This window comes from Erythrolamprus reginae, chromosome 6 (assembly GCF_031021105.1).
Source record: "Erythrolamprus reginae isolate rEryReg1 chromosome 6, rEryReg1.hap1, whole genome shotgun sequence".
Lineage (NCBI taxonomy): Eukaryota > Metazoa > Chordata > Lepidosauria > Squamata > Dipsadidae > Erythrolamprus > Erythrolamprus reginae.
In genome coordinates this window covers 93,885,947-93,956,722 of record NC_091955.1, presented here as the reverse complement: position 1 = coordinate 93,956,722, position 70,776 = coordinate 93,885,947, and the positions used below count along the sequence as shown (strand labels likewise).

Here is a 70,776-nt window from a genome sequence, read left to right as displayed (position 1 = left end):
TAATAATAACTTGACTGCAGAAAACCTCTCTTTCCAGAATGTCACATTGTCATCATTTAAAAAATAAAATATTTAGGCCTTGATGTCCAAGGATTCCCCACCAGGGGTGTTGGTGCAGATGCTGGAAATTTGTCGGATTTGTATTCCCATGTATCTTTGGGGGTCTTTGGGAAGACCCCAAATTGGAGAAAGATGACAACATGAGGCCTATATGTAACGCCAACACCTGAAATCCCAAACGAGCAGGGTTGGTTTTATTGGTATAATCAATATCTCGTTTCTTAGTCGGGCTTTATAAATACGGAAGTGGAGGTGGCTCTACCAAAATACTTCAGAGATTCTCGATAAGCCACACCTGCAAATTCATGGATTCTCAGATTCCAGTGACCCCTTTAAAGGATAACTGATTTCTTCTGGTGTTCGGAGTCTATTCTTCTTTCTAGCACCATTTGAAATCGGTTATAGTGATTGGGGAAAGTCGCCTTGTTTGAACCCAGGCGGAGAATTCAATTCAATTCAATTTATTAGATTTGTATGCTGCCCCTCTCCGAAGATTCGGGGCGGCTCAGAAGTGGTGTTCGTGTTAAGATATTTCACCAGAAGAGCCCTTCACTCCTCCACTCGAAACAGAATACCCTACGAAAAAAGACTAACTATCCTGGGTCTAGAAAGCTTAGAACTACGGCGCCTAAAACACGATTTAAGTATTGCCCACAAGATCATATGCTGCAACGTCCTTCCAGTCAACGACTACTTCAGCTTCAACCGCAACAACACAAGAGCACACAACAGATTCAAACTTAATATTAACTGCTCCAAACTTGACTGTAAAAAATATGACTTTAACAATCGAGTTGTCGAAGCGTGGAACTCATTACCGGACTCAATAGTGTCAACTCCCAACCCCCAACACTTCTCCCTTAGACTCTCCACGATTGACCTCTCCAGGTTCCTAAGAGGCCAGTAAGGGGCGTATATAAGTGCACTAATGTGCCTATCGTCCCCTGTCCAATTGTCTTCCCTTATCTCATATATCATATATATTCTCTCCATATATATATTTGTTTTCGTAGATTTTCACGGGTACAAGTATGACGGTCTTGGTATATTCGGGTTTCTTCCCGTGTAGGATTTGGAAATTTCTGGCGACGTTTCGACGAGGTCCCACTCGTCATCTTCAGGCTGGTGTTTCTGTCCTTGTTCTAAGGCGAACACCTAAGGTTCCCAGTTCCTCAGCAGGAAGCGCTTAATACGCAGAAGCGGTGGGAGAGTGGGGTGGCCTTTTTCCTTGCGTACAAAAAGGGGTGTGTTGCCTCATTCCAGACTCTCCAACCAAAACAGGATTGGAAGGTGGCTCTTGATTCCGGCCACTTCACCGTTTCAGATGGATTTGGGATTCAAGACTTACTTCCTGCCTGCAAAGCAGATCCTCTTGCCCTCACAATCCTCCTGCTCCTGTTTATATATATATATATTTCTTAAGTTCCTTTTTCATGCCTAGTAAACGTTTTAGATGGACGCCAAAGAGTACACAATTGTACTGAGCACAAAAGGCAAGACTCTTCTGTTGCGACTTCAGGTAGTAATTGCAGCCTCTGGGCACAAGGGGGAGCCAGAATTTATAGGAGAGCCCTGGTTGTGAACTCTGCCTTTGTCTGCTTTAAGATTGAATTGGTTGTGTGCTCGTGACACCATGGCTTGCTGAAAATACCACACTTTCCTGGTTTATATGTGTAAATTCATGCTTTGTATGTCTGCACAACACAGTTAGCTCTACTGAGCCAACCCATTTTCTGAATCCAAATACTACAATGAATAAAATGGGCAGTTCGCGCAACACATTAAACTAGATCATCATCTTCTAAGATTAACCCCAATTAAACTAAATGTGAATTATGGCCTGAAAACCACAGTGACTGAACCACCACTGTGGCTGAGTGCTGTATAAAGATGATCAGTGTCTACAGCCAAGATGTCAACCCCCCCCCAAAGGCAATTGGACTTTCTTTGTTTTTTTTCCCTTTGAAAATGTTCTTTCTTGTTCAAGAAGCTTCTTCAGTTCATGACAACCATGACTTGGATAATTAAGAGTCCCCATTGACATTTGTCCAGTGTCTATAGGGTTGGGGGAGGGGTGTTGGTGCAGTAGTGGGAAGATTTTTGTGTCTGGGTAAAGGTTTATTTATTTATTTATTGTTAAGAGTTGAAAGGGACCATGAAGGCCATCGAGTTCAACCCCCTGCCCAAGCAGGAACCCTATAGTACACCAGTCAAGTGGCAGTTCAATCTTCTCTTTAAAATGTCCAGAGTGTTGGAGTTCACAATGTCCGCTGGTAGGTTGTTCCATTGGTTGATCACTCTGACCATCAGGAAGTTCTTCCTTATCTCCATGTTGAATCTCTCCTTGGTCAGCTTCCAGCCGTTGTTCCTCGTCCGGCCCTCTGGTGCCCTGGAGAATAAAGTGATCCCCTCCTCTCTGTGACATCCCCTTGTATACTTGTAGACTGTTATCATGTCCGCTCTGGCCCTCCTTTTCTCCAGGCTATCCATGCCAAGTTCCCTCAGGTTCATCTAAGCATCATATAAGTCCAATTAATAATAAATAAATAAATATTGATTTTAATCCAATTTAACTGGCATCGGCTTTCCAATTGTAATTCAACAAAACTGAGCAGGAACGGGGTATTTCTGGATAGTTTTACGGTAAAACTAAAGGTTCCCCTCGCACATACATGCTAGTTGTTCCCGACTCTAGGGGGTGGTGCTCATCTCCGTTTCAAAACCAAAGAGCCAACACTGTCCGAAGATATCTCTGTGACCATGTGGTCAACATGACTAAAGTTTTGTCAAGGGGCACGTAACACTGTTACCTTCCCACCAAAGGTGGTCCCTATTTTTCTGCTTACATTTTTTACATGCTTTTGAACATCTAGGTTGGCATAAGGTGGTGCAAGTAACGGGAGCTGGTCCTATTATGGCACTAGGATTTGACCTGCTGAACTGCCGACTTTTTGATCAACAAGCTCAGCGTCTTAGCTCCTGTTTAAAATAATCTGTTTCCTGTAACACATGCTACATTTAAAAGTTTCAATCTCCTCCACCACCACCACTTCTCTAAACACACTGCTGGCAACCAAGTTGCTCCTGGACTTTTGCAATCCTCAAATTGTCCAGCTAATAGGAATCTCAGCCAAGCAAAAGTTTTGTGCTTTCTCCTTTTTTAATTATATACTTACTGCAATAGTAAAATCCAATAGAAAAGGGAAAAAAAGAATAGAAAGTGAAAAGTGCAAAAGAAAAAAAAAGGAAAGAACAGGAAGAATGTGGTGAAGAGAGGAAAGATACATAGAAAGAAGATAGACTTTTTGGACATGTGTGATACCACAAGAAAATCTATCGGTGCCAAAGAAATGTCCAAACGAAATAGTAAAATACAGTACATTGTACTGGTGAATTGTTGCTATAGAGACAATGAATGAGGATATGGGAAGAAATAGCAAGGGTGTGGATACAAATTAGACACCAGGAAGAATTTCTTGACGGTATAAACTTCAATCTGGTTCCCATGTAGGGTGGTTTCTTCAAGCAGAGGCTGGATATCGAGTAAGGATGTTCAAATCCTGGGAGATTAAGTCTGTAATTCTAGGATCTTTTGACGTTAAATAACACATGTTTAAACTGACCTTAGCAGTTGGGCAAGGAACTCAAGCTATATCGTTTCTGCAAAACCAGCAGATTCAGTTCAGCTTTCTGCTCAGGGAATATAACACAAAGAAAATCAGAATATTACTTGGAGTCTTGCCAAAATGTTATATTCAAACACCCACCCACACTCCCAAGGAAGAAACCTACTTTGAATTCAATGACTTGTCCCTACTATGGACATTCTGGATCTAAACGAATGTAAGCATTTGCCTGTCCGAGTCCATTGTTATTCTCCTTATCTCACTTTGAAATGGCCGTACTGGAAAGAATATCAGTGAGATAACACCTTTGGAATATGGGTGCAGAGAAATTCAATCTTGATTATTTTTACGATTGCCGGAACATACAATATCCTTTTAAAGAGCCAGACTGGACTTATTAGCAGATTAAAAGCTGTGTGGATTGCAGTTTACTGAAAGTAGGATTGTCAACAATGGGTGAATCCCCCTCTGCATTGCCTAAAGCAGTGTTTCCCAACCGTGGCAACTTGAAGATATCTGGACTTCAACTCCCAGAATTCCCCAGCCAGCGACACTGGTCTAAAGGACTATTGAGGATTTGTTTCTGGTATAACTGTTGTCACTTCCTCTTATTTCCATGCTTTTCAGTCTCATTTATGGACTAAATTCTTACAAGAAGAACAGGGCAGCAAAGGTGGGGTGGGTAGGAAACTATGTGGAATGAATTTTTCCACCATCCTTGTTAGCTGCCAAAAAAGCCAACACAGTTCTAGGCTGCATTAACAGAGGGATAGAATCAAGATCATGTGAAGTGTTAATACCACTTTATAAGGCCTTGGTAAGGCCACGCTTGGAATCCTGCATTCGATCTTGGTCACCACGATGCAAAAAGGTTGCTGAGACTCTAGAAAGGGTACAGAGAAGAGCGACAAAGATTATTAGGGGACTGGAGGCTAAAACATGAAGAACAGTTGCAGGAGCTGGGCATGGCTAGTTTAATGAAAAGAAGGACCAGGGGAGACATGAGAGCAGTCTTCCAATATCTCAGGGGCTGCCAGAAAGAAGAAGGAGTCAACCTAGTCTCCAAAGCACCTGAGGGTAGTACAAGAAGCAATGGGTAGAAACTAAACAAGGAGAGAAGCAACTTAGAACTGAGAAATTTCCTGACAGTTAGAACAATGATCAGTGGAACAGCCTGCCTCCAGAAGTTGTAAAGGCTCCAACACTGGATGTTTTTAAGAAGATGTTGGATAACCATCTCTCTGTGAAGGGTTTCCCGCCTAAGCATGGGGTTGGACTAGAAGTCCTCCAAGGGCCCTTCTAACTCTTGTTATTATTGTTACATCTTCTTTTCTTGATGCAATGTTCCGATCATATTCCCCCCTTTTCCTTCTGTCTGATAAGTTTTATGCTTAAGAATGTAACTCTATTCTAGGTATATGCGATTAATCTATTGCTGTCGCCTTAAAATCTAATTTTGTCACCTGGGTCAACCACCATTTATTTTCCATTTTCTTCCTTTATAGTCATTCCGGTTTAATTTCTATGTATATTTTCTATCCAATCATAGATTTTCACCCATGCATCATAATATTCTATATCTTCCTTATCTTTCTTTATTTTTTATTTATTTATTAATTAGATTTGTATGCCGCCCCTCTCCGTAGACTCGGGGCGGCTAACAGCAATAATAATACAATGTAAACAAATCTAATATTTAAGTTAATTTTAAAAACCCTAATTTAAGAAACCAATCATACATACTAACATACCTTGCATAAATTTTATAAGCCTAGGGGGAAGGGAATATCTCAGTTCCCCCATGTCTGACGACAGGTGGGTTTTAAGGAGCTTACAAAAGGCAAGGAGGGTGGGGGCCACTCTGATATCTGGGGGGAGTTGGTTCCAAAGGGTCGGGGCCACCACAGAGAAGGCTCTTCCCCTGGGTCCCGCCAAACGACATTGTTTAGTTGACGGGACCCGGAGAAGGCCAACTCTGTGGCACCTAACCGGTCGCTGGGATTCGTGCAGCAGAAGACAGTCCCAGAGATATTCTGGTCCGATGCCATGAAGGGCTTTATAGGTCATAACCAACACTTTGAATTGTGACCGGAAACTGATCGGCAACCAATGCAGACTGCGGAGTGTTGGTGTAACATGGGCATATTTGGGAAAGCCCATGATAGCTCTCGCAGCTGCATTCTGCACGATCTGAAGTTTCCGAACACTCTTCAAAGGTAGCCCCATGTAGAGAGCGTTACAGTAGTCGACCCTCGAGGTGATGAGGGCATGAGTGACTGTGAGCAATGAGTCTCGGTCCAGATAGGGTCGTAACTGGTGCACCAGGCGAACCTGGGCAAAGGCCCCCCCATTTTCTTCCTTTATAGTCATTCCGGTTTAATTTCTATCCAATCATAGATTTTCACCCATGCCTCATAATATTCTATATCTTCCTTATCTTTAATTTTCATTGTAAGTCTATTCGTCTCTGCACAGTTAAGATGCCTACCTTGTGGAGCATTAAACCCCATGAAATTAAATTGCCCTTGCCTTGGATTTTTCATAAGGCCCTCAAGACTTGGAATTGCTGTTAGACCTGGGGCACCCAAGATCAAAGATCTCCCTCTTTTTAAAACTCTTACAAATAATCAGATGTTTCAAGTTCATCTTTAAAAAAAAAGAAGCCCAACAACTTAATAAAAATTTCTCTTGCCCTCCAGTTTCCTAATCAATGGAAAACAGGGTGCGTTACAATCAGGCTGGCACTATCTTTCCCCTTTAATACCACACCCAGGTTTTATGATGCGCACAACCAGATGAGATTCTGGTGTATAAACTCCTCCAGCTTGAATTGCAAATCCAAGGTAAACTAGGGCTTTCTTTAAAAAAAATACTATCAAGACGGATGTTTTAGAATTTAGATTCCAGACACATCCTTGCTTCAGTTCCTGGGGGCAATTTTCTGGTCCTTTATAAATCCTAGTCGTGGAGTGACTTTCCACAGCCTGGACTTTCTTCCCAAACTTCAGACTTGTCCACCAAGTTTTCACCTTCATCTTCTCCTGCTCCAAGGATTGCACAGCCAGAGGTAAGTCTTACACCCTGAAAATTGGCTTTAGCAAGCGGGTTTTTGTTGTCTTTGGAATAGCTGCAATATGCACTGCTCAAAAAAATAAAGGGAACCCTCAAAGAACACATCCTAGATCTGAATGAATGAAATATTCTCATTGTTCTGTACAAAGTTGAATGTGCTGACAACATGTGAAGTTGATTGTCAATCAGTGTTGCTTCCTAAGTGGACAGTTTGATTTCACAGAAGTTTGATTTACTTGGAGTTATATTGTGTTGTTTAAGTGTTCCCTTTATTTTTTTTTTGAGCAGTATACATAATATAACCCATCCTGTACTTCTGAATAAGTATTCAAATTGATAGATTCTTTGTCCTGAACCTCAATTTGGCAATGTTCACTTTGGGGCAATTGGTGCTAAGTTGCTTGAGGATAGAGACCCATTTCGTTGTTTCTTTGCCAATCAAACCAGGTTGCAAATTCAGAAAATAGTTAAGTAGAAATAAGCTCTCCAGACGAGCCCCTCTGTTTTCCAAGACTCTGCAAGTAAAACTCTGGGTTTATATAACATGCCTTGCTAGCTTGCTTTTTCCCTACAGCATACCCTGAATCAGAAACGAACGAAATAGCGATCTGAGCTCTATTGAACGTATTAAGCAACAGGAAAACTAACCAAGGCTAAAACTTAACAATATTTGCAAGCTGTACAAGCCCATAGATACTTGGTTTTGCCCATTATGAGAAGCAATCTGTAGAACTAGGATGAGTGAGTTGGGGCTCTATTCAGGGCTTCCAGAATGAATGACAGTTCAACTCCAGGTGAATGTTAAAGTTAGAATTTCTTTCTTTTTATTTTTTATTTATTTATTTATTTATTTATTTATTTATTTATTTATTTATTTATTTATTTATTTATTTATTTATTTATTTATTTATTTTGACTTCTATGCCACCCAATCCCGAAGGACTCAGGGCTGCTTATAACAATATAAAAATACAAGAACAATTAAAAAAGTCAATTATTATTATTATTATTATTATTATTATTATTTATTAGATTTGTATGCTGCCCCTCTGCGAAGACTCGGGGTGGCTCACAACAATAATTACAATTTATTAATAAAAATATAGGATTCTAGCTATAAAATCCAGATTAAAACCCACACTAACTAAACAATCAACATGCATACAAAACATTCATACAATTTGGACACGATGGTTATTAGAGTGCATTTCTCTGGAGATTGATCCCACAGTCAAATGCTCTCTCTCTCTCGGGACATTTCCCCCACTCCATGGAGTTAGCACCTGCCTTTGGGTAACCAAAGGCTGTTACACGTATATTTTAGTGGGACAGAGAATAGGTATTTGGTCACTGCAATCTATGCATTTGTTTATAATGTTACGCATTCATCAATGTCCTGACAGTGATACGCCACTGCGTGTTATAATCCAAAAAATACAGTAATTGCTGTAACTGTCAGGAAAGAAGCACAAGCAAGAATAGAATAGAATAGAATAGAATAGAATTTTTTATTGGCCAAGTGTGATTGGACACACAAGGAATTTGTCTTGGTGCAGATGCTCTCAGTGTACATAAAAGAAAAAGATACATTTGTCAAGAATCCTGTGGTACAACACAATGATTGTCATAGGGGTCAAATAAGCAATGAGGAAGCAATATTAATAAAAATCTTAGGATACAAGTCCCTTAGACTCTCCACGATTGACCTCTCCAGGTTCCTAAGAGGCCAGTAAGGGGCGTACATAAGTGCACTGGTGTGCCTTTCGTCCCCTGTCCAATTGTCTTTCCTCTCTTTCACCTATCATATATATTCTCTTCCTTTTATATATCCTCTCCTCTAAGTTCACTTTTACCCTTATATATATTACCACATGTCTATTTTCTTCCTATGTATTTGTGTATTGGACAAATGAATAAATAAATAAAATACAGTCCTAAGTGGGAGGAAAAGGATGATAGGAATGATGAGAAAAACTAGTAGAAATAGAAGTGCAGATTTAGTAAAAAGTCTGACAGTGTCGAGGGAATGATGTGTTTAGTAGAGTGATGGCGTTTGGGGAAAAACCTCTTGTGTCTAGTTGTGTCTGTGAACGGAAAGGTGTGAATGTGAACGGCAAGAAACAGGGCAGAAGAAAAGAAAGCAGTGGCACTATTGGCAGAGGTGGAGGAAACTCTCGCTCCTTGTGGGAAGCCATAAACTTGATCAATCCTTTGCCCAGGTAGGAGGGGAAAGGTGTCTGGTGAGGATTTTGATGGTCATATTTCTTCCAGGCTCGGAGCGTCGTGAGCCATGTTGTTGCTGCCATCTCTACTTTTCATGGTTGCCTACCTCCCTCTGGCTGCAAAAACTGAAGTGGTGAAGGACTTCAAGAATTGCCTTGAGTTCTTTTTGGATAAGTCGCCACCCGGAGATGCTCTGACGCCGGGCAGCCCTGCAAGGATCTGCCAGTTTTACAACAACGCCTACCATTTTGCCACCATGTATGACCGTGAGAAGCGCATCCCCATCTACTCTGCTTACAAGTGCAAACCTGGGCAAGGTCCCAGGTACCGAGGTTGGATGATTGAGCCTCAGGTAAAGGCATCTTTTCCACCCTCACCCCTTTGACTCTTCCTACTGTTGGTTTTTTTTTGAAATTTTTTTATTGGTTTAAAATATATATATACACATTTACAAAATGTAACAAAAAAGAAAATAAACAGTAAATAAAACAAAACAAAACTAAACAAAACACATTCAGACAAAAATAATAATAATTATAATCACAATATTAATTAATTACTTATTTAAGTACAATTAACAATATTAACTATAACAATAAACAAACAATATAATATATATTATTTAAATTCTCTTATGAGGAGGAAAGTCATAAATCATCTTCTCTGATATCAAATTATTTTCTGGTGAAGTACGGTATACAATCTTCCTACTGTTTCTAACCATGGAACCATCTAGCTCAGTGCTTCGCAATCTCCACAGCTTAGAAACATAAGAACAGAAGATTGACAGCAGAAAAAGACCTCATGGTCCATCTAGTCTGCCCTTATACTATTTCCTGTATTTTATTTTAAGATGGATATATGTTTATCCCAGGCATGTTTAAATTCAGTTCCTGTGGATTGACCAACCACGTCTGCTGGAAGTTTGTTCCAAGCATCTATTACTCTTTCAGTCAAATAATATTTTCTCACCTTGCTTCTGACCTTTCCCCCAACTAACCTCAGATTGTGCCCCTTTGTTCTTGGGTTCACTTTCTATTAAAAACACTTCCCTCCTGAACCTTATTTAACCCTTTAACATATTTAAATGTCTCGATCATGTCTCCCGCTTTTCCTTCTGTCCTCCAGACCAGCGTTTCCCAACCGGTGTGCCGCGGCACACTAGTGTGCCGCGAGACAACGTCAGGTGTGCCGCGGCGAGAGGCGGCGCAGGAGAGCGGGCGGATCGGGCGGGCAATTGGGCAGGGCGGAGAAGCCAGGGGCGCATTTGGCCGGAGGCACCTACTGCCGCACCTCCCTGCCCCTGCCTCCCCACGGTGCCTTCGGCCAAACGCGCCCGTGGCTTCTCCGCCCTGCCCCATTGCCCGCCCTATCCGCCCACTCTCCTCCGCCGCCGCCTCCTGCCTTGGGGCGAGCAATCCGGGAGTCCGGGACTGTGTGGCTTTGCGCCATGAAGAGAAAACGGCCGACTTTTCCCTGCTGCTGTTTTCTCTTCATGGCGCAAAGCCACACAGTCCCGGACTCCCGGATCGCTCGCATCTCCGGTCAGCAAAGCCATCTGCCCAGGAAAGCGCCGCGCTGGCCGGAGAAGCGAGCGATCCGGGAGTCCGGGACTGTGTGGCTTTCAGCCGGGCTAACGGGAGGCGGCGCGAGGCCGGGCGCTGGGGACGTCTGGGAGGGCGAGGAGGCTGATGGCTGCTGCGCACTCCACTCTCTCTCCGGCTCTCTCTCGCTCTTTCTTTTTCTCTCTGTTGCTGGCGTGGTGAACGAGAGAGAAAGAGAGAGAGAGAAAAAGGAGGAGAGAGAGAATGAGAGAAAGAAAGCAAGAGAAAGAGGGAAAGAAAGCAAGAGAGAGAGAGAAAGAAAGGGGAGAAGGAGGGAGAGGGAAAGACATAGAGGGAGGGAAGGAGGGAGAGAGAAAGAGAGCAAAAAAGAGAGGAAGAAAGAAAGAAAGAGGGATGGAGAGAAAGAAGGGAAGGAAGAGAGAGAAAGAGGGAGGGAGAAATAGAGTGAAATGGAGGAAGAGATATTTTTTTTGTCCAAACTTTTCTTTAGCCCCCCCCGCCCCCCCCCCCTTCAGTGTTCCCCAGAATTTTGAAAACATGAATAATGTGCCGCTGCTCAAAAAAGGTTGGGAAACACTGCTCCAGACTATACAGATTGAGTTCATTGAGTCTTTCCTGATAAGTTTTATGTTTAAGATCTTCCACCGTTTTTGTAGCCCAGAAGGGAAAGGGGGGACATGATTGAAACATTTAAATATGTTAAAGTTAAAGGGTTAAATAAGGTTCAGGAGTGAAGTGTTTTTAATAGGAAAGTGAACACAAGTATATGAATGGTGGAATTTTAAAAATAGTATTGAAAATTAAATAAGTAAGAATTTATAATTATTTGAACTTATTTTTTTGAAGGTTTATAGATAGAGTGTAATAGTTTAAAAACAATATAAACATAGAGTTTTTCTTTTTTTTCCTTTTTTATAGTAGGATAAAGTTAGAAGTGTTATTTTCTATATTTTATCTTTTGAATAAGTATTTGATATCTTATAGATAAGAAACTTAATTAACATAAAGAATATAGAGTTAAACTTAACAAGAATATAATGTGCACGTGTGACATTTCTGTATTGATCTGACTATAGTTTTTTGGGGTTTTTTTTGTATTAGTTAGACTTCTATGACAAGCGGAGCAATGGTAGCTCCTTAAATGTTTAATGTTGTTTGTTCTTGTCTGTCTTTTGAAAAATAATAAAAAATATTTTTTTTTAAAAAAGGAAAGTGAACACAAGAACAAGGCGGCACAATCTGAGGTTAGTTGGGGGAAAGATCAGAAGCAACGTGGGAAAATATTATTTGACTGAAAGAGTAGTAGATGCTTGGAACAAACTTCTAGCAGACGTGGTTGGTAAATCCACAGTCACTGAATTTAAACATGCCTGGGATAAACATAGATCCACCCTAAGATAAAATACAGGGAATAGTATAAGGGCAGACTAGATGGACCAGAAGGTCTTTCGCTGCCGTCAATCTTCTATGTTTCTATGTTTCTAATATAACTTGAGGAGTAGTAGATGCTTGGAACAAACTTCCAGCAGACGTGGTTGGTAAATCCACAGTCACTGAATTTAAACATGCCTGGGATAAACATAGATCCATCCTAAGATAAAATGCAGGAAATAGTATAAGGGCAGACTAGAGTCTTCGGAGAGGGGCGGCATACAAATCTAATAAATTGAATAGATGGACCATGAGGTCTTTTTCTGCCGTCAATCATCTATGTTCCTACGTTTCTACTAACTTGGTTCCATTTGTTTTCCAGCTTGTAGATCCCACGTTAGGCAAGAGCATGGAGGACGAGCGCCAAACCAACATTCCTGCTGATCTGATAAAAAAGAGCCAGGCCATTTTTGGGGATTACACCCAGTCTTTAAGTATTGAAAAAGGACACTTGAACCCAGTGGGGCATCAGCCCGATGAAAACACTCGAGCTGCCACCTCCACTTTGACTAACATCGTGCCCCAGTTTGGCAAACTCAACCAAGATTCCTGGGCAAGCTACGAGAACCGTATCCGGAAGGAGGCCCTGGCCTGCCTTGACATGTATGTCATTGCGGGGGTTGTCCCGGGAAAGGAGTATCTCTCGGATCACCGGGTCAATAAGCCTAGCCACATCTGGTCTGCCGCCTGTTGCGTGAAGGATAAGACGAAGAGGGCTTCCTGGGCGGCCATTGCAAAAAACAGTGAGAACGAAGTGAAAGAATGGAGCTTGGAGAAGCTACAGAAAATCCTTGCTGACCTCTACGGGCGGGATAAAATCGATCTGTTCAACGGATCCTGTTAAAAGATACTGAACTGGACCAGGGTGGGTGGGGTTTTTTTTTAATAAAGTTTTTAATTGGTTTTTATAGTAATAATAAAACATTCACACAACACATAACAATGTGCTCAGTGCTCTAAGTGCCCCCCACCAAACGACATTCATACCCCTCCACCAAGATGGGGTGTCGTGTGTCGTGTGTATGGTAGCAACAAATTCAAGATGCTGGCTGTGACCATGCCATTTTTTTTAATAGCCTAGGAGTGAATTTCTGTCCTTAATTAGCCACTGTTTTGTAGGAGAACTAAGAGACAGATCTGGGGTGGTGAAGCAAGTTATCAGCCTAGAGTTATGTTCCCACAAACAGCCCAAGCCCAATTTCTATTACTATTACTATTACTATTATTATTATTATTATTATTACATCATTGCTCTATCACCTAACCAGTCTTGGTTATCTAACATCTTCAAAACTTCCAGTATTGGAGCATTCACATCTTCTGGAGACAAGCTGTTCTGTGGATTAATTGTTCTAACTGTCAGGAAATTTCTCTTTAGTTCTAAGTTGCTTCTCTCCTTGTTTAGTTTCCACCCATTGTTTCTTGTTCTACCCTCAGGTGCTTTGGAGAATAGATTGACTCCCTCTACTTAATGGCACTCCTTGGAGAGAGGCAGCATATAAATGATTGGTTTCTTAAATTGGGGTTTTTTACATTACTTTTAATATTAGATTTGTTCATATTGTCTTTTTACTGTTGTTAGCTGCCCCGAGTCTACGGAGAGGGTTGGCATACAAATCTAATAAATAAATAATAAATAAATAAATACAATAAATAAATAAATTACATTAAATAAACCCCTGAGATATTGTAACACTGCTGTGATGTCTCCCCTGGTCCTTCTTTTCATTAAACTAGAGCTACCCAGTTCCTGCAACTGTTCTTCATATGTTTTAGCCTCCAGTCCCCTAATCCTCTTTGTTGCTCTTTGCAACAGGTCATATATCATAGTTACAATCATCAATCGTAAGATGCAAATAACATCATAAGATAAGAATAGGAGAAGACAGTAGGAAAGATGAAAAGGGATAATATGTACATTTCACCAAAATGTGACTGCTCTGAGCAATGTTGCATGGAGATAACCCTGGCATTCTGTCCTCTTTTTGTCCTTAGAAAAGCCATAAACGAAAGTGAGCAGAATGTGGGAGAAGAAAAAGAATTTCCTGTTTTTGTATACAAAGCTCTTTTTTTTGGTCTTTGTACTTTAAAAATGCTGAATAGGCTACAGATAAAAATCCCTCCTCCCAATGAGCCTGCATGTGACTTGCAAGCCACCCCTCCCCTTTCGTTTTGTGTTTGCTCCCTTTGCTGTGATTTCTTTGAAATGAGCGAAGCTGCTGATTGCTTAAGCCTGAAACCATTTCCTCCCTATCAGATGTTACAATAAAAGCAGATGCTCCAAGGAAGCTCCCTCAATTTGCAAGAACTTCTGAATACGGTAAGCCTGTTTAATAATAACAGAGTTGGAAGGGACCTTGGAGGTCTTCTAGTCCAACCCCCTGCTTAGGCACGAAGCCCTACACTACTTCAGGCAGATCCAACATCTTCTTAAAAACTTCCAATGTTAGGGCATTCACAACTTCTGGAGGCAAGCTGTTCCACTGATTAACTGTTCTGACTGTCAGGAAATTTCTCTTTAATTCTAAGTTGCTTATCTCCTTGTTTTATTTCCACCCATTGCTTCTGGTTCTACTCTTAGGTTTGTTTGTTCAGGTTTGTTTGTTCAGGTTAAATGAAGTAGTTCTCATACTTTGATTTCTGATTTGCTAATACAAATTTTCCACTTGGGTTCTATTTTCACAAGAAAAAAAGTTCTTGCTGCATCAACTCAGAGCTGCCACAGAGAAGGAGTCAAACTATTCTCCAAAGCACCTGAGGGCAGAACCAGAAGCAATGGGTGGAAACTAATCAAGGAGAGAAGCAACCTAAAACTAAGGAGAAATTCCCTGACAGTGAGAAAAAATTAATCCGTGGAACAACTTGCCTCCAGAAGTTGTGAATGCTCCAACACTGGAATTTTTTAAAATGTTGGACAACCATTTGTCTGAAGCTGTGTAGGGTTTCCTGCCTAAGCAGGGGGTTGGACTAGAAGACCTCTAAGGTCCCTTCCAACTCTGCTATTCTAAATTCTTAACTCAGGAAGTACAGGAACTGTTGATATAATTTTACAGAAGAATGATAGAATCTAGGATTGGTACTTCTGTTTGTTGAAAAGTAAAACCTTTCCCTTTTGAGGTTTGAATGTCCCAACGGAGACACAGCGGAAGGATTCGGATGGAAACAGCTGCGTAAAAGCTGGAATTTTTTATTTTTTATTCTCAGGCAAGGTTGGGCGAGCAGCAGAAAAGATCAGGGTTCCTGGAGCCATCTCGCTCTAAACTGTAAGTTTTACACTTTTTATACCCTTTTCTTTGGGTTTGACGTCTATGGCTTTTATTTAGCTCCCTTTTGTGTTTGTGATTAATTTAATAGTTTTAATCCTGGTCTGTGTTTGTTTTCCTCTGTCCTGGGGCTGATCTCAATGGGAGGGGGAAGCGTTGAATGTGAGCATGTTTGAGTTAGCAGATATCGTTTTTATTCATCCAATCTTCCTGTCTGCTTTTTTTCCAAGTTTGTTTTCAGAACTAATCTTTCCTGGTGTTTGTCTTTCGCTATGTCCCAGATCCTTTGTTTGTTCTCCTTTTGTAATTTAATTATTTTCTTCCTGCATGTCCTGTATATTGTTTGTATACCTCCCAGAGACCGATTAGAGCCCACAGGGCTGGCCTTCTTCAGGTCCTGTTAGCTAAGCAGTGCCGACTGGAGAAAGAAGGAAGGGAGGGAGGGAGGGAGGGAGGGAGGGAGGGAGGGAGGGAGGAAGGAAGGAAGGAAGGAAGGAAGGAAGGAAGGAAGGAAGGAATAAAACATATCAGGAAGACTTAATGAACTCAATCTGTCTTAGTCTGGAGGACAGAAGGGGGGACATGATCGAAACATTTAAATATGTTAAAGGGTTAAATAAGGTCCAGGAGGAAAGTGTTTTTAATAGGAAAGTGAACACAAGAACAAGGGGACACAATCCGAAGTTAGTTGGGGGAAAGATCAAAAGCAACATGAGAAAATATTATTTTACTGAAAGAGGAGTAGATCCTTGGAACAAACTTCCAGCAGACGTGCTTGGTAAATCCATAGTAACTGAATTTAAACCTGCCTGGAATAAACATATATCCATCCTAAGATAAAATACAGAAAATAGTATAAGGGCAGACTAGATGGACCGTGAGGTCTTTTTCTGCTGTCAGACTTCTATGTTTCTAAGTAAGTAAGTAAGTAAGTAAGTAAGGAAGGAAGGAAGGAAGGAAGGAAGGAAGGAAGGAAGGAAGGAAGGGTAGGGAGAATGTTTAGATTTCACCACTGATTTTGGTGCTTTTAAACATTTTCTAGCATGCCTTGCTTTTTTAATTACTCCGGCTTTGTTCTTTTCTTTACGATATTTGTTTTAATGTTTTTCTATTCTGACGCCTTTAAGTTTCAATTTCTTTAGCAGTTTGTAGTTTTCCTATTCTAGTGTGTTTAAGCTTTAATTTCTTTAGCTTGGGGTATTTTGCTTTTGGGTGCAGTGTCCAGTTTTCCTAGAGGCTTCTGGTCTGGCGCTGTTTGGTGATATCCAGTGAAGGGCTACCAAAATTTTTACTACCACACTGTGGCTGTGGCTTATGCATTTTCTTTCAACACCTTTCAGTGCAAATTGGGTGCTCTGGGGTGGAGCTCCATTTTCGCTACCCCACTGCGTTCCTCCCCGTCCGGGCAGTAGCCCACCCCTGGTGATATCGCTGTAGAGGTTTTTGGTCTTGCTTTCCTTGTGGCTACACTGTCTTCCAGAGCCTCCATGCAAGACGAAAATCAGCTCATCGGCATACACATGAGACCTGGGGCTGAGCTAGGGCAACAGCTTGTGTATCAGCATATATGGCTTAGTGTGCCACCTGTGGCACATGTGCCATAGGTTTTCCATCACAGCCCTAAACCGCTTGGCGGGACCCAGAGGAAGAGCCTTCTCTGTGGCGGCCCCGACCCTCTGGAACCAACTCCCCCCAGAGATTAGAATTGCCCCCACCCTCCTTACCTTTCGTAAACTGTTTAAAACCCACCTCTGCCAACAGGCATGGGGGAACTAAGATAAACTTTCCCACTAGGCCTTCACAATTTTATGCATGGTATGTTTGTATGTGTGACTGGTTTTTATATAATGGGTTTTTAACTGTTTTTTAGTATTGGATTTTGTCGTACTGTTTTACTGCTGTTGTTAGCCGTCCCGAGTCTGTGGAGAGGGGCGGCATACAAATCCAATAAATAATAATAATAAAATAATACCATTTTGTCTTCTTAAAAACTTAAAAACTATTGGAGCATTCACAACTTCTGGATGCAAGTCGTTCCACTGATTAATTGTTCTCACTGATAGGAAATTTCTCCTTAGTTTTACGTTGCTTCTCTGTCCTCAAGACTCCTCATGAAGGCAGGGCAACCATGTTATTAGAGTAGAGCAGAGTAGAGTAGAGTAGAGTACAGTACAGTACAGTAGAAGAGGAGAGGAGAAGAGAAGAGAATTTTTTATTGGTCACTAAACACACTGATCGAGAAAATGTTCTTTTAAATATATATATTTGAAATAAAATTCTTTTTTTTAAAAAGTTTTTTTTATTGGCCAAGTGTTATTGGACACACAAGGAATTTATTTTAACAACTTCAGCGAATCATTTACCAATGGTAGCAGGAAAGATAATAAAATGGGGCAAGCCCCCCTCCCACTTAACAAATGTTCTCACTTAGCAACAGAAATGTTGGGCTCCATTGGGTCATCAGTTGAGGACCATCCGTACAACAACAAGGGCAGAAATTGAATCCCCCCTCTCTCTTTTTCAGAGCCATTGGTAGATTCCACCTCCTTTAAATCTCGTTCCCAATGGACCAGCTGGTGAGCGGCATCTCTACACTGGATTTAAGAGGAAATTATTATCCCTGTCAGCTTCTGCTCAGAGGAGACCAGGCCTTCCCAGTGGTGAAGACTTCGAAGGGCCAAGTAGTCGTTGCGGCGTCTTACTATGGCAGAGGCAAAATGGTGGTGACCGCCCACGAATTTATTCCACCAAGTCCGCCTGTGCTGCCCTTTATTAAAAACGCCCTGGAGTGGCTGAAGCCGAGCCCCCGATCAGTAGTGGGATTCCACAGCTCCATGTGTTCCTTGCACCAGGCGCTGCAGGGTTCTGGCCTGAAGCTTAAGTATGGCGCAACGCTCGGGGAGTCGATAGGGGTGTATTGCCGAGATGCCTACGACGACTCCGAAACCGCCGAAATCCTGAATTTTGTGAAGAGAGGCGGAGGTTTGCTTATCGGAGGCCAGGCCTGGCACTGGTCGAGCTCGAATGGAAAACAAAACGCGTTGCACGCCTACCCTGGAAACAGAATCACGGGTCTGACTGGGATCTACTTCACGGGCGAAGTTGCAGAAAACGGGGTCTTCCGAGTAGGCAGATAGTAGGGATCCTGATATCACCCGATAAGCGAGAATTGAATCCTTTGATCCTCCCCCTTCCGCATTAGTTGAGAAAGTAAACAGAAGCTAACAGGCATTTTAACTGCTATATAAACATGGATTTCACTGTCAGAATTATTTCAGCTTTTCTTTCCTGGAGCAACGAAGGCCACCCAACAGCATTAATAGTAATAGCAATAGCATTTAGACATATATACTGCTTTACAGCCCTCTAAGCAGTTTACAGAGAGTCCTCATTTTACCGACCTTAGGCTGAGTCAACCTTGAGCCTACTGAGATTCGATCTGCTAAACTGCTAACCACTCTAAACACTGTACCACCGAGGCTCTATAGATGATAGATAGATGGATAGATAGATAGATAGATAGATAGATAGATAGATAATAGATAGATAGATAGATAGATAGATAGATACATACATACATACATACATACATACATACATACATACATACATACATACATACAAACAGAAAATAAGCATATTGCCCACCAACAATCTGGATCCTCATTTTATCGACCTTGAAAGGATGGGAGGCTGAGTCAACCTTGAGCCTACTGAGATTCGATCTGCTAAACTGCTCACCACTCTAACCACTGTACCACCGAGGCTCTATAGATGATAAATAGATAGATAGATGATAGATAGATGATAGATAGATAGATAGATAGATACGTACGTACGTACGTACGTACGTACGTACATACATACATACATACATACATACATACATACATACATACAGAAAATAAGCATATTACCCCCCAACAATCTGGGTCCTCATTTTACCGACCTCGGAAGGATGGAAGGCTGAGCCAAACTTGAGCCTACTGAGATTCGATCTGCCAAACTGCTGGCAGCCGGTGATCAGCAGAAGAAGCTTGCAGTACTGCACTCTAACCACTACACCAAGGCTCCTTAACCATTAAGCATCTCTATTCTTTTTCAGTTGCTTTCTAAACGCCTTTTGCTTCGTCTGCTATAAAAACTTTCAACAAAAGTTACATGTGTATACATTTAATTCAGAGACCAGCAGTTGTAAAAAAATAACCAAAAAAAGAGAACGGAAATGAAATAAATATATCAATCAATTTCACTGGAGCACAAATTGTTTTATTTCAGTACTGGACAAAGCTGAAACTAATCGGAAAAAGGAATAGGGGATGCAATCCCTCTCTCTCTTGGGCAGCCAGATAGGTGGGTGGGTGGGTGGGTGTATATATATATATATATATATGTTAAATGTTTATATATATATGTATGTATGTATGTATGTATGGATGGATGGATGGATGGATGGATGGATGGATGGATGGATGATGGATGGATGGATAGATAAATAGATAGATAGATATTTTATTTACAAATTTTTATTTATTCGATTTTTATGCCGCCCTTCTCCTTAGACTCAGGGCGGCTTACAACATGTGAGCAATAGCACTTTTTAAACAGAGCTAGGCTATTGCCCCCACAATCCGGGTCCTCATTTTACCCACCTCAGAAGGATGGAAGACTGAGTCAACCTTGAGCCAGTGATGAGATTTGAACTGCTGACCTTCAGATCTACAAGTCAGCTTCAGTGGCCTGCAGTACAGCACTCTACCTGCTGCACCACTCTGGCTCATGATTTTCCTTTCTCTGGGCGCTTGGAGAGGGAATAAACCTCTGCCCAAGGAAAAGAAACGCTCCCTTCGCTCTGGGCAGCGATTGTCTTCCTCATCTTCTTCGTCCTCCTCCTCTCGCCCAAATTCCGAGCTTTTATCTCTTTCCCAATGGGTTTGCACACATTATTTCCTTTTACATTGATTCCTATGGGAAAAATTGCTTCTACTTACAAACTTTTCAACTTAAGAACCTGAGGTTAGTTGGGGGAAAGATCAAAAGCAATGCGAGGAAATATTATTTGACTGAAAGAGTAGTAGATGCTTGGAACAAACTTCTAGCAGTCGTGGTTGGTAAATACACAGTCACTGAATTTAAGGATGCCTGGGATAAACATATACAGTATCCATCCTAAGATAAAATACAGGAAATAGTATAAGGGCAGACTAGATGGACCATGAGGTCTTTTTCTGCCGTCAATCTTCTATGTTTCTATGTTTCTAATATAACTTGAGGAGGAGTAGATGCTTGGAACAAACTTCCAGCAGACGTGGTTGGTAAATCCACAGTCACTGAATTTAAACATGCCTGGGATAAACATAGATCCATCCTAAGATAAAATGCAGGAAATAGTATAAGGGCAGACTAGAGTCTTCGGAGAGGGGCGGCATTCAAATCTAATAAATTGAATAGATGGACCATGAGGTCTTTTTCTCCCGTCAATGTTCTATATTTCTACGTTTTTACTAACTCGGTTCCATTTGTTTTGCAGCTTGTAGATCCCACGTTAGGCAAGAGCATGGAGGACGAGTGTCAAACCAACATTCCTGCTGATCTGATAAAAAAGAGCCAGGCCATTTTTGGGGATTACACCCAGTCTTTAAGTATCGAAAAAGGACACTTGAACCCAGTGGGGCATCAGCCCAATGAAAACACTCGAGCTGCCACCTCCACTTTGACTAACATCGTGCCCCAGTTTGGCAAACTCAACCAAGATTCCTGGGCAAGCTACGAGAACCGTATCCGAAAGGAGGCTGTGACCTGCCTTGACATGTATGTCATTGCGGGGGTTGTCCCGGGAAAGGAGTACCTCTCGGACCACCGGGTCAATAAGCCTAGCCACGTCTGGTCTGCCGCCTGTTGCGTGAAGGATAAGACGAAGAGGGCTTCCTGGGCGGCCATTGCAAAAAACAGTGAGAACGAAGTGAAAGAATGGAGCTTGGAGAAGCTACAGAAAATCCTTGCTGACCTCTACGGGCGGGATAAAATCGATCTGTTCAACGGGTCCTGTTAAGAGTTACTGGACTGGACCAGGGTGGGTGGGGTTTTTTTTAAATAAAGTTTTTAAATTGGTTTTTATAGTAATAATAAAACATTCACACAACACATAACAATGTGCTCAGGGCTCTGTGCCCACCATCAAACGACATTCATACCCCTCCACCAAGATGGGGGCATATTTTCTGTATACCATTTTAACTTTTATTTACATATTATAAAGTTGTTCTGTCGGGCTCTCTGGTGGACTTCTCCCAAAAATTCACAGGTACAAATTTCAGACACACACACGTTTGAAAATTCAAAACAATGTTCTTTATAAGGAAAATTCACTTAACCTAAGCCCTCTTTTGGTATAGCAAAGAGCACTGGTCTCCAAACAAACTGATAATTGGTACAAGTCCCTTATGAGTTCTGCGATACTTAGCTTGCAGCTGTGAGGCAATTCACAGTCCTTCTTCTTTCACAAAGTGAAACACACTTTGCTCTGGTTTAGTTTCAAAGCGGGGGAAAACCAGCACACAAAAAGTCAAAGTCAGTAAAGCTGTCACGAAACACAAAAATCAGATAATCCTCCACAACGGCCAAACCCACAGGCTGCTATTTATAGCAGCCTCACTAATGACCACAGCCCCACCCAACCACAGGTGGCCTCATTTTCTTTGATAATAATCTCCCAGTTGTTGTTGCCTATGCACAACAATCCGCATGCGTGGCTGTATCATTAACTCTTGTTCTGAATCCAAGGAGGAGCTAGATAGTTGATCTCCTTCTGAGCTGTCTGCCACACTCTCCTCCCTGTCACTCATGTCTTCTTGGTCAGAGGAGCCTTCATCAGCAGATTCCACCGGGGGGGGAGCAAAACAGGCCTTCAGCATGTGGATGTTTTCCCCACATCCACAGTCCTTGGGCAGGAGCTGGTCCAGAGCTAACCACAACATAAAGTAATTCTAATTTATTCTTTTTAATTCTAATTTATTCTTGAATTCTACTAACCACATATCCTCTTGTTGTGTCCCATCGTCCCATCAGTTCCTTCAGACTAGTTTCATTGGCCAAATTCATCCTCTTATCCATAACCTCAAACTGAATATTTTTTTTATTTTATTTATTAGCGTTGAAAGGGACCTTACAGGTCATCCAAGTCCAACCCCCTGCTTAAGCAGGAAATCCTACAGCACTCCAGCCAAATGACAGTCCAATCTCCTCTTGAAAATGTCCAATATGATCCACCATGTACCAATACCAGTTTTGTGTTGTCCATTTTGTCGCCTCCTTCCAACCTCGGATTATTACCGCCTGAGTGCTTTCTATCGCTGCTTCTTTTATTTCTCTAAATTCTCCCATCTCATTCCTTTTAACTTATAGCGCCATTTTCTTTGTAATTGTCCATCGTACATCAGGTGGGAGGGTGTCATGTTAATTGTATCAACAAATTCAAGATGCTGGCTGTGACCATGCCATTTTTTTTAGTGCAGACCTCCTTAATAGCCTAGGAGTGAATTTCTGTCCTTAATTAGCCACTGTTTTGTAGGAGAACCAGCAGACAGCGCTGGGGTGGAGGAGTGAAGCAAGTCATCAGCTTAGAGTTATTATGTCCCTACAAATTGTCCAAGCCCAACTCCAATTCTGTTGACCCGTTCTAGTGCTGATTTAAAAGTAGAACGTCAGTCAACTTTATTCTTGTGTGTTTGGGCTTGAGCAATAAATATTCTGAGTTGCAACTTGACAGGTGGTCCTGATTCTTTGTTCCTGACACTTTCCTAGCGAGAAACTATTTCCCACAACCCCTCCACCTGCATTCAGTGAAAGAGCGGAATCAATGCAGAAGAAGTTGCAAAGTATAAGACCTTAAATGTCATTTCATCTGGCCCCATCCATCAAAGCAGGGCCATCTTATGGGCAGAAATGATGTTGATAAGGCAGATCCAGGTGGGTGGGGGTGAGGATTTGATTTTTAACTTTGCAGGGTTTTTAGAATAGTTAATTATATTAATCGGATTTTACATTTTGATAACTCCATGCTGATGTCATTACTGAAGATTCGCACAGTGTTGGTTAGTGACTGTATCTCAGTTTCTGATTTACCATACAACTTCAGGTCATCCATATATAGCAGGTGTGAAACTTTTGGTGAATTCCTAGTAGTTTGGCAGCCTAGGTTTGTTTTCTGTAGGATGAGTGACAGTGTGATTATAACGATGATGAATAGCTATTATTATTATTATCATCATCATCACCATCATCATCATCATCATTATTACATCATTGCTCTATCACCTAACCAGTCTTGGTTATCTAACATCTTCAAAACTTCCAGTGTTGGAGCATTCACATCATCTGGAAGCAAGCTGTTCTGTGGATTAATTGTTCTAACTGTCAGGAAATGTCTCCTTAGTTCTAAGTTGCTTCTCTCCTTGTTTAGTTTCCACCCATTGTTTCTTGTTCTACCCTCTGGTGCTTCGGAGAATAGATTGACTCCCTCTACTTTATGGCACTCCTTGGAGAGGGGCAGCATATAAATCCAATAAATAAATAAATTACATTAAATAAACCCCTGAGATATTGTAACACTGTTGTGATGTCTCCCCTGGTCCTTCTTTTCATTAAACTAGAGCTACTCAGTCCTTGCAACTGTTCTTCATATGTTTTAGCCTTCAGTCCCCTAATCCTCTTTGTTGCTCTTTGCAACCGGTCATATATCATAGTTACAATCATCAATCATAAGATGCAAATAACATCATAAGATAAGAATAGGAGAAAACAGTAGGAAAGATGAAAAGGGATAATATGTACATTTCACCAAAATGTGACTCCTCTGGGCAATGTTGCATGGAAATAACCCTGGCATTCTGTCCTCTTTTTGTCCTTAGAAAAGCCATAAACTAAAGTGAGCGGAATGTGGGAGGAGATAAAGAATTTCCTGTTTTTGTATACCAGCTACGCAAAGCCTTTTTTTGGTCTTTGTACTTTAAAAATGCTGAATAGGCTACAGATAAAAATCCCTCCTCCCAATGAGGCTGCATGTGACTTGCAAGCCACCCCCCCCCACACACACACTTTCGTTTTGTGTTTGCTCCCTTTGCTGTGATTTCTTTGAAATGAGGGAAGCTGCTGATTGCTTAAGCCTGAAACCATTTCCTCCCTATCAAATGTTACAATAAAAGCAGATGCTCCAAGGAAGCTCCCTCAATTTGCAAGAACTTCTGAATACGGTAAGCCTGTTTAATAATAACAGAGTTGGAAGGGACCTTGGAGGTCTTCTAGTCCAACCCCCTGCTTAGGCACGAAGCCCTACACTACTTCAGACAGATCCAACATCTTCTTTAAAACTTCCAGTGTTGGGTCATTCACAACTTCTGGAGGCAAGCTGTTCCACTGATTAACTGTTCTGACTTTCAGGAAATTTCTCTTTAATTCTAAGTTGCTTATCTCCTTGTTTTATTTCCACCCATTGCTTCTGGTTCTACTCTTAGGTTAGTTTGTTCAGGTTAAATGAAGTAGTTCTCATACTTTGATTTCTGATTTGCTAATACAAATTTCCCACTTTGGTTCTATTTTCACAAGAAAAAAAGTTCTTGCTGCATCACCTCAGAGCTGCCACAGAGAAGGAGTCAAACTATTCTCCAAAGCAGCTGAGGGCAGAATAAGAAGCAATGGGTGGAAACTAATCAAGGAGAGAAGCAACCTAAAACTAAGGAGAAATTCCTTGACAGTGAGAAAAAAATAATCCATGGAACAACTTGCCTCCAGAAGTTGTGAATGCTCCAACACTGGAATTTTTTAAAATGTTGGACAACCATTTGTCTGAAGCTGTGTAGGGTTTCCTGCCTAAGCAGGGGGTTGGACTAGAAGACCTCTAAGGTCCCTTCCAACTCTGCTATTCTAAATTCTTAACTCAGGAAGTACAGGAGCTGTTGATATAATTTTACAGAAGAATGATAGAATCTAGGATTGGTACTTCTGTTTGTTGAAAAGTAAAACCTTTCCCTTTTGAGGTTTGAATGTCCCAACGGAGACACAGCGGAAGGATTCTGATGGAAACAGCTGCATAAAAGCTGGAATTTTTTATTTTTTATTCTCAGGCAAAGTCGGGCGAACAGCAGAAAAGATCAGGGTTCCTGGAGCCATCTCGCTCTAAACTGTAAGTTTAACTCTTTTTATACCCTTTTCTTTGGGTTTGACGTCTATGGCTTTTATTTAGCTCCCTTTTGTGTTTGTGATTAATTTAATAGTTTTAATCCTGGTCTGTGTTTGTTTTCCTCTGTCCTGGGGCTGATCTCAATGGGAGGGGGAAGCGTTGAATGTGAGCATGTTTGAGTTAGCAGATATCGTTTTTATTCATCCAATCTTCCTGTCTGCTTTTTTTCCAAGTTTGTTTTCAGAACTAATCTTTCCTGGTGTTTGTCTTTCGCCATGTCCCAGATCCTTTGTTTGTTCTCCTTTTGTAATTTAATTATTTTCTTCCTGCATGTCCTGTATATTGTTTGTATACCTCCCAGAGACCAATTAGAGCCCACAGGGCTGGCCTTCTTCAGGTCCTGTTAGCTAAGCAGTGCCGACTGGAGAAAGAAGGAAGGGAGGGAGGGAGGGAGGGAGGGAGGAAGGAAGGAAGGAAGGAAGGAAGGAAGGAAGGAAGGAAGGAAGGAAGGAAGGAATAAAACATATCAGGAAGACTTAATGAACTCAATCTGTCTTAGTCTGGAGGACAGAAGGGGGGACATGATCGAAACATTTAAATATGTTAAAGGGTTAAATAAGGTCCAGGAGGGAAGTGTTTTTAATAGGAAAGTGAACCCAAGAACAAGGGGGCACAATCCGAAGTTAGTTGGGGGAAAGATCAAAAGCAACATGAGAAAATATTTTACTGAAAGAGGAGTAGATCCTTGGAACAAACTTCCAGCAGACATGCTTGGTAAATCCATAGTAACTGAATTTAAACCTGCCTGGAATAAACATATATCCATCCTAAGATAAAATACAGAAAATAGTATAAGGGCAGACTAGATGGACCGTGAGGTCTTTTTCTGCTGTCAGACTTCTATGTTTCTAAGTAAGTAAGTAAGTAAGTAAGTAAGTAAGTAAGGAAGGAAGGAAGGAAGGAAGGAAGGAAGGAAGGAAGGAAGGAAGGAAGGAACGGTAGGGAGAATGTTTAGATTTCACCACTGATTTTGGTGCTTTTAAACATTTTCTAGCGTGCCTTGCTTTTTTAATTACTCCGGCTTTGTTCTTTTCTTTACGATATTTGTTTTAATGTTTTTCTATTCTGACGCCTTTAAGTTTCAATTTCTTTAGCAGTTTGTAGTTTTCCTATTCTAGTGTGTTTAAGCTTTAATTTCTTTAGCTTGGGGTATTTTGCTTTTGGGTGCAGTGTCCAGTTTTCCTAGAGGCTTCTGGTCTGGCGCTGTTTGGTGATATCCAGTGAAGGGCTACCAAAATTTTTACTACCACACTGTGGCTGTGGCTTATGCATTTTCTTTCAACACCTTTCAGTGCAAATTGGGTGCTCTGGGGTGGAGCTCCATTTTCGCTACCCCACTGCGTTCCTCCCCGTCCGGGCAGTAGCCCACCCCTGGTGATATCGCTGTAGAGGTTTTTGGTCTTGCTTTCCTTGTGGCTACACTGTCTTCCAGAGCCTCCATGCAAGACGAAAATCAGCTCGTCGGCATACACATGAGACCTGGGGCTGAGCTAGGGCAACAGCTTGTGTATCAGCATATATGGCTTAGTGTGCCACCTGTGGCATATGTGCCATAGGTTTTCCATCACAGCCCTAAACCGCTTGGCGGGACCCAGAGGAAGAGCCTTCTCTGTGGCGGACCCGACCCTCTGGAACCAACTCCCCCCAGAGATTAGAATTGCCCCCACCCTCCTTACCTTTCGTAAACTGTTTAAAACCCACCTCTGCCAACAGGCATGGGGGAACTAAGATAAACTTTCCCACTAGGCCTTTACAATTTTATGCATGGTATGTTTGTATGTATGACTGGTTTTTATATAATGGGTTTTTAACTGTTTTTTAGTATTGGATTTTGTCGTACTGTTTTACTGCTGTTGTTAGCCGTCCCGAGTCTGTGGAGAGGGGCGGCATACAAATCCAATAAATAATAATAATAAAATAATACCATTTTGTCTTCTTAAAAACTTAAAAACTATTGGAGCATTCACAACTTCTGGATGCAAGTTGTTCCACTGATTAATTGTTCTCACTGATAGGAAATTTCTCCTTAGTTTTACGTTGCTTCTCTGTCCTCAAGACTCCTCATGAAGGCAGGGCAACCATGTTATTAGAGTAGAGCAGAGTAGAGTAGAGTAGAGTAGAGTACAGTACAGTAGAAGAGGAGAGGAGAAGAGAAGAGAATTTTTTATTGGTCACTAAACACACTGATCGAGAAAATGTTCTTTTAAATATATATATTTGAAATAAAATTCTTTTTTTAAAAAAGTTTTTTTTTATTGGCCAAGTGTTATTGGACACACAAGGAATTTATTTTAACAACTTCAGCGAATCATTTACCAATGGTAGCAGGAAAGATAATAAAATGGGGCAAGCCCCCCTCCCACTTAACAAATGTTCTCACTTAGCAACAGAAATGTTGGGCTCCATTGGGTCATCAGTTGAGGACCATCCGTACAACAACAAGGGCAGAAATTGAATCCCCCCTCTCTCTTTTTCAGAGCCATTGGTAGATTCCACCTCCTTTAAATCTCGTTCCCAATGGACCAGCTGGTGAGCGGCATCTCTACACTGGATTTAAGAGGAAATTATTGTCCCTGTCAGCTTCTGCTCAGAGGAGACCAGGCCTTCCCAGTGGTGAAGACTTCGAAGGGCCAAGTAGTCGTTGCAGCGTCTTACTATGGCAGAGGCAAAATGGTGGTGACCGCCCACGAATTGATTCCACCAAGTCCGCCTGTGCTGCCCTTTATTAAAAACGCCCTGGAGTGGCTGAAGCCGAGCCCCCGATCAGTAGTGGGATTCCACAGCTCCATGTATTCCTTGCACCAGGCGCTGCAGGGTTCTGGCCTGAAGCTTAAGTATGGCGCAACGCTCGGGGAGTCGATAGGGGTGTATTGCCGAGATGCCTACGACGACTCCGAAACCGCCGAAATCCTGAATTTTGTGAAGAGAGGCGGAGGTTTGCTTATCGGAGGCCAGGCCTGGCACTGGTCGAGCTCGAATGGAAAACAAAACGCGTTGCACGCCTACCCTGGAAACAGAATCACGGGTCTGACTGGGATCTACTTCACGGGCGAAGTTGCAGAAAACGGGGTCTTCCGAGTAGGCAGATAGTAGGGATCCCGATATCTCCCGATAAGCGAGAATTGAATCCTTTGATCCTCCCCCTTCCGCATTAGTTGGGAAAGTAAACAGAAGCTAACAGGCATTTTAACTGCTATATAAACATGGATTTCACTGCCAGAACTATTTCAACTTTTCTTTCCTGGAGCAACGAAGGCCACCCAAGAGCATTAATAGCAATAGCATTTAGACATATATACTGCTTTACTTCGCCCAAGTCTTCGGAGAGGGGTGGCATACAAATCTAATAAATTGAATTGAAATTGAAATTGAATTGAATTTACAGCCCTCTCTAAGCAGTTTACAGAGAGTCAGACTCTTGCTCCAACAATCTGGGTCCTTATTTTACCGACCTTGGAAGGATGGGAGGCTGAGTCAACCTTGAGCCTACTGAGGTTCGATCTGCTAAACTGCTAACCACTCTAACCACTGTACCACCGAAGCTCTATAGATAGATAGATAGATAGATAGATAGATAGATAGATGGATGGATGGATGGATGGATGGATGGATGGATGGATGGATGGATGGATACATACATACATACATACATACATACATACATACATACATACATACATACATACAGAAAATAAGCATATTGCCCCCCAACAATCTGGGTCCTCATTTTACCGACCTCAGAAGGATGGAAGGCTGAGCCAAACTTGAGCCTACTGAGATTCGATCTGCCAAACTGCTGGCAGCCGGTGATCAGCAGAAGAAGCTTGCAGTACTGCACTCTAACCACTGCACCAAGGCTCCTTAACCATTAAGCATCTCTATTCTTTTTCGGTTGCTTTCTAAATGCCTTTTGCTTCCTCTGCTATAAAAACTTTTAACAAAAGCTACATGTGTATACATTTAATTCAGAGACCAGCAGTTGTAAGAAAAATAACCAAAAAAAAAAGAACGGAAATGAAATAAATATATCAATCAATTTCACTGGAGCACAAATTGTTTTATTTCAGTACTGAAGAAAGCTGAAACTAATTGGAAAAAGGAATAGGGGATGCGATCCCTCTCTCTCTTGGGCAGCCAGATAGGTGGATGGATGGATGGATGGATGGATGGATGGATGGATGGATGGATGGATGGATGGATGGATGGATGGATGATGGACAGACGGACGGACGGATGGACGGACGGACGGACGGACGGACGGACAGACAGACAGACAGACAGACAGATAGATAGATAGATAGATACATAAATAGATATTTTATTTACTAATTTTTATTTATTCGATTTTTATGCCGCCCTTCTCCTTAAACTCAGGGCGGCTTACAACATGTTAGCAACAGCACTTTTTAAACAGAGCTAGGCTATTGCCCCCACAATCCGGGTCCTCATTTTACCCACCTCGGAAGGATGGAAGGCTGAGTCAACCTTGAGCCGGTGATGAGATTTGAACCGCTGACCTTCAGATCTACAAGTCAGCTTCAGTGGCCTGCAGTACAGCACTCTACCTGCTGCACCACTCCGGCTCATGATTTTCCTTTCTCTGGGCGCTTGGAGAGGGAATAAACCTCTGCCCAGAGAAAAGAAATGCTCCCTTCGCTCTGGGCAGCAATTGTCTTTCTCATCTTCTTCGTCCTCCTCCTCGCGCCCAAATTCTGAGCTTTTATCTCTTTCCCAATGGGTTTGCACACATTATTTCCTTTTACATTGATTCCTATGTGAAAAATTGCTTCTACTTACAAACTTTTCAACTTAAGAACCTGGTCATGGAACGAATTAAGTTCTGAAGTAGAGGTACCACTGTATTTGATTAAATTGTTCAGTACAATTCTCCCTCACAGTTAGGGGAAAAACTGCAAGGTTCGTGCAAGGGCAGTTCAGTTTAATTTATTGTCATTGCACATGGTACAATGAAATTAAGTGTCATTTTCAGGGTACACTATAACTATCAAAATTAAAATGCAAGCATACATCCTTCACATTCTGTATCATTGAAATTGAAAACCCGGTATTGCACTATACAAGTGATGGCGAACCATTTTTCCCCTCGGATCGCAAATATCCAGAAATACTTCACCAGAAGAGCCCTTCACTCCTCTATCCGTAACAGAACACCCTACGAAACTAGACTTACAATCCTGGGTCTAGAAAGCTTAGAACTAAAACGCCTCAAACATGATCTAAGTATTGCCCACAAGATCATATGCTGCAACGACCATGATAGTTTTGAGTGAGCAAAGAGGCAGGGCATCGTGTAATTTCTTTCCAGAGAGTTACCGGCATTTTCAACTGCCCTTCAATCTCAGAATTTATCTTTGTTCTTATTATCTTCTTCCAGGCTAGCAATTTTTCTTAATTTTTAAAACTTTTTGTGGCTGATCTGACTGTTTCCTGCCCCTCTGAAGGTCTACCTATCAAATCTGCTTTGATCTTAGAAGACACATTACAGTGCGGGAGAAAAAATGTCTACTCAGCAGTTTCCAGGACTTCTGTTGGTGTTAAATTGAAGGCAGAAGGTGGCAGCACCATACCGTCTAATAAAACTATGTGTCTTTTAAAGGCTTATTAACAGAAGGAGGAAGTGCAGCAAAAGAGAGAGACAGAATAGAGAACAGGAAAGGAGAATGAGTGGGAGGAGACCCCTTTGCAAATAATGGACAGGGTGGTCTTCCTTCCTCAAATTCCATTTGTTGACACCATAAGAACCTAAGAAGAGCCCTGCTGAATCAGGCCAAAGCCCATCGAGTCCAGCATTCTGTGTCCCACAGTGGTCCATGGGGATCTTGAGAAGGCAACCTCCCCTTTCCCTTGACCCCCAACAAATGGGACCCAAGGGAAATCCTGCCTGCCTCAACCAACATAGAGGCGGCACTTGGACATCCGTTTCACAACCTCCTTCCTTCATCCGGCAGAATTTATGGAGCGGCTGCAAGTTATCCAGTGTAAAGTTTATGCGTGTTGCGTAACACAATAATTACTTAGCAATATGTAAAAGAACCTGGTGGGAATAATACATTCCAGCATATCACAGAATCAAGGGTCATCTTTGTCTGAGGGATAAGACCACCCTTATCGTGCAACTTTAAATGTTTGATTTTAATAGAATAAAATTCTTTTATTGGCCAAGTGTGATTGGAGACACAAGGAATTTGTCTGGGTGCACATGCTCTCAGTGTACAGAAAAGAAAAATAATAATAAATTCATCAAGAATCATGAGATAGAATAGAATAAAATAGAATAGAATAGAATTCTTTATTGGCCAAGTGTGATTGGACACACAAGGAATTTGTCTTTGGTGCAGATGCCCCCATTGTACATAAAAGAAAAGAGACATTTGTCAAAATCATGAGGTCCAACACTTAATGATTGCCATAGGGTTCAAATAAGCTATCAGGATTCAGGAAACAATATAAAACATAAGGATAAAAGCAGCAAAGTTACAATCATACAATCATAAGTACTCAAATGGAAAACAAAACGCGTTGCACGCCTACCCTGGAAACAGAATCACGGGTCTGACTGGGATCGACTTCATGGGCGAAATAGTAGATAACGGGATCTTCCAAGTAGGCAGATAGTAGGGATCCTGATATCACCCGATAAGCAAGAATTGAATCCTTTGATCCTCCTTCTTCTGCATTACTTGGGGATAGCATTTCAACTGCTATATAAACATGGATTTTAGTGCCAGAACCAATTTTTCTTTCCTGGAGCAACGAAGGCCACCCAAAGAGCATTAACCATTTCTATTCCCATCCTACTCACTTACTTACTTACTTACACTCACTCACTCACTCATTCATTCATTCGGTTTTTATGCCGCCCTTCTCCTTAGACTCAGGGCGGTTTACAACAAGTTAGCATATTGCCTCCACAATCCGGGTCCTCATTTGACCCACCTCAGAAGGATGGAAGGCTCGAGCCAGTGATGAGATTTGAACCGCTGACCTGCAGATCTACAGTCAGCTTCAGTGGCCTGCAGTACAGCACTCTACCTGCTGCGCCACCCTGGCTCGTGACATTCCCTTTCCTTGTTTTCAGGGTATACATTTTTTCCTTCATACAAACTTTTTCAGTGCATTACAAAACACCTTCTATTCATGTTGCAATAAAAACAGTATCTCATTAGTAAGTCATGTATACTCCCCAAAATAAATTTCTAATAAAGAAATGGGTGTTCAAGATTTTTTTGCCTCTTTCTTCTCAAGAACCCTTTTACACTTACAAACCCGAGCCTCCGAAACTGTAACCAGAAAACACAGGGAGAAGCCTCCATGGGGCCTCCCTAGGAATCTCCTGGGAGGAAACAGGCAGGAAAAAGGCGGGGAGAAGCCTCCGCGGGGCCTCTCTAGGAATCTCCTGGGAGGAAACTGGGCTTCCACCCTCCCCGTTGTTTCCCCAATCTCACACATTATTTGCTTTTACATCGATTCCTATGGGAAAAATTGCTTCTTCTTACAAACTTTTCTACTTAAGAATCAGGTCACTGAATAAATTAAGGTCGTAAGTAGAGGTACCATTGTACTAAGGTACAACAAGCCTCATATTAGCCACTAACCACACATTGATGTGTACAAATTTACCACTAGCTAACCTTCTAGACAATACAGTAGACAATACAATACAATACAGTAGACAATACAATACAATACTAGACAACACAGTATCAACAGTAGAGACCTTCAAATTTGTAGGTTCTATCATATCTCAAGACCTAAAATGGTCACCTAACATCAAAAACATCATCAAAAAAGCACAACAAAGAATGTTCTTTCTGCGCCAGCTCAGGAAGCTCAAACTGCCCAAGAAGCAGTTCTACAGAGGAATCATTGAGTCTGTCATCTGCACCTCTATAACTGTCTGGTTTGGTGCTGCAACCCAACAGGACCGACACAGACTTCAGATGACAATCAGAACTGCAGAAAAAGCAATTGCTGCCAACCTGCCTTCCATTGAGGACCTATATATTGCACGAGTCAAAAAGAGGGCGGGGAAAATATTTACTGACCCCTCACATCCTGGACACAAACTGTTTCAACTCCTACCCTCAAACCGTTGCTACAGAGCACTGCACACCAAGACAACTAGACACAAGAACAGTTTTTTTTTCAAACGCCATCACTCTACTAAACAAATAATTCCCTCAACACTGCACTTCTATTCTACTAGTTTTTCTCATCATTCCTATCACCCATTTCCTCCCGTGTTGACTGTATGACTGTAACCTGTTGCTTGTATCCTAAGATTTTTATTAATATTGCTTCTTCATTGCTTATTGACCCCTATGACAATCATTAAATGTCATACCACATGATTCTTGACAAATGTATATTTTATTTTATGTACGCTGAGAGCATATGTACCAAGACAAATTCCTTGTGTGTCCAATCACACTTGGCCAATAAAATTCTATTCTATTCTATTCTATTCTATTCTGACTCTCTGAAGGGTTCTGTGCTTCCGTGCAGCCTTGAGCCCACTCACCCTTCTTATCCTGTATTCTGTTCTTGCTACACACCCGTAGATATAGTTCAGTGGGTTCATGAGCTCTGAAAATTCCATAAGACCGCAACTCTGCGACTCCTCCCTTTCTTTCCCCATAGCCTTGCTTGGCTTCTTAATGCTACTTCCACCCAAATTGCTACTTCCAGCTGTCTAAGCAGGTCAAGGATAGGGCAGATATAAATAGCAATAGAAATAGCACTTAGACTTATATACTGCTTCACGGTGCTTTCCAGCCCTCTTGAAGCTATGTGAACCATTTTATCTGCTAATTTCTGCGGCAATGAGTTGGGACACCATCAACCAATTTGGAAAAGTTACATTCATTCATTCATTTATTTATTTAGTCCAATATACAATGAGGGTTTTAGTGGGTATATATCTATATACACATAGTAAAATACATGATGAAGGTTATAGAGGAGATACTCATAGTAAAATATATCTAAGAAATAATAGAAAAGAAGGTATAGTAATAGAACATATCAATGAAAGAATAGAAGAAGAGATATAGGAATAGAAGAAAGGAATAGGAGATATAGGAGAGCAATAGGACAGGGGACGGAAGGCACTCTAGTGCACTTGTACTCGCCCCTTACTGACCTCTTAGGAATCTGGATAGGTCAACCGTAGATAATCTACATATATGTACTAGAAGACTTTAGACTCTTAGTACCTGGGGGTCAGGACCCCTTTGAGGGTTGAATGACCGTTTCATAGGGGTTGCCTAAGAGCACGGGAAAATACAAATCCCCCATGGTATTAGGAAGTAAAGCTTCTATTCTGGCACCTTGGAACATATTTTTACAATCCCATCAATCAGGCTTTGACAGTGGGGGTGTCCCTCTGACCTTCCTGCCAATCAGCTTAAAGCTCTGTTGGGAGAACTGGTGCTCGGCTTATGGTTGGGGCTCACCACATTATGGAGTTGCGACATTAGCAAGGTTGAGAACCACTGCTTTAGACAATTATTATTTTTTTGTTAAAAAATTTGGAAAATAGTTTTGGTAGAATACACAGGTTTTCTAGCTCTGTTTGTGTAAGCGTTCTCTGTTCTTCGTGTTTACTTTGGCTCTTTCTCCCTTCATTTCCTGCTTTTGATACAGCCTGCTTGTTAAAGATTATGTTACCTTCTGATTCTCCGGACAGAACATATGTGAGAAGAAAGGGCTTGAAGAGAGCCCAACGTTTCACTAAATAAAAGATACTAACAAGAGAAAGGAGGCTTGGCAACACGTGAGTAATATCTGGAGATATAAGGGGTTGTTGGGTGGAAAAGTGGAAGCTCTTGATAACACTGTGACTATGTCCAGTCAACGAAGCAGTGGAAGTGATGTGCCGGTGTCTGGAGGCTGTTGGGGTCTGGATGGGTGTCAACAGACTCAAACTCAACCCTGATAAGACGGAGTGGCTATGGGTCTTGCCTCCCAAGGACAATTCCATTTGTCCGTCCATCACCCTGGGGCGGGAATTATTGACCCCCCTTGGAGAGGGTCCGCAACTTGGGCGTCCTCCTCGATCCACAGCTCACATTAGAGAAACATCTGTCAGCTGTGTCGAGGGGGGCGTTTGCCCAGGTTTGCCTGTTGCACCAGATGCGGCCCTATTTGGACCGGGGGTAACTGCTCACAGTCGCTCATGCCCTCATCACCTCGAGGCTCGACTACTGTAATGCTCTCTACATGGGGCTACCTTTGAAAAGTGTTCGGAAACTTCAGATCGTGCAGAATGCAGCTGCGAGAGCAATCATGGGCTTTCCCAAAAATGCCCATGTAACACCAACACTCCGCAGTCTGCATTGGTTGCCGATCAATTTCCAGTCACAGTTCAAAGTGTTGGTCATCACCTATAAAGCCCTTCATGGCACCGGACCAGGGTATCTACGAGACCGCCTTCTGCCGCACGAATCCCAGCGACCCGTTAGGTCCCACAGAGTGGGCCTTCTCTGGGTCTTGTCAACAAAACAATGTCATTTGGCAGACCCCAGGGGAAGAGCCTTCTCTGTGGTGGCCCCGGTCTTCTGGAACCAACTCCCCCCGGAGATTAGAATTGCCTCCACCCTCCTTGCCTTTCGTAAGCTCCTTAAAACCCACCTCTGCTGTCAGGCATGGGGGAACTGAGATATTTTTTCCCCTAGGTCTTTACAATTTATGCATGGTATGTTCGTTTGTATGTATGTTTGGTTTTACAAATAAGGGTTTTTAACTGTTTTAGTATTGGATTTACATGCTGTTTTGTACTACTGTTGTTAGCCACCCCGAGTCTCCGGAGAGGGGCGGCATACAAATCCAATAAATAAATAATAATAATGTTCTTCAAATGCAGAAAAATGGTGGGCTGCTTATAGGAGGTGGGGGGAATCCTATTTTAGAAGATAAATTGTTTCATGTTTGGTGGATGAACATTAGGACTTTAAGATAAAGACCAATTTAGGAATTATATTGACAGAGCAAATGAGCTAGATAACCTAGGACTGTGATGGCGAACTTATGGTATGTGTGTCACAGGTGGCATGCGGAGCCATATCGAAGGGCACATGAGGCATTACCCTGTTATCTCCAGTGTGCATGCACATGCCGGCCAGCTGATTTTCGGCCTTGGAGAAGGCTGTTTTGTCCTCTGGAGGCCTCAAGGAAGCTTCCAAAGCCCCGGAGTGTGAAAAACAGCCCCAACAGGCAAACCAGAAGTTCAGAAAATGGACTTCTGATTTGCCTTTGTGCTGTTTTTTGCACTCTGGGGCAGTAATGGGCAGCGAAAAGTTTTACTGCCACATTGTGGGTGTGGATTATTTTGTGGGTGTGGCGTAATGGTCATGTGACTAGGTAGAAGTGGCTTGCCGGCCATGTGACCAGGTGGGAGTGGCTTGAACGATCATCATCGTTCAAGTGAACTGTTAAGTCCTCGACTTACAGCCTTATCAGTGTCACTCGCTGGGGTGACAATTTGCTTTGCGTTTCCCGCGCTCTCCTTCATGGGTCATCCCCCTCCCACCTCAGGCTGGCTAGCTAGGCGAACAGGTGCTGCCAGAAGCATAAATAGTGCCAGCGCCACTTCCACGCTCAGGCGGGAGGTGGACGTGTGAGGCTGGAGGGGAGCCGGGCAGGAGAGAGGGAAGCTCGTCCGAGGCCAGGAAGGAGGAAAGAAGAAAAAAGCAAGGAGCGCAGACACAGCAGCAGCAGAGGAAAAAAGAGAGACACGACGAGACCAGTAATCCAGGAAGTGACAGCTGCCGATCAGCTGGAGCTGTGCACGCATCTTCATTTCTGTTGGTGGAACTATGTTCCACCCTGTCCTGCCTGCTGCCCACCCCTGCTCTGGAGGCTTCAGAGAAGCTTCCTGAAGCCTGGAGTGCAAAAAACAACCCAATGGGCAAACGAGAAGTCCATTTTTCTGAACTTCCAGTTTGCCTGTTTGGCCGTTTTTTCACTATCCCAGGCATCAGTGAGGCCTGTGGGCATATGTGGGGATGGGAGGGATTGTGCACATGCGCAGCGCAGTGCATGTGGGGTGCGCATGTGTGTGGGGAAGGAATAGGTGTGGCCATGTGCGTGCATGTTAGCACACACATGCACACCCTTTTGGCACATGAACCAAAAAAGGTTTGCCATCCTTGATCTGGGATGTTACTTAAGGAGCTGTAAAGTCAGAGTAATATTGGAAATTTTGCTAAGATTTTTTAAAATCTGCTTTGGGCTTTCAAAACTGGTACGTGGAAATCTGATTCGAAGCAATGGGCTGCAGATGGAGGGGAGGGCATTGAAAAAAACATTTCTTACTTCACCCCCCCCCCTGCCCAAATGTTGTAGGGCTGAAATTGACCGCTGACCTTTGTCAGGGTTACTCAGTAATTGAGTCAGATTTCTCTGGAAGAGAAAAATAGAAATAGAAAGGAATATGCAATTTTCCATTATGTGGAAATAAAGTACTTTAATCAGAATATTCAGTTGAATATGGTCAGCCTACGCATTAAACTCTAGTCATTTGAAATGGTATTGCCCAGCAATCCGCAGAAGGTCAATTACAAGTGTCTCTTACCAGAAATTTACCATAGATTTGGAGTATAAGACACAACCTCCCACCCCAAAAAAGGATGGAAATGTCAGTGCACCTTATAAACCGAATCCAGCCATTTTGGCTGTCCTGGGTTAGACATTCACACTATCACTCAAGAGGCCCAGGATATAGATATAAAGTTGGGCGTCATAAGTGTACTGACAATATTTCATCCAAAACAACAGACGGCCTCACTGTATTCAGCCTTGCGTAAATGTTAAATAGAAGGGAATTGAACCTTGAGGCACCCTAGAATATAGGGGCTGTGAGCTGGATTTCGCTCCCTCAATCAACACCAAGTAGACTGTGGAGAAAGGAGGAAAACCCAGCACAATAAAGTGTTGTCTGTTCTCAGTCCAGGAAGTTGGCTCAGAAAAATATCACATTTAATAGAGTAAAATCAAAATAGTAGCGGTAAAAGTAATGGTTTAAAGTCTATAAACAGTAGAGTTTAAACCATAATTGTTTTTATTTGGGATCTGAAAAGAGAAAATAAACAAAAGCAACCAGTAGAATCAAAGAAACATATAAGACTGACGGCAGTAAAAGACCTCATGGTCCATCTAGTCTGCCCTTATACTATTTCCTGTATTTTATCTTACAATGGATATATGTTTATCCCAGGCAGGTTTAAATTCAGTTACTGTGGATTTACCAACGACGTCTGCTGGAAGTTTGTTCCATGGATCTACTGCTCTTTCAGTCAAATAATATTTTCTCACGTTGCTTTTGATCTTTCCCCCAACTAACTTCAGATTGTGTCCTCTTGTTCTTGTGTTCACCTTCCTATTAAAAACACTTCCCTCCTGAACCTTATTTAACCCTTTAATATATTTAAATGTTTCGATCATGTCCCCCCTTTTCCTTCTGTCCTCCAGACTATACAGATTGAGTTCATTCAGTCTTTCCTGATACGTTTTATGCTTAAGACCTTCCACCATTCTTGTAGCCCGTCTTTGGACCCGTTCAATTTTGTCAATATCTTTTTGTAGGTGAGGTCTCCAGAACCGAACACAGTATTCCAAATATGGTCTCACCAGCACTCTATAAAGCGGGATCACAATCTCCCTCTTCCTGCTTGTTATAACTCTAGCTATGCATATAATAAAAGCTGCCAGAATTACTTATGCTCAATTCTGGAAAACAAAACAAAAAAAATCCATAGAAGCTTAGCAATAATTACAAAAATATTAGAATGTGCAGAAATGAACAAATTAACTATGGAATTACAAGATAAGGAAGAAACAGAATTTTATAAAATTTGGGGAAATTGGTACAATTAGCTAGAATGCAAAAATCAAATAAAACAGTAAGAAACACAAAATACAAGAGGATAACCAGATAGATTTAGATAGGCAATCAAAGAAGATGAAAATAGTAACAGAATAAAATAAAGAAATATACAAAGACAGATAAGTTAAGGAATTATTGGTACAGTAACAAAAAGGATATGCAACACTACAAAAAATATCAATATTAATTTATGTTTTTTGTCAAGTTATGTTTATATGTTGATGTTATGTGGAGTTTAGTGTATGTTTGATTTGTATATATGTGCATTTGTACATACATGTTGTTTTTAAATTTATTCAATAAAAATATTTTTAAAAATAGTAATGGAAAGTTTGCTAAGGATCAAACCATATATATATATACATACAGTGATACCTTGTGATACGAACCCCTCGCCATACGAACAATTCGAGATACGAACCTGGGGTTCGGAAATTTTTTGCCTCTTCTTCCGAACTTTTTCCATCTTATGAATCCGCCGCCCGAACACCAAACCCGGAAGTTTGGCAAAAGTTCAGGTTCGGGTGGCTGTCGAGAAGTCCCGCCGCCCGGCTGTCACCTTTTGAAACAGCTGGGGGGGCTTCTCGGCGTCCTCCCGAACCCGAACTTTTGCCAAACTTCTGGGTTTGGCGTTCGGGAGGCCGCTGAGAAGCCCCGCCGCCCAGCTGTCGCCTTTTGAAATAGCCGGGGGGGCTTCTCGGTGTTCTCCTGAACGCCGAACCCGGAAGTTCGGCAAAAGTTTGGGGTTGGCGTTAGGGTTCAGGAGGACATCGAGAAGCCCCGCCGCCCAGCTGTTAGCTTTTTAAAAGAGCCGTGGAGCTTTCGGGTGGTCGGGAGGCTAGAAAGGAGGTGGGGAATCCCAATAGGGAATTCCATGGGTGGAGCTTTGACGTCACAAAGACGTCCTTCATGGGGCTTCCCGGCGGCCACCCGAACCCAAACTTTTGCCAAACTTCCGGGTTCGGCATTGGGAGAACGCTGAGAAGCGCCCAGCTGTTTCAAAAGCTGACAGCCAGGCGGCAGCATTTTTTTTTCTTGCACGCATTAATTTGTTTTACATTGTTTCCTATGAGAAACAATGTTTCATCTTACGAACTTTTCGCCTTACGAACCACCTTCCGGCACCAATTAAGTTCGTAAGACGAGGTATTACTATATATTCACTTATCAGCAAATATGTAACCATATATATATATATACAGTGGTCCCCCGAGTTTCGCGATCTCGAGCATTGCGAAACGCTATATCGCGATTTTTCAACCTGGAAGTAAAAACACCATCTGCGCATGCGCGCCCTTTTTTCTATGGCCACGCATGCGTAGATGGCGCCGGGCAGATCAGCTGCAGGGCGGCTTCCCTGGGTCTTCCCCCTCTTGCTGGCGGGAGGGCGAGCGGCGGGCATCAGCGAGGAGTTTGCATGGGCGGCGGGGAAACCCCAGCGCCGCTTCCCAGCTGAGTCCTGAAGCCAAACGCGGAAGTTCGCTTCAGGACTAAGCTGGGAAGCGGCGCGAGCGAACGGCGTGGGCGGGCGAAGGGCGGGCGCGCGGGCAGGCAGGCGGCGGACAAGCGGTGGGCGGACAAGCGGCGGGCGCGGCAGCAGCGAGGGGGGTTTGCGTGGGTGGCGGGGAAACCCCAGCACCGCTTCCCAGCTGAGTCCTGAAGCCAAACGCGGAAGTTCGCTTCAGGACTCAGCTGGGAAGCGGCGCGAGCGAACGGCGCGGGCGGGCGAAGGGCGGGCGCGCGGGCAGGCAGGCGGCGGACAAGCGGCGGGCGGACAAGTGGCGGGTGCGGCAGCAGCGAGGAGTTTGCGTGGGCGGTGGGGAAACCCCAATCTTCGGCTCCTCGCTGCTGCGGCGGAAGTAAAAACACCATCTGCGCATTCGCAGATGGTGTTTTTACTTCCGCACCGCTACTTCGCGAAAAACCGATCATCGCGAGGGGTCCTGGAACGGAACCCTCGCGATAATCGGGGGACCACTGTAGTTACATATTTTTACTGATAAGTGAAAAGGAAGGGAGCCTAGTATAGATCTATTTCAACCTTATCTTCTATAAATAATATAGTCTTTGGATTTCAAAACAGTTCTGTGGAAATCTGAAAATCTGAACTCTGGGCTTTTCCTTTGCACTTTGAAACACTCTTCTGGATTTGCGCCAATTTAAAAAATGAATATGTCATCCACCCACAATTTCCATTCCAGAAGTCTATATATAATGTTCCCAAGAATGCTTAGCCTCACTTCATAGGGAGCCACTTGGAGGATTCCCACCTAAGTTGCAAGAGCTTCTGAACAGGTAAGCTAAATCATGTTTAAATCCAAATGCAGTTGCATTGTATTTTTTCCGGCAAAGAATTTTCTTTTTCTACAATCACAATTACAATATAAAATAATAACAATATCAAATTGCTTCATAATAAATCAATTTTAAGATTATGCTTTACCGATCCAATGTTACCTCAGATCGTGCAGAATGCAGACTTCAGATTGTGAAGAATGCAGCTGCGAGAGCAATCATGGGCTTCCCAAGGCATGCCCATATTACACCAACACTCCACAGTCTGCATTGGTTGCCGATCAGTTTCCGATCACAATTCAAAGTGTTGGTTATGACCTATAAAGCCCTTCATGGCACCGGACCAGATTATCTCCGGGACCGCCTTCTGCCGCACGAATCCCAGCAACCGGTTAGGTCCCACAGAGTTGGCCTTCTCCGGGTCCTGTCGAATAAACAATGTCATTTGGCGGGACCCAGGAGAAGAGCCTTCTCTGTGGCGGCCCTGACCCTCTGGAACCAGCTCCCCCCAGATATCAGAATTGCACCCACCCTCCTTGCCTTTTGCTAGCTCCTAAAAACCCACCTCTGTCATCAGGCATGGGGGAATTGAAATTTTTTTTCTCCCTCCCCCTAGGCTTATAGAATTTATACATGGTATGTTTGTTGGTATGATTGGTCTCTTAAATTGGGGGTTTTAGATTACTTTTTAAATATTAGATTTGTTACATTGTTTTTTTTAATTGTTGTTAGCCGCCCGGAGTCTTCGGAGAGGGGCGGCATACAAATCTAAATAAACTAAACTAAACTAAACTAAACCTTTACTTTTGACATCTGGACAAAAAAAATAGCTGCTCAAGTTTCTTATACTAATACGCTATTAACTAATACACCTTTTAAGCTGTTCCAAATTTTAATCCCCTTAAGCTGATTAGGCTGTAGTAATTCAAATTTCTCCATATCTCCTCCATATCAATTTTCATGTATATTTATTAACCTTTTTAAAAAGTAAATGCCCATTAAAGAAGAATCTATTTTAAAAAAACCCAAAAACTTCCAATAACAAATTTAAGGTGGAAAGAGCCGTATAGTATATCACAATATCGCCAAATTAGCCAAATTAATAAACCTATTTAATAATAATTCCTATATATAGGAATTATAAAAAGAAAAAATAAAGATATCTCATAATAATCTTTTTCCAGAATTTTTCTTGGTATCAATGACTTGTACTGTTTTGCAGTTATCTTGGTCTTTGGTTATCTGTGTTTTTGAAGATAGAAATGCAATGATAATCTCTGATTTCTCTAACATCCATCCGAATGGGGGGAAAAAAATCTATTGGAAACTGAGCACAGCCAGAAGTTTAGAAAACAATATAGCTGTACAATGTCTAGCAATACTGCAGGAAAAATCACAGCCTACCACTTGACGCCACATAGGTATCTGAATGGTTTTTCATGTCCTGTTACCGCTTGCAGCATAATATGCAACATAAAGTATACTGAGAGAAGTATAAGAGGAGAGGGGCGGCATACAAATCCAATAAATAATAATAATATTTATTTTTCAGATCCAGCAGCACAACTTCCTAATGGATCCCCAAAATTCTTATGATTCTTTAGTAAGGGGCATTCAGTCCATTGATATCACAGGAGATTTCAATCCTTGTGAGCTTTTGCTCACAGGAGACCGAGCCTTCCCAATGCTTGTAGATTCCAAGGGCCAAGTTCTCCTGGCTGCATCCCAATATGGGAAAGGCCGAATGGTGGTCGCTGCACATGAAAGCATGATACTGCTTCCCCAGTTCTTGCCTTTCATTAAAAATGCTCTCTACTGGCTCAAGTCTACTCCAACGGCACTCATAGGAGTCCACAGGAGCCTGAAAGCCCTCCCCAAATTGCTCCTCAGTAGTGGTGTTAAAGTTCAACCAGATGCAACACTTGAGGATTCCCTTGGAGTATTCTGCAGAGATGCCTACGATGATGTGCAGGCTGATGACCTTGTACAGTTTGTAAAAAGAGGCGGAGGACTACTCGTTGGTGGCCAGGCCTGGCACTGGTCATATCAACATGGGAAGGAGGCAGTCCTGGTTCAATTTCCTGGAAATCTGGTGACCAGTGTGGCTGGAATATATTTCACTGCCAATGTGGGAGAAAATGGTGTTTTCTCTGTGCCTAAAACAATTCCCATGATTCCCCTCATCACTGAGTAAGTATTTATCCAACTTTTCCCCCTATGGTTATTATTCCTATATATAAGAATGGATTTTTTGTGACCCATGTCCCAATTATTTAAGGTTTGCAAAATAGGTTTCCTCAGATTAAGCAATTGTTTCATTACAAAAATTATTTTTGGGAATGTTGGGTTGTATGCCATGTGGTTGTAAAATATGGTGACTGCTAGTTTGTATAGCAGTCTCCATGAAGAATGGGATTACAGTGGTACCTCTACTTAAGAACTTAATTTGTTCCATGACCAGCTTCTTAAGTAGAAATGTTCTTAAGTAGAAGTAATTTTTCCCATAGGAATCGATGTAAATGCAAATAATGCCTGCAAACACATTAGGAAAGAAATAAAAGCTCAGAATTTGGTTGGGAGGAAGAGGAGGAAGAAGAGGAGGAGGACAGTCACTGCCAAAGGAAGAAAGTAAGGTGACCGTCCCCTTTTGCCTTTCTGCACCCAGATGCTCAGGAGGCAACCTTGCGCCAGGTGTATGGGAGGCAGCGCGAGGATGTCACCACAGCGAAGTGGTTTATTCCCTCTCCAAGTGCCCGGAGAAAGGAAAATGCTCCGTTAGCTCTGGGCTGCCAAAACTTCTTTAAGCGCCACCGAAAGGCTCCTCTGGCAGCCCAGAAAACCCCGAGATGGCCAGAATTAAAGGGGGAATGGCTGGAAACTGTCCAGTCCTTCATGCTGCTCTCAAATTTATTTATTTATTAGATTTGTATGCTGCCCTTCTTCCTGGGAAATTTTTCCGGGCTCATGTTCTTAACTAGAAAATGGTTCTTAAGTAGAGAGAAAAAAATCTTGAGCACCCGGTTCTTATCTAGAAAAGTTCTTAAGTAGAGGCATTCTTAAGTAGAGGTACCACTGTATTGTACAGTAGTACCTCTAGATACGAGCCACTCTACATGTGAGTATTTCCAGATACGAGCTAGGAGGGGAGAGTCATTTCTGTTCTAGTCCCGAGCTGAAATTCGGGATACGAGCCGAGCGTCCACTAGGTGGCGCAGGAATCCTTGCTTTTGGTTATCTCGGAGGGGGGAAAAGTTATTTGTGCCAGAATATGAGTTGCCTCAAGATACAAGCTCCCTTATGGAACCAATTATGCTCGTATTTAGGGGTACTACTGTACTTCTAGACCGGGGTGGAACAAAGTATTATATATCTAATTTAATAATCATTAGCAAGGGGATTGATTGAGAATGACGTTTTAATTGCTGCATTTGCTGTTTATGTTTTAGAAGCAAGGATATTGAATTTAACAAAAGCCATTGTCCCTCAAATTGTAAAGATTTTCAGTTTTATATACCATGATTCAGTGGTGGGTTGCTCCTGGTTCAGCCCTGTTTCTTGAACTGGTAGCAGTTGCAGTGAGACATTCTGCCCATCTGCTCGGGACGCTTCTGTGCATTTGCAAAAGTGTTGCGTGCACATGAACTAACAGTAGCGATAGGATTTAAAACCCACTGCTGCCATGATTATATAAATTAATTTTATTCACCCATCGTGAACTGTGTGGACTGAGGAAAATACATGCAGTCTTATTGGTTTCATCAATTATTTGACAAAAACACAAGTGATGCATTTATTTTGGAATTATTTCTACAGATACTTTAAATTTCATATTTCATATAAAAAACCAAAGACAAATATGCATAAGCACCAAAGACAAATTCCTTGTGTGTGTAATCACATTTGGCCAATAAAGAATTCTATTCTATTCTAAAAAAACCCAAACATATTCAGAGTTAAAAGAAGATTTATATTTTTTCCCTGTCAGAAATAACACTCTACAAATGAGATAGGACCAATAAAACAGCAGATAGCTTCTTAAGCAGGCAAATTATTTTTGTTTTCTGGAAAATCTATAAGGCTCCCCTTTATTTTCTTTAATTTTTTTTTAAAAAGTTTATTAAGTATATAAACCTGGGCAAACACCCTCCTCGCTATAGCTGAAAGATGATGTTCTAATGTTAGCTGTAGATTGAGGAGGATGCCCAAGTTGCGGACCCTCTCCGAGGGGGTCAGTAATTCCCCCCCCAGGGTAATGGATGGAAAAATGGGATCATCCTTGGGAGACAAAACCCACTGCCACTCTGTCTTGTCAGAGTTGAGTTTGAGCCTGTTGACACCCATCCAGACTGTAACAGCCTCCAGGCACCGGCACATCACTACCACCGCTTCACCTACTGGACATGGGGTAGAGATGTACAGCAGGGTGTCATCAGCATACTGATGGCACCTCACCCCATGCCCTTGGATGATCTCACCCAGCGTTTTCATGGAGATATTAAATAGCAGGGGGGAGAGGACCGACGCCTGGGGCACCCCACAAAGGAGAAGCCACAAGGTCGACCTCTGACCCCCACTAACACCAACTGCGTTCGGCCAGATAGGTAGGAGGAGAACCTCTGCCAAACAGTGCCTTCCACTCCCAACCCCTCTAGCCGTCACAGAAGGATACCATGGTTGATGATATTGAAAGCTGCTGAGAGGTCAAGAAGCTCCAGGACAGAGGATAAACCCCTGTCCTGGGCCTGCCAGAGATCATCCATTAGCACGACGAAAGCAGTTTCCGTGCTGTAGCTGGGCCTGAATCCTGACTGCTGAGGGCCTAGATAATTGACTTCTTCCAAGGACCGCTGGAGCTGGAGTGACACCACCTTCTTAATAGAGACTGGATGATAGTTGATAAGTATGGCTTCTTGAGGAGGGGGCGCACAAGTGCCTCCTTGTAGGGAACCGGGAAGGACCCCCTCCCCAAAGAAGCATTGATAATCTCCTGGGCCCAGCTCTCTGTCACCTCCCTGCTGGCCAAAACCAACCAGGAGGGACATGGATCAAGTAAACAGGTGGCAGAACTCACAGCTCCAATGGCCTTGTCCATTCATTATGTGTCACTAGGCTAAACTCCTCCCAGACAGATGAACAAGGATGGGCCCCAGTCACCTCAACTGACTCGTCAGTCGACACTGCTGTCCAATTGGAATCGAGGTCCGTCCGGATCTGAGCGATTTTATCAGCGAAAAATGTGTTAAAATCCTTGGCACTACCCTGCAAGAGCTCCCCAACTCCCCTCTGATTAAGAAGGGAGTGGGTCACCCTAAACAGTACAGCCGGGCGGGATTCCGCTGATGCAATCAAGGAGGCATGATACGCACATCTTGCTGCCTTGAGCACCACTTTGTTAGTCTTAATATGAGCTCTTACAAGTGTTCAGTCAGATTCAGATTTACTCTTCCTCCATCACTTCTCCAGACGTCTCTTCTGGCATTTCAATACCCGGAGTTCGTTAGTAAACCAAGGAGCCATCTGGGGTCTAGTGCTACAGACAGGTTGCAGCGTCTCCGCCTCCTTCTTCTCCCCCTTTTCCTTCTTCTCTTCCTCTTCCTCACCTCCTCCTTCTCCTCTTCTTCTCCTTCTCCACTCTGCAGTGCTGACACCTGCTATTACAGCACATATCTAGTCAAGCCATTCTTCCAATGTTAGAATTCTAGTCTGAATTATTGTACCCATGGAAAATATAATTTCCTGTTATTTTTTTTAAGGCATGGATTAGATATTCAAAGGGATTTGCAAACTCTTCTGAACGGAGTGGAGAGATTCAATGTAAAGGGTGATGACCCCCAGAATCAAATGGCTCCATCTATCTTGCTTATCCATGGAGCCTTGGCATTTCCAGTTGGTATAAGTGATACCTACCACTCCTTCCTGGCAGCTGCATACTATGGCCGAGGACGCATTGTAGTTGCCTCTCATGAAGGCTTCCTCAATATATCATCAATGAAATCTTTCCTCCTCAATGCCATCACTTGGCTTTCTGCTGGAACAAGAAGAAAAGTGGGCATTGGAGACAACTTACGGAAACTTTACTCCATGCTAAACGAAGCAAAGATTCCCTGTGAGCTAACCAACTTTAAGGAAGGCCTAGGCATATACTGTTGTACAGCCTATGATGCCAAAGAGATGGAAAGCATCCACGAATTTGTCTCTGAAGGAGGAGGGCTCCTAATTGGGGGTCAGTCTTGGTATTGGGCTTCTATGAATCCTGACTCCAGCGCTATTGCAGAATATCCAGGAAATAAGATCCTGAATAAATTTGGAATTGGGATTATTGACAAGTATTTTGAAGTACCTGGAAACATCTGTCCTGCCAGAGAGGCCAGCGAAGTAGCTTCCACTTATCATTTCCGGAAAGCATTCTCGAAGTTTAAGGAACATATTCGAAATGAGCAGATTCTACAACCACCATATTCCTTGTGGCTCCAGAGGTTGGCGCAAGACATTTTGGTCTTCCTTGAGATCCCAGCTACGAACTCCCGTCCTTTCTCTTCAGTTCATGATGATACTCTAGAGTTGGTTCAGATGAAAGGGATTCCTGAAGTCAGTGTAGATAAGCCAATCCAAGCTGATTCAGATCAAGCCATCTTACTTCAAATAGCTTCTGGGCTCTATAACGTTCTGCCAAAGTTTCAAGCCTTAGTACCCAGCTTAAAGCCATATGACCAAAGCTTTTATCCTCCAGCATCTCCTCAAAACATTCATGTAAACGGAAGTAATAAAGGTATGAAATATTGTTCTTAATTTTGAATATTATTTTATTTTTATATATTTTTATATTTTTATTTTTATATGTTATTTTTTTCAAGATAATGACCTGACATTATTTTTCATTGATATTTATAGTCATGAACCTCTGAAAATTTTTATATTTTGTTTTTAGGAAATGAAACTTGGAGAAGCACTGGCATGTATGCCCCTCCAGCAACAACAGTCACTTTATTATTCCCACCCTCCGCCCTCAATGCAAAATTGCAGGTAATATTAATTCTAAATTACATTATTATTATTATTATTATTATTATTATTATTATTATTATTATTATTATTATGTCAGGACAACACAGCAAACGAGATCACTATGCTGGATTTCGTATTTCATCACCAGTCGGGTGCTTCCCAAGCACCTAGGGCTGCGTGATGTAGCGGCAAATTATGTTTGGCGATCCCAGTAAAGTGGCCTTTTGCAATTGACAGACGGAGATTTTGTCAATTACGATGGTTTTCAAATGTCCGCTGAGATCCTTTGGCACTGCGCCCAGCGTGCCAAGTACCACTGGGACCACTTTCACTGGGTTGTGCCAGAGTCGTTGCAGCTCGATTTTTAGATCTTCGTACTGTATTTCACTAATTTCTCTAGCTGCTTCTCCTCAATTCTTCTGTCTCCTGGGATTGCGATGTCGATGATCCATACTTTCTTTTTCTCCACGATCACAATGTCTGGTGTGTTATGCTTTAGAATTCGGTCAGTCTGAAGTCGGAAGTCCCACAGTAGTTTTGCTTGCTCATTTTCGACCACTTTTTCGGGCTTATGATCCCAGTTGTTGTTGTTGTTGTTGTTATTATTATTATTATTATTAATTAGATTTGTATGCCGCCCCTCTCCGTAGACTCATACATATTATGATATATAGTTAAGATTCTGCAAGTCCTTAACACACAAAGATAAGACCATCAATCCCTTCTCCCCATATTTGCCCATTTTAAGCTAATTGAATATTATCATCTTCCCATATGCTTTAATGCTGTTTTTAGCATAATTGTACGCTATTTAATGTCATGTCCAGGTAAAAAGGACCGCATAGAAGTTGAATAAATAAATAAAGATTAAATAAAGATGACCTGATAACAAATGACTGCTGAGATTTTGTTGCATCTCAGAGAAAAGGAGGAATACTTTTATTTTCAAAAAAGAAAGCTTGCAAAAACAATTATAATGCTTTCGAGTAGAGCAGAAATTAATCTCAATAACAAAAATATTTTAATTTTCTATTACTACTGTAGTATTACTTTTTTTTTTTAGGTGCTTAAAGCACACACCACCTCATTCAAAGTCACCATTAAGCCTTTTCTCTTCAATTGTGACTTGTTCATTTCAATGAATGTTGTTTTCTACAGGTGCAGATTGGATGCCACACTGATAATTTAGTTCAACTCAATGAATGGAAGCGTCCCCCAGTGGTGACAAGGCGGTTTCCAGTGAACAAGGAGAAGATGGAAATCTCCAGTTTGTGGGGAGGCCTCTTGTACATCATTGTCCCAGAGAACTCTTCATTGGGCTACTTCTTTGTCATTATCAAGGGGGCCACCCGGGCTCCTTATTTCAAGCATGGTAACACAACTCATTTCTCAATTCATTAAGTTCAAAATGTTTTGGCTTTGTTGGTTGATTCTGATCTGGCTCCAAAAAACATTGGATCCAGCAAACTATCAGGAGTCCATCTCCATTTAGAAACCCAGCAGAGAAAGGGATATTTCTCAGGAAGTTGAAGAAATGTTACGGACTAATATTTATACGAAATAAGCTGCACCATTGTTTGTCTACCATTTAAATATTTATTTTGCTTATTATTTCTTTAATTAAATTCTATGCTGCCCCTCCTATCTGCAAGATGACTTTGGGTGGCTTTTAAACAATTGAAAGGGGATCATGGGGAGTGTGGACTACAATTACACAACATTATATAAACAAAATAGAACTAAGGAGATGTATGACAGAGGGATGAGATCCTTCTCTTATCCTGTCAAGCAAATGGTGAGTGCTCCTTTTGGGGCCCTAAACTAACCAGCAAAAACCAGTTTTTTAAACCCCTCTGAAAGGACCAAAGCGTGAGAGCCCTGGTAGAATGTTCTAGAAAAAGCTCTTCTCCTTGGCCCTACCAGTCTGAACCATACCACTGGATAAGATTGGGACAAGAGTCTTCGGGGAAGGGCGGCATATACAAATCTAAATAATGATAATGATAATGATGATGATGATGATGATGATGATAATGATAATAATACTACAGCGCCTCAGATACCCTAGATATACAGTAATCCCTCACTATTTCATGGTTCATCTTTTGCGGATTCGCTATTTCACGGGTTTTCAAAGGGGGCTTAAATCCATTAAATCTGTTGAAAATTTTAAATCCATTAAAAATTCATAAAATTCTTCTACAGTACTACTGTACTCTATTAAAGAAACTGGTAGGACATCACATGTAGTTCCAGCTGAGAAACATTATAGAATGACTGTTTAATGCAAAGGGTGGGTTTTAAAAGTCCAAATACTCATTAAATACATAAAAAAATATATTTTCTCTACTTCACAGAAATTCGTTTTTCACGGGTGGTCTTGGAACGCATCCCCCGCAAAAAACGAGGGATTACTGTATTCCATATAGGTCTTTAAATGCAATAATTACTACTTTGAATTGTTCCTGGAACCATAAAACAGTGGTGTTCTATGTGCCACAGAATTCTAGGCCACAGAACTCTGCAAACCAGCAGAATGCTTTTGGAAAATAGCCCCATGTAGAGTGTGTTGCACTCATTCATCTGAGAGAAATGACCAGGGTGTGAATGACTGTGCAGTGTGCAGAGCCTGGTGATCCAGATAAGGGTGTAACTGGCACACAACACAAAGTTGCACAAAGGCCCTCATAGCTGCTACTGCCACATGCTCTTTGAGCAGGAATCGTGTGTCTCTAGAAGAACCACTTCCCAGATTGTATGCTGGTCTGTCTGGGGTAGCGATACCCTATCTGGAACTAAAGATCGGATCTTGAGACACCTTGAACCCCTAGCCACTCTGTCTTATCAGAGCTCAGCTGAAGCCTATTACCCCCCATTCAGACCCCCCTCTACAGCCTGCAGGTATTCTGAAAGGATAGCCAAAGCATCACTTTTGTCAATATTATTAATGTATGAGCAGAGCAAACCTTGTTTACCAAGGTTGTGCACACACAGAAACGTTGAGATTAGTTCTAAATAACTACCTGCTTTGCTGCCGGTTCCTAGGCTGCTAAGTTACTACCGGTTCTATAGAACCGGTCTGAACTGGCAGGAACCCACTTGTGCCACAGAACAAAGAGTACAGTCACCATATGCTCTACTGCTCATCTGCTTAACACTGTAGCATAAAAAACAGGAACGGTAGAACAGAAGAGACCAGAGTATATATGCCATATAGAACCAAACTTGTAAACACTGCCATCTACTGGATGAATATTACTGTATTACATAGAAATACAGTAATACCTCGTCTTACGAACTTAATTGGTTCCGGGACGAGGTTTGTAAGGTGAAACAATATAGGAATCAACAGTAAAGCGAATAATGCGTGCAAGCCCAAAACTCACCCCTTTTGCTCATTACTGCCGGCATTCGGATCCTTGTTTGGGGACGGGTGGCGGTGGGGGGGGGGTAGACGTGACATTCCCGGTGCTGGTGCTGCTTCTCAAAGGTAAACCGCTGCCGCCACCACTATCCTCTTGTCCTGGCCAGAGGGAAGGAATCTGCCGGGGTGGGGCTGGAGCAGAGGGGTGGCTGCGGGAGGCCCCCTGTATTGTTTGGGGGCTCAATGCCAGGGCTGTCAGCGAAGGGGCTGGCTCGGTGAAAGCGCTCCCAGCGAAGGGGCTGTGAGAGGGTTTGCTCCGAGCACTTCAGGGACGCCTGCCCCGCCTCTCCTGTAATTTGGAACTTACAGCCTGGTCTATATATGAAGCAAACATAATTGCAAACAGCCGGGGGGGGGGACTTTCTGAGCAAAATAAATAAATAAACATTAATTTTTAATTTCATTTTTCATTTGTTTATGATCAAGCATAGTCTACTATAGTATACCAATGCTATAGGTATTTAAAAAAATTACAATAGCTAAAATCAACATTTTTTTAGTCCGGGTCAAATAGACCCGGGAACAGAACAAGTGTATAGTCATTGCGCCCAGCAAAAACTAAGCACCCCCCAAAAAATACTCATAGAAAGATCCCCTCAAATGAGACAAAGTCATGCAATTTAAAATTTCAGATATGCAGGGAAATTTTTTTACAGCATCTCAAACTTCATTTCAGGTCACATACGAACACAGAACACAGAGGTTAAGAAAATATTATACTCAGGTGTTCTGTTTTAAATGTTTCTGTAGGTGAAACCACCATCCAGGATTGGCAAGATTATATCCACCACTATCCTGCTCCCTGGGCGGAACTGGAAACCGAAAATGTCATCCTCACCCTCCCGTCAGATGCTGTACGTAATCACAAGGAGATCACTTTCCTACTCAACACCTGGGATCAGATGATGAGAGCCATCACAAAATTAGCATCCATCCCTCCTATTTTCCCCAGACCAGAGAGGATTGTGGCAGATGTTCAGATATCAGCAGGCAAGTATGCACTAGTTTACATTATACTCTGTAGAGCAGTGGTTCTCAACCTGGGGCTAAGGACCCCTTTGGGGGTCGAACGGCCGTTTCACAGGAGTCACCGAAGACCATGGGAAAAGGCAAATTCCCCATGGTGTTAGGAACTAAAGCTTCTATTCTGGTGCCTTGGAACATATTTTTACAATCTGACCAATCAGGCATTTACAGTGGGGGTGTACCTTTGACCTTCCTGCCAATCAGTTTAAAGCTCTGTTGGGAGAATTGGTGCTAGACTTATGGTTGGGGGTCACCACAACATGAGGAACTGTATTAAGGAGCCGCAGATTTAGAAAGTTTGAGAATCACTGCCGTAGAGTAAATCCATAAAATATTATTGGTGTGCTTTCCTAATTTACTGGTCAAAATGTGTTATGGTGGTGCAGTGGTCAGAGTGCAGTACTGCAGGCTGTTTCTGCTGACTGCCTGCAATGTGGCACTTCAAATCTCACCAGGCTCAAGGTTGACTCAGCCTCCCATCCTTCCAAGGCTGGCAAAATGAGGAGCCAGATTGTTGGGGGCAATAGGCTGACTCTGTAAACCACTTAGAGAGGGCTGGAAAGCCCTGTAAAACAGTATATAAGTCTAAGTGCTGTTGCTATAATAGGATTATGGTACTAATTTTGCAATTTACATCATTTCCCAATGAACTGCAGCAAACTCATAAGTGCAACATTGGGACATTTTACTACTTTATAAATGGAATTATAAAGATCATTTATTAAAACTTAGTAAAATATCTCACCGTTCTCCCATGAGTTCTGAATTGCCTGGGTCGCTATAGTATAGTTTGTAAAATCACCATGGACATCATGAAAAAATTACTGAAACACTAAGGGCATCCAGAACTGGGAAAATTTGGGAACCCTGAACTAAAGTACTTTTTTTGAATTCACACCTACATCCATGAGCGAATTGTGGCTTTGTTAGCATTTCCACCTCCAGATTTCAGTAAGCTATGATTTTTACGGGTTCTTGCCATGGATGAGTATACTCAAATTAGAAACACAGAAACATAGAAACATAGAAGTCTGACGGCAGAAAAAGACCCCATGGTCCATCTAGTCTGCCCTTATACTATTTTCTGTATTTTATCTTAGGATGGATATATGTTTATCCCAGGCATGTTTAAATTCAGTGACTGTGGATTTACCAACCACAAAATCAGGGCTGATTTGGGAAAGAATTTCACTCCACTCTTTTACCGTCATGTTTTAGTCAAAGAATAGAAAAAAAGAATTGTGGTTTTAAGGGATCTTTATTGCTCAGTGGTTAAGGCAGTGATGGCAAACCTATGGCATGGGCGCCAGAGTTGGCGCGCGGAACTATATCTGCTAGCACGTGATCTGTTTCCCTAGCACAGCTCCAACGTGCATGTGTGTGCCGGCCAGTTGATCACACAGAGGTTCTGGGAGGGTGTTTTTGGCTTCCAAGAGCCTCTGTGGGGGATAGGGGAGGGTGTTTTTACCCATCCCAGGCTCCAAGGAAGCCTTTGGAGGTTGGGGAGGGTGAAACACGACCCTACTGGGCCCACCAGAAGTTGGGAAACAGGCTGTTTCTGGCCTCCAGAGGGTCTCCGGGGGACAAGGGAAGATGTTTTCGCCCTCCCCAGGCATTAAATTATGGTGTGGGCACTCCCACTTCCGTGATAGCTTGGGCCCATGTTTTTTCTGCACCTGAGGGAAAAAAGGTTTGCCATCACTGGGTTAAAGAGTCGGAAAGCTGACAGCCTGCTTTTCAGACCTGAGCACTGTGTAACAGCTCCTATTTACCTAGCAGCTCAGGGCAGCTTACAACATGTTAGCAATAGCACTTTTTAACAGAGCCAGCATATTGCCCCCACAATCCTCATTTTACCCACCTTGGAAGGATGGAAGGCTGAGTCAACCTTTGCTGATAGTGTCTTGCCATCTCTATTTTGTACACCCGTGAAGTCGCCAGCCATTGACCTCTAGTTAGTAGGTAGTCTTGGCAACAGAGGAAGCTGCTGCTCTCGGGAAATGTCCATACCAGCGGAGCCAGCCTTCTCTCACCTTCCCTATAATTGGTGCCACACCAAAGTCTTAATGGCCCAGCCCATGGATAGGCAAAGTTGTCTCTTCTATGACATGGGGACTTCAACTCCCAGAATTCCTGAGCCAATCATACTAGCTCAGGAATTCTGGGAGTTGAAGTCCAGGTGTCATGGAAGAGCCAACTTTGCCTACCCTTGTCCCAGCCCTTATCTACGGAGAGGGGCAGCATACAAATCGAATAAATAATAATGATGATGATGATGATGATGATGATGATGATGATGATAATAATAATAATAATTATTATTATTATTATTATTATTATTTTGTTAAAAAGATGGATAACAGATGGATAACCATTATCAGAAATCTGAAGGGATTTTTTTTTTTTTGCAGATGAAAGTAGACCAAAGTTAGTTAATTCTGGGCTAAAGCTTTCCCACCCAATCTTCTTATTTTTTCCCACTGCAATGAAGGATCTATATAACTGTATCTCTATCAACTCTTTCCTTAGGTTGGATGCACTCTGGCTATCCGATCATGAGTAATGTAGGTGCCCTACCTGAGATCATAGATGTTCAAGCTTTCTATACCAAAGGAACCTGGGGCCCAATCCACGAACTGGGTCATAACCAGCAGAAACGTGAGTGGAATTTCTCACCTCATACAGGGGAGGCCACCTGTAACCTCTGGTCCGTTTACGTCAATGAGACGGTGCTGAACATCTCCCGAGAAATAGCCCACCCAGAACTTCAACCCCGTGCAAGAAAGGAGCGGATTGAGAAATATATTAGAAATGGAGCTAATCTGGATGACTTTAATGTGTTCACTGCACTTGAACCCTACTTGCAGGTAAGGAAGATGTTTGTGAGAGGTACCGTCATTGGTGTATATATGTAGTACTGGGCAGCCAAAATTTTTACTGCCACACTGTGGGTGTGGCTTGTTTTATGGATGCGGCTTGATGGTCATGTGACTGGGTAGGAGTGGCTTGCCAGCCATGTGACTAGGTGGGAGTGGCTTGAACGATCATCATAGTTCAAATGAACTGTTAAGTTCTCAACTGACAACCTTATCGGTGTCGCTTGCTGGGGTGACAATTTGCTTTGTCTTTCCCGCACTCTCCTTCATGGGTCACTCCCCCCACCCCGAGTCAAGCCCCCGCAACTCCTGCCGGTGCTGGTCTTCCTGCTGCTTTCCGAGGCGGAAGACCAGGACGGGAGAGGAAAGCCAAGGGAGAGTTACAAGGTTATTATTGCCGCATGACGCTGTGGGCAGAGTCAGGGATTCACAAGTGGAAAAATACCCCAGCCCAGACCACTTTGGTGTGTCTCAGCTCGGCTCAGCTCTCCCTTTTTCCTCCTCCTGCTGCTGCTGCTGCGTGCTCCTCGCTTTTTTCCTCTTTCCTGCTTCCTGTACTCGGGAGGTGGCTGCATGAGGCTGGAGGGAAGGAGGAAAGAGGAAAAAAGCAAGGAGCACAGACGCAGCAGCAGAAACATAGAAACATAGAAGACTGACTGCAGAAAAAGACCTCATGGTCCATCTAGTCTGCCCTTATACTATTTTCTGTATTTTATCTTAGGATGGATATATGTTTATCCCAGGCATGTTTAAATTCAGTGACTGTGGATTTACCAACCACGTCTGCTGGAAGTTTGTTCCAAGGATCTACTACTCTTTCAGTAAAATAATATTTTCTCATGTTGCTTTTGATCTTTCCCCCTTGTTCTTGTGTTCATTTTCCTATTAAAAACACTTCCCTCCTGAACCTTATTTAACCCTTTGACATATTTAAATGTTTCAATCCTGTCCCGATCATGTCCTTTTTCAATCCAGGAAGTAACTGCCACCAGTCAGCTGGAGTTGCACACGCAGCTTCATTTCCGCCTGTGGAACTGCGTTCCACCCTGTCCTGCCTGCTGCCCACCCCTGTATATATGTATTACTAGACATATATGTGTATTACGGTCACTAAATACAGTGGTGCCTCTACTTAAGAACTTAATTCGTTCCGTGACCAGGTTCTTAAGTAGAAACATTCTTAAGAAGAAGCAATTTTTCCCATAGGAATCAATGTAAAAGCAAATAATATGTGCAAACCCATTAGGAAAGAAATAAAAGCTTGGAATTTGGGTGGGAGGAAGAGGAGGAAGAAGAGGAGGAGGACAGTTGCTGCCTGGAGGTTTATTCCCTCTCCAAGAACCCAGAGAAAGGAAAATGCTCCATTCACTCGGGACTGCCAAAGCCTCCTTAAGCGCCACCAAAAAGCTCCTCTGACAGCCCAGAAAGTCCGAAATGGCTGGGATAAAAGGGGGAATGGCAGGAAACTGGCCGGGCCTTTGTGCCAGTCTTAAATTTCCTATGAAATTTTTCCGGGCTCGGGTTCTTAAGTAGAAAATGGTTCTCAAGTGGAGGCAAAAAAATCTTGAACATCCTGTTCTTATTTAGAAAAGTTCTTAAGTAGAGACATTCTTAAGTAGAGGTACCTCTATATATGCATTTCGGTCACTAAATGAACTGTTTTAAGTTCATTTACTGACCGTCCGAAGTTAAAACGGCGCTGAGAAAAATAAGGTTAAGGTCCCACTCACGAGTGTTGTAACATTCCCCATAGTCACATGATTAAAATTTGGATGCTTAGCAACTGGTTCATATTTATGATGGTTGCAATGTGTTTGGGGTCACGTGATCTCTTCTGAGCATGGCGGAGCCAAATTCACTTAACAACCATGTTACTAACTTAACAAATGCAAGAAAATTATTTTGGACTGTGCAGAGATGAATAGACTGACAATGAAAATTAAAGACAAGGAAGACAATGGCCTTTGATCCAGATAATGTAAGGTCGTTCAGTTTAAAATAATGTATAACAGCAGAGATATACAGTAGATCACAGATCTATACAATTAATCTGTCTTTCTTCAGCTGCAGGAAGCCTTTGGTTGGGAGCCCTATATCCACATTTTAGCGAAATACCAAACCATGAGTAACATCCCAGATGACAACCAATATAAAATGAACCTGTGGGCAGAAACCGTCTCCGAGAAAGTCAACAGAAACCTGGCTCCTTTCTTCAAAACTTGGGGTTGGCCCATTGAGGACAGTGTCTCCAAGAAGCTGGCCTCATCCTACCCCGCCTGGGCTGAGGATCCCATGAAACAGTACCGGCACTCTTGAAGGACCAGAAGCCAAGATCACCCTCATCGGAGAACACTGGAATTGGGAAGATGCATTACTCAAAACTGAGACTGATAATACGAATGGATTTTTCTATTTAGCTGTTGTACGTGGAGGTTTTCACTATTTGATTGCTACCTTTTAAAAAGAAATACTACTACTACTACTACTACTACTACTACTACTACTACTACTAATAATAATAATAATAATAATAATAATAATAATAATAACTCACAGCGGCTCACAAGAACAATAAACAATGCACAACAATTCCAATAATTAAAACTATGGCTAAAATCCCCTATCATTAAAAGACAGACAATACTACTCAATCACAACCATACATAAATCTTACAAGCCAAAGGGATGCATCAATTACTCCATGCCTGGTGACATAGATGGGTTTTCATAGTCTTGTGGAAAGCAAGGAAGGTAGGGGCAGTCCGAATCTCTGGGGGGAGTTGATTCCAGAGGGCTGGGGCCACCACAGAGAAGGCTTTTCCCCTGGGTCCCGCCAGACAACATTATTTAGTTGACGGGACCCGGAGAAGGCTGACTCTTTGGGACCTAATTGGCTGGTGGGATTCGTGCGGCAGAAGAAATATAGTAACAGTAACAGAGTTGGGAGGGACCTTGTTGGTCATCTAGTCCACCCCCACCCCCCGCTCAAGCAGGAGGCCCTACCCCAAAGTGAAAAAAGTGATTTTTTAAAAAGTGGGGTGGAAAACCCCCATAACCCAACCTTATTTTAATCATGGATTCTATATTGGGAACTGGACTTGTTCAATAAACTACAGTGGTACCTCATGATACCAACTTAATTGGTTCCAGGAGGAGGTTCGTAAGGTGAAAAGTTCGTAAGACGGAACAATGTTTCCCATAGGAATCAATGTAAAAGCAAATAATGCGTGCAAATCCTTCAGGAAAATCCCAAACTTTAGAAGGGAGGCGAACAGAGGGCAGGGAGGAACAGCTAAAGGGGGCGGGTGGAAGAAGCAAGGCTAGGCTAAAGGGTGAGTGGGAAGGAAGAAAGGCAAGGGGGGCGCCCCTCCCTTTTCTTTCTTCAAAAGACACCCTTTCAGTGCCTGTGCAAGCACACTGTTCTCCTACTTTTTAAAATGCAAACTCTTTCCCCCTCCAAGCCGCCCCTCCCTTTTCTGTCTTCAAAAAAGGGGGGGAAGAAACCCCTTCATCCCAGCAGCAGTGGCTTGGGTTCGTAAGGTGAAAATAGTTCGGAAGAAGAGGCAAAAAAAATCTTAAACACCGGGTTCGTATCTCGAAAAGTTCGTTAGAAGAGGCGTTCGTAAGATGAGGTACCACTGTACCACTTTCTCTTTTCAAATGCTAATTTGCTTTGACTGTTAGTAGTTCAGATTCTTGTAGAGAGCGTAAGCTTGCCATAAAATTTTACATTAACTTGAATTGTTTGAACTCCCAACTTGACATTAGTAATTCTCAAAACTCATCCATCCATCAATCTGTTGTGGTTAGCTCTGGTCCAGCTCCTGCCCCAAGGACTGTGGATGTGGGGGAGACATCCACATGTTGCAGGCCTGTTTTGCCCCCGGTGGAATCTGCTGATGAAGGCTCCTCTGACCAAGAAGACAAGAGTGACAGGGAGGAGGGGAGTGTGGCAGACAACTCAGAAGGAGATCAATGATCTAGCTCCTCCTTGGATTCAGAACAAGAGTTAATGGTACAGCCACGCATGCGGAGAGCGATGCATAGGCAACAACAACTGAGAGATTATTATCAAAGAAAACGAGGCCACCTGTGGTTGGGTGGGGCTGTGGTCATTAGTGAGGCTGCTATAAATAGCAGCCTGTGGGTTTGGCCATTGTGGAGGATTATCTGATCGTTGTGTTTCGTGCCTGCTTTGCTGACTTTGATCTTTGTGTGCTGATTTTTCCCTGCTTTGAAACTAAACCAGAGCAAAGTGTGTTTCACTTTGTGAAAGAAGGAGGACTGTGAATTGCCTCACAGCTGCAAGCTAAGTATCACAGAACTGATAAGGGACTTGTACAAATTACCAGTTTGTTTGGAGACGACTGCTCTTTGCTATACAAAAAGAGTGCTTCGTTTATTTGCATTTTTCAGTATAAAGAACATTGTTTTGAATTTTCAAACGTGTGTGTGTCTGAAATTGTATCTGTGCATTTTTGGGAGGATTCTACCAGAGAGCTCGACAGAACATGTCCACATTTCCATCTGTGTTTGCAAATCAGTTGGTAAGGCATATTCAAAAACTACACAAACATTTATTTATTTATTTATTTATTTATTTACTTATTTATTTATTTATTTATTTATTAGATTTGTATGCCGCCCCTCCCCGCAACCTCCAGGCGGCTCACAACAGTGATAAAAACAATGTACAATGACAAATCTAATATCAAAGTCTAAAATAACAATTTTACATTAAAAAAACTTAAAAACCCCATTATATAAAAAGCATACATGCAAACATACCATACATAAAACTACATAGGCAAGGGGAGATGTCTCAGTTTCCCCATGGCTGACGGCAGAGGTGGGTTTTAAGATGTTTACGAAAGGCAAGGAGGGTGGGGGCAGTCCTAATCTCTGGGGGGAGCTGGTTCCAGAGGGCCAGGGCCATCACAGAGAAGGCCCTTCCCCTGGGTCCCGCCAACCGACATTGTTTAACATGATTATAATGCAGTAAAAATGGATTCAATTTAGAAAATCCGATTCTGCTTTCCACACAATATCATTCCCATAAATAAGAAGACAGACTCCAAACTTTGCTTTAAACAGCCAGTCAGTCTATCAATGATGTTGGCTGGTCATACGAATAAACATAAACTACATAACATCATAACAAAACCCTGCCTCTATAAAGCAAGAATAAAGATATAGTTTTTTTAAAAAAAGGAAAAATTACAAAAGAGGTTGTTGAAGAATCTGGGCCATTGGAAACTCTTGAAATCCTCCTAAAGTTCCAGAGCCAGCTGGAAAACAAGCCAGAGATCCTCTATAGGAGATGTTTGGGGACCATTCCTGAAAAGGCTCCGCAAAGCTGGTTTACTTCCAACGGTGGGTAGCAAGCAAGATTGTCAGGAACGAATTGGAAACCAATTGGCAGAGTTTCCATGACACATTCAACCAGCTCAGTTAAAGTTCCAGGGGCATCATTCTTAGAACAAGCTAAGCCTAATTAGCTTTAAATGTGGTTAAGTTCTTTTGTGTGGTTTGTCATACGAACTCAGCCTGTTTCGTTAACACGTGGCTTAATGTTTTGTGGAAACTGAGAAAGTGGGTTAGCCGGTAACAGTTAAGCAGGTGCTGTGACCTGAATCATTTCAGGTCATATGTATATTAATTTATTTATTTTTTTATTTTGTCCAATACACAATACATATTAAAGAGGATAGACATGAGACATGAGGTATTTTATATATATATATATATATATATATATATATATATATATATATATATATATATATATAAAAGATATAAAAATAGAGGAGAAGATATATGAAAGGAAGAAAAGATATATGATATATGAGATAAAGGAGAGACAATTGGACAGGGGATGAAAGGCAGGCTAGTGCACTTATGTACGCCCCTTACTGACCTCTTAGGAACCTGGAGAGGTCAATCTTGGATAGTCTAAAAGAGAAATGTTGGGGGTTAGGGGTTGACACTACTGAGTCCGGTAATGAGTTCCACGCTTTGACAACTCAATTGCTAAAGTCATATTTTTTACTGTCAAGCTTGGAACGATTAATATTAAGTTTGTATTTGTTGCGTGCTCTTGTGTTGTTGCGGTTGAAACTGAAATAGTCATTGACAGGCAGGACGTTGCCGCATATGATTTTGTGGGCAATACTTTGATCGTGTTTTAGGCGACGTAGTTCTAAGTTTTCAAGACATGGGATTGATAGTCTGCTTTTGTAGGGTATTCTGTTTCGAGTGGAGGAGTGAAGAGCTCTTCTGGTGAAGTATCTTTGGACATTTTCTAGGGTGTTGATGTCTGAGATGTGGTATGGGTTCGAGACAGATGAGCTGTATTCTCGGATGGGTCTGGCAAAAGTTTTGTAGTTATGTGACAGCAACGCTCTGGATGTTCCATTTCTGTTCCTGTTCTCCCTCTATAGAACTGAATTGCAGAATTATACTGGATAAGTATCATCCCAGGGAGCTTTCTTGTGCCTGCAGAAACATTTTTTTTAAAAAAAATAGATATTTAAAATTGGCTGCCTTCAGGGTGATAGTTTTAAAGTACTAGTAGCTTGGGTGGGATTCAGGCGGTTCGGATCAATTCGGCAGAAATGGATGCTAATTTTACATCTGGTTTGCTGAACTGGTATGGTAGTTGCAAGGACTGATAAGTGCAGGGCCACCGTGAAGGCCCTGGGAGGGCGAAAAAAGGGCCTCCTGAAAGTTCAGGAAGTCCAAAAATGGCCACGTTTTGAATCATTTTCGCCCTCATGGAGGTTTGAAGAAAGTCTCCAGAGCCTGGGAGGGTGAAAAGCCCCCTCCCTAGACCGTGGTGCAGGAGACCAAGTAAGCTATGCCCAGAGATGGATTGCTACTGAAATGGGTGCTCCATTCTGGTAGCGATTTTGAGGATGTGTGCGCAGCTGTGCGCTACTGACATGTGCATGTGCACCGCCGCATGAGATTTTGCTTCTGCGCATGCGCAGCAGGTAATTATCTTGTGCAGGGGTGCATGGGGGTGCATCGGTTGCACGCAGCTGCACATGCATCGCTGTTTTTACTAACTAATCGGCGATTCCAGTTGTATCCCTCAACACTGTCAGACTTTCTACTAAATCTGCACTTCTATTCTACTAGTTTTTCTCATCATTCCTATCACCCATTTCCTCCCATGTTGACTGTATGACTGAAACCTGTTGCTTATATCCTAAGATTTTTATTAATATTGCTTCTTCATTGCTTCTTTGACCCCTATGACAATCATTAAGTGTTGTACCCCATGATTCTTGACAAATGTATATTTTATTTTATGTACGCTGAGAGCATATGCACCAAGGCAAATTCCTTGTGTGTCCAATCACACTTGGCCAATAAAATTCTATTCTATTCTACAGTACTCCCTCGCTATACTGCGCTTCACCTACTGTGGCTTCACTTCATTGCGGGGTTCTGAGGAAGTTGATCGGCAGATTTAAACAGCCCGCCGAACTCGATCGGCAGGTTTTTAAAAAAATATATATATCTAAAATTGTAAATACTGTATTTAAATACTGTATCTAAAATAAATACTGTGTGGGAAGGGTTTATAAACACTTAAAATAATGAAAACTTACCAAACAATTACAATATAAATACTTAAATAAGTACTATCAGTCGATAAATTCCCCATCGCGGATTTCACCTATCGCGGCCAGGTCTGGAACGTAACACCAGCGATAGATGAGGGACTACTGTATTCTGTTCTATTCTATTCTATTCTATTCTATCAGCTGCGGCCTATTACTGAGCCCAAGGATCTTCTCTCTATTAGGAGGGGAGATTTGTGAAGAAACATAGATTTTTTTTTACATCTCAAATACCATTAACAGTTACCTGGAGCTCTTCTGCTGTCAAGGAACCGCTATAAAATGAATTCCATAATCCCTGCAGCCATAATGAATAAAATAGCTAAGAGAGAAGGGGGGAAAAAAAGAAACCCATAAATTTCATGGTAATTAAATGAAACAGTCATATCCCACTTCTTCAATATCACTGTGGGGGAAGTAAACGTGATCTAGTGATGAAAGCACAAGGCTAGAAACCAGGAGGTGTGAGTTCTAGTTTCACCTTAGTTATGAAAGCCATCACGGTGACTTTGGGGCAGTCCCTCTGTCTCCGCCCAACCCAGTTCTCAAGGTGGTTGTTTTGTGGAAAATAGGTGTTGAAAGGAATATCAAGTCTTTTCACCACTTTGAGATATTTATAAAAATAATAAATGCAGGAGATAGAGATACATAATGATAGAGATAGGTAGGTAGGTAGGTAGATAGGTAGATAGGTAGATAGATAGATAGATAGATAGATAGATAGATAGATAATAGACAGACAGACAGACAGATAGATGATAGACGGACAGACAGATAGATAGATAGGCAGATGACAGATAGATGACAGAGATGATAGATAGATAGATAGATAGATAGATAGATAGATAGATAGATAGATAGATGATAGAGATGATAGATAGATGACAGAGATGATAGATAGATAGATAGATAGGTAGGTAGGTAGATAGATAGATAGATAGATAGATAGATAGATAGATAGATAGATAGATAGATAATAGACAGACAGACAGACAGATAGATAGACAGGCAGATGACATATAGATGACAGAGATGATAGATAGATAGATAGATAGATAGATAGATAGATAGATAGATAGATAGATAGATAGATAGATAGATAACCTACTTTATCAGGCACAAGCCTCCATATGAAGCTGCAAATGAAGTTGACACCCCAGGTAATGGGTGCTACGGACTCAATGCCAACTGTGCCACAGATGTTGTTACTTGCCAGCCCCAACACTGCCTGCAAACTATCTTTTTCAAACTTCAGGACAAAAGGATGTAGCAAATGTCTTGCATGGCCTTCTTACCTGGATTGAGACGCTGCTTCCCCGACGTTGGGCAGATGTCATTGATAGATTGTGGATTTAAGTTGGACCAGACCGCATCTTCACTAGAGTTCTCACACAGAAGGATGCCAGTGATGGGACCCCATGTTTGAGATTCATTTAAGCATTTAAATTTCATTTTTTGTCCCAATTTGTACCTTGTCACCTTAACAGTGGCGTGTTTCAGTGGGACAGGAACTCCACAAAATCCTACAGGAAGGTAAAGAGAAAATGAGAGGACCTCCTCCCCCAAAATGGACTAAATTCATCAGAATTTAGTCAGTGACTCAACGTCACAGTCAGAGCACGATAAATTTATTTCCTGATTTCTTATACCTAATAGACAGAATCTTGCCAGGCTAAAGTTATAACTAGTGTTGGGCGAATCGAATTTGCAAAGTTCGAGTTCGTGCCAAACTTTGCAAAGTTCGGCATGCCGAACCCGAATCCGAACTTTTTTAAAAGTTCGGGTTTGGCATTCGGCGTTCGCTCGAACATTGCGAAGCGCCACCGCTTGGGAGGAGAGTGGGGAATCCCATCGTGGGATTTCATGCCTCCTTTAGCTTGCGGCGCTCCAAGCAAAAGGAGGTGGGGAATCCCACGATGAGATTTCAGGGGCGGGGCTTTGACATCACAGAGTCACTCATTCCTGGCCGGCTGAAACGAGGAGGAAGGAGTCTCTGTGATGTCAAAGCCCCGCCCCCGGAATCCCATCATGGGATTCCCCACCTCCTTTTGCTTGCAACACCGCTGCGACATCCTTTTCCGTAAAAATAAAAGGAAGCAAAAGGAGGGGGGAATTCCCCACCTCCTTGTTTACTTTTACGGAAAAGGATGCCGCAGCGGCGCTGCTGCTGTTCGGGTTCGGGTTCGGCGAACTCACCCGAACTTCACGGCAAAATTCAGGTGAGTTCGCTGAACCCGAACTTCGTTGGGTTCACCCAACACTAGTTGTAACCTTCTACTTTAATCGATTGTATCTTGGAGATTCTAGAGGTGGCTAGCTTGGTTTTCAATGGTGCTTTTTTCACGAGTCAACTGGATTTCTTCATTTTTCTTTTGAAAACGTTTTGCTTCTCATCCAAGAGGCTTCTTCAGATCTGACTGAATGGTGGAGGATGGGAAGATTTTTACTGCTTGCAGACAGCTGGTCATTTGTATCCTTTTGGAAAGTCCTTGAAGCACTTTAAGGTTTATCTGTGTCCTCAAGGTCACCTGAATGGTGCAAATGGCTCCTGCAGTCTGCAATTTTTTTCTTTCTGGAATTAATTGTTTTTCAGGCAGCTTTATTTTTCAGAATATAAATCCTTCCATTCCCCACTCTCCTGTCAGAGCTGAAGAGGCTTCTTGGATAAGAAGTGAAACATCTTCTTCTTTTTTTAAAAAAAATTAATCTTATTGATTTTTTAAAATATAAAATAATACACATAACACAAAACAGTGCACAGTGATACGTGCTCCCGCCACCCAACAACAATCATGCGGTCCATCCACCAAATGAGAGTGTACTGTACTAATTTATAATATTTTAAAACCAGGAACATCAACGTATTTACAAAGTGTAGAGTGATTCCAATTTGTTCCTTGTAACTCTGTCTCAAATTCTACTAGCCATAAAACCTCCAACCCTGTCCCAACTTTCCATCAGTTTTTCCACTTTATTGTCATCGGTTGTATTCATTTTAATTTCCATAATTTCAAATTGAATGTGTTCCACCACGTACCGTTACAGAAGTGAAACATCTTCAAAAGAAAATAAAAAACACAAGAAAGTCCAGTTGTCTCTCAAAAAAACACCTTTGGGACAACCATGACCTGTTACAAATACAGTGATACCTCGTCATACAAACACCTCACCATACAAACTTTTCAAGATACAAACCTGGGATTTAAGATTTTTTTGCCTCTTCTTACAAACTATTTTCACCTTACAAACCCACTGCCGCCGCTGGGATGCTCCACCTCTTGACTTCCGTTGCCAGCAAAGCACCCATTTTTGCACTGCTGGGATTCCCCTGAGGCTCCCCTCCATGGGAAACCCCACCTCCGGACTTCCGTGTTTTTGTGATACTGCAGGAGAATCCCAGCAGGGGAATCCCAGCAGCGCAAAAACGGGCGCTTTGCTGGCAACGGAAGTCCGGAGGTGGGGTTTCCCAGCAAGGGGAGCCTCGGTGAAATTGCAGCATTGAAAAACACAGAGGTCCGGAGGTGGGGTTTCAAGGACTTCGGTGTTTTTGCAATGCTGCGATTTCACTGATGCTTCCTTTGTTGGGACACCCCACATCCGGACTTCCGTTGCCAGCGAAGCACTCGTTTTTGTGATGCTGGGATTCCCCTGCAGCATCGCAAAAACAGGGAAATCCGGAGATGGGGTTTCCCATGGAGGGGAGCCTCAGGAGAATCCCAGCAGCGCAAAAACGGGTGCTTCGGCTGGCAAAAGGGGTGAATTTTAGGCTTGCACACATTAATCGCTTTTCCATTGATTCCTATGGGAAACATTGTTTCATCTTACAAACTTTTCACCTTAAGAACCTCGTCCCGGAACCAATTAAATTTGTAAGACAAGGTATCACTGTATTCATTTATTTAAAAGATCTGTATATTGCCTTTTGTGATATAGTGCACCCTCCTTTAAGGATCCCCCTCTAAATCCTTATTTGCTGCCCTAACACTTTATTGCATGGATAGGGTTTATTGGTTTTCATTTGACCTCAGGTGGGTCCATGCAGAGAATTAATTTGCTATTATGGCAAATATTAAACAAAACAAATATTTGAAGTTACCTTTTATGGCTGTTGGGGTGCTGGTGTTGATTTGGGGTCCAATGGAACTATTTTCCCATTTTTCGGTAGGAGATGGACCTAAAAGTAAACCAACCAATTTTGGCTCAATTTTGCAGAAATTCTAATAAGAAAAACCAAAAACTAGACACGTACAACCAGATTGTAATTTCTGCGTTTGGATGAAGTTGGAAGGAGAAGGAAAGTTGGGATAAAGTTGGGAGGGGATGAGAGAGAGGGATGCTGGGCAGAAATGAATATATATAAAAAATCAAGATGGCTCTCTGATAATTAAATCTGGCTCTGGATTCTTCCTCAGTTTACTTTTTCTAATAAGCAACTGATTTTTTATTTATTTATTTATTGTTAGAGTTGAAAAGGACCATGAAGGCCATCGAGTTCAACCCCCTGCCCAAGCAGGAACCCTATAGTACATCAGTCAAGTGGCAGTTCAATCTTCTCTTAAAAATGTCCAGAGTGTTGGAGTTCACAACGTCCGCTGGTAGGTTGTTCCATTGGTTGATCACTCTGACCATCAGGAAGTTCCTCCTTATCTCCATGTTGAATCTCTCCTTGGTCAGCTTCCAGCCATTGTTCCTCGTCCGGCCCTCTGGTGCCCTGAAGAATAAAGTGATCCCCTCCTCTCTGTGACATCCCTTCGTGTACTTGTAGACTGCTATCATGTCCGCTCTGGCCCTCCTTTTCTCTAGGCTATCCATGCCCAGTTCCCTCAGTCTCTCTTCGTAAGTCTTGGTTTCCAATCCCTTAATCATCTTGGTTGCTCTTTTTTGCACCTTCTCCAGAGTTTCAATGTCTCTTTTGAAGTGTGGTGACCAGAACTGAATACAGTAATCCAGGTGTGGTCGGACCAGGGCGTAGCAGAGTGGTATTAAGACTTCCCTGGTCTTGGAGTGTATTCCCCTGTTGATGCAGCTTAGGATTGTGTTGGCTTTTTTAGCTGCTGCTGCACATTGTTGGCTCATGTTTAGTTGATTGTCCACCAAGACTCCGAGGTCTCTTTCGCAGTCGCTACTGCTAAGAGGGGTTTCTCCCAGGTTGTATGTGTGTCCAGGGTTTTTTCTGCCTAGGTGAAGGACTTTGCTCTTGTCGATGCTAAACATCATTTTGTTGGTGTGGGCCCACTGTGTTAGTCTGTCTAGGTCTTTCTGTAATTTGAGCCTGTCTTCTAGGGTATTGGAGTTGGAAGTTTCATTTGTGTCCCTTCAAACCCATTTTTATTTGGCTAGCATGAATTGCTAGCATTCACATCCAGCAAAGTTCTATTAAATTTAATTCTATTAAATTTTATTTAATTACGGTAATTTTTTAAAGTTACTGTCCAGCTCCCCAAGGACTCTGGCTGGCTTACAAATAAAAACAGCATCTAAAAGAACAGTTTAAAAATCATTTCAAAACTATAACAAAACCACACTTCTGCTTCTCTTTTCCCTCCCTTATCTTTCCTACTAATTTTCTTTGGTATTTTTGTATCTTATAGTATTAATGGATAAATTAAATATATATATATTAAACAAAAACTGCGCCATTGAAGTATTTATTTATTTATTTTGTCCAATACACAATGAGGGTTTTAGTGGGTTTACACATAGTAAAATACATGATGAAGGTTATAGAGGAGATACTCATAGTAAAATATATCTAAGAAATAATAGAAAAGAAGGTATAGTAATAGAACATATCAATGAAAGAATAGAAGAAGAGATAGAGGAATAGAAGAAAGGTATAGAAGATATAGGAGAGCAATAGGACAGGGGACGGAAGGCACTCTGGTGCACTTGTACTCGCCCCTTACTGACCTCTTAGGAATCTGGATAGGTCAACCATGGATAATCTAAGGGTAAAGTGTTCGGGGGTTTGGGGATGACACTATGAAGTCCGGTAATGAGTTCCACGCTTCGACAACTCGGTTACTGAAGTCATATTTTTTACAGTCAAGTTTGGAGCGGTTAATATTAAGTTTAAATCTTTTGTGTGCTCTTGTGTTGTTGTGGTTGAAGCTGAAGTGGTCGCCGACAGGCAGGACGTTGCAGCATATGATCTTGTGGGCAATATTTAGATCCTGTTTAAGGCGTCTTAGTTCTAAACTTTCTAGGCCCAGGAGTGAAAGTCTAGTCTCGTAGGATATTCTATTTCGAATGGAGGAGTGAAGGGCTCTTCTGGTGAAGTATCTTTGGACATTTTCAAGGGTGTTAATGTCTGAGATGGGATACGGGTTCCAAACAGATGAACTGTATTCTAGGATGGGTCTGGCGAAAATTTTGTAAGCTCTGGTAAGTAGTGTGAGATTGCCAGAGCAGAAGCTACGTAGGATTAGGTTTACAACTCTTGAAGCCTTCTTGGCTATATTGTTGCAGTGGGCTTTGGCACTTAAATCTTTTGTTATTAGTATACCGAGGTCTTCAACCGAGTAGTCATAGCTCCCTGCAATGCTTCCTGGAGACAGTATACGTTAACCACAATGTTTTTCCTACAGCGATGCTATCAGTTTCATGGTAAAGATAATGGTAAAGAAAAGCAGGGGTTCTCAATGAAGCAAATTTGGAGGTCTGGACACAGGCAGAAAATTGGGCCACCCCTCATGTCGGTCCACGTTAGCATTACCCATGTGCTGTGTGCGTTGCTTCTCCTTTGCCAAGCTCTTGAGAATTTGTAAGAGTGGGAACCAGATAAAAGCTACCGTTTTGCAGATATTCTTATCAAAACAGCCACGTTTTTTTGGTTTGTTTCGGGTTAGATCTTTTCTCAGATCCATCCATGGCTCTGTGCATGCAAGTGGAGAAATAATGCCAAATGGGTGCTGCTTGATGAATTAGAGATTAATTCAATATATTTTTTTGCTATCGGGCGTGGCTTTGTGTGGGCATGGCAGGAGAAGGATATTGCAAAATCCCCATTCCCTCCACACTCATGGGTGTTGTGGTTAGCTCTGGCCCAGCTCCTGCCCCAAGGACTGTGGATGTGGGGGAGACATCCACATGCTGCAGGCCTGTTTTGCCCCCGGTGGAATCTGCTGATGAAGGCTCCT

At 42.3% G+C, this 70,776-nt stretch overlaps 4 protein-coding genes across 7 annotated transcripts in view; all 4 read left to right on the top strand.

Annotated features, from left to right (window-relative positions):
* The window catches only part of LOC139168774 (endonuclease domain-containing 1 protein-like), a 14,308-nt gene extending 297 nt beyond the window's left edge, over window positions 1-14,011 (top strand). Inside the window, exons 1-3 of one of the 2 annotated variants that reach the window (XM_070754456.1) lie at window positions 1-6,753; window positions 9,030-9,333; window positions 12,300-12,914. The exon at window positions 1-6,753 is cut by the window's left edge and continues 297 nt beyond it. In XM_070754456.1, the coding sequence (XP_070610557.1) occupies window positions 9,049-9,333; window positions 12,300-12,821 (807 nt within the window). In that variant the 5' untranslated portion in view covers window positions 1-6,753; window positions 9,030-9,048 and the 3' untranslated portion in view covers window positions 12,822-12,914. Of the gene's footprint in view, window positions 6,754-7,757; window positions 9,334-12,299; window positions 12,915-13,972 lie in introns of those variants that run through there. The other variant, XM_070754457.1, reaches the window with a different exon arrangement.
* A 108-nt stretch (window positions 14,012-14,119) lies between these two features.
* Window positions 14,120-21,351, top strand: LOC139168765 (TRPM8 channel-associated factor 2-like). 2 transcript variants are annotated; one of them, XM_070754439.1, is made up of 3 exons: window positions 14,120-14,297; window positions 15,182-15,240; window positions 20,771-21,351. In XM_070754439.1, exon 3 carries the CDS (start codon window positions 20,798-20,800, stop codon window positions 21,290-21,292), a length of 495 nt encoding a protein of 164 aa, XP_070610540.1. In that variant the 5' UTR covers window positions 14,120-14,297; window positions 15,182-15,240; window positions 20,771-20,797; the 3' UTR covers window positions 21,293-21,351. The 2 variants fall into 2 exon arrangements, with proteins under 2 accessions (XP_070610540.1, XP_070610539.1); XM_070754438.1 differs by lacking the exon at window positions 20,771-21,351 and adding an exon at window positions 17,765-19,492 and having other exon boundaries at window positions 14,144-14,297.
* Window positions 21,352-24,354: 3,003 nt separating this feature from the next.
* Window positions 24,355-29,518, top strand: LOC139168763 (TRPM8 channel-associated factor 2-like). Of its 2 annotated transcripts, XR_011559386.1 has the most exons (4): window positions 24,355-24,491; window positions 25,362-25,420; window positions 27,955-28,787; window positions 28,863-29,518. XR_011559386.1 is itself a non-coding variant. In XM_070754436.1 (3 exons), exon 3 carries the CDS (start codon window positions 27,995-27,997, stop codon window positions 28,565-28,567), a length of 573 nt encoding a protein of 190 aa, XP_070610537.1. In that variant the 5' UTR covers window positions 24,368-24,491; window positions 25,362-25,420; window positions 27,955-27,994; the 3' UTR covers window positions 28,568-29,518. The 2 variants fall into 2 exon arrangements, 1 of the variants encoding a protein (XP_070610537.1); XM_070754436.1 differs by having other exon boundaries at window positions 24,368-24,491; window positions 27,955-29,518.
* A 5,667-nt stretch (window positions 29,519-35,185) lies between these two features.
* LOC139168764 (TRPM8 channel-associated factor homolog) lies at window positions 35,186-58,423 on the top strand. The gene is made up of 8 exons (XM_070754437.1): window positions 35,186-35,273; window positions 43,231-43,868; window positions 47,432-48,447; window positions 48,607-48,701; window positions 49,842-50,055; window positions 52,858-53,097; window positions 55,663-56,000; window positions 58,074-58,423. Exons 2-8 carry the CDS (start codon window positions 43,252-43,254, stop codon window positions 58,323-58,325), a joined length of 2,772 nt encoding a protein of 923 aa, XP_070610538.1. The 5' UTR covers window positions 35,186-35,273; window positions 43,231-43,251; the 3' UTR covers window positions 58,326-58,423.
* Window positions 58,424-70,776: the final 12,353 nt, after the last annotated feature.

What these genes read in the sequence shown, in the direction of transcription:
- LOC139168765 (XM_070754438.1), top strand. Translation starts at nt 17,805, where the DNA reads ATGGACCAGCTGGTGAGCGGCATCTCTACACTGGATTTAAGAGGAAAT.
- LOC139168763 (XM_070754436.1), top strand. Translation starts at nt 27,995, where the DNA reads ATGGACCAGCTGGTGAGCGGCATCTCTACACTGGATTTAAGAGGAAAT.
- LOC139168764 (XM_070754437.1), top strand. Translation starts at nt 43,252, where the DNA reads ATGGATCCCCAAAATTCTTATGATTCTTTAGTAAGGGGCATTCAGTCC. An exon ending in CCCTCAATGCAAAATTGCAG is followed by an intron (nt 48,702 to 49,841) that starts GTAATATTAATT and finishes TGTTTTCTACAG; the next exon opens with GTGCAGATTGGATGCCACAC. An exon ending in AGATGTTCAGATATCAGCAG is followed by an intron (nt 53,098 to 55,662) that starts GCAAGTATGCAC and finishes CTCTTTCCTTAG; the next exon opens with GTTGGATGCACTCTGGCTAT.